The sequence below is a fragment of the Bidens hawaiensis genome, unplaced genomic scaffold (genome assembly GCF_021521415.1).
Source record: "Bidens hawaiensis isolate Kalapana, Puna unplaced genomic scaffold, B.hawaiensis_p1.1 tig00006617_1, whole genome shotgun sequence".
NCBI lineage: Eukaryota > Viridiplantae > Streptophyta > Magnoliopsida > Asterales > Asteraceae > Bidens > Bidens hawaiensis.
The window spans coordinates 1404028-1468718 of NW_027491447.1; the positions used below are offsets into that span (position 1 = coordinate 1404028).

General features: G+C 34.3%; 6 protein-coding genes across 6 annotated transcripts; 2 read left to right on the forward strand and 4 right to left on the reverse strand.

Annotated features, from left to right (window-relative positions):
- Nucleotides 1-17279: 17279 nt before the first annotated feature.
- Nucleotides 17280-17816, forward strand: LOC143633109 (large ribosomal subunit protein uL11). Its single transcript, XM_077101456.1, has one exon. The coding sequence runs from the start codon at nt 17316-17318 to the stop codon at nt 17814-17816; it is 501 nt and encodes a 166-aa protein (XP_076957571.1). The 5' UTR covers nt 17280-17315.
- A 2616-nt stretch (nt 17817-20432) lies between these two features.
- LOC143633135 (uncharacterized) lies at nt 20433-21971 on the reverse strand. Its single transcript, XM_077101479.1, has 3 exons — nt 21768-21971; nt 21606-21685; nt 20433-20696 (listed from the first exon to the last, which is right to left on the reverse strand). The coding sequence occupies exons 1-3, from the start codon at nt 21874-21876 to the stop codon at nt 20433-20435; spliced, it is 453 nt and encodes a 150-aa protein (XP_076957594.1). The 5' UTR covers nt 21877-21971.
- A 32-nt stretch (nt 21972-22003) lies between these two features.
- On the reverse strand, nt 22004-28046 carry LOC143633136 (uncharacterized). The gene is made up of 6 exons (XM_077101480.1): nt 27780-28046; nt 24552-25034; nt 23592-23754; nt 22750-23050; nt 22580-22664; nt 22004-22033 (listed from the first exon to the last, which is right to left on the reverse strand). The coding sequence occupies exons 1-6, from the start codon at nt 28044-28046 to the stop codon at nt 22004-22006; spliced, it is 1329 nt and encodes a 442-aa protein (XP_076957595.1).
- Nucleotides 28047-30339: 2293 nt separating this feature from the next.
- On the reverse strand, nt 30340-34122 carry LOC143633110 (serine/threonine-protein kinase GRIK1-like). The gene is made up of 11 exons (XM_077101457.1): nt 33602-34122; nt 32810-32884; nt 32658-32702; nt 32453-32527; nt 32241-32328; nt 32013-32137; nt 31419-31514; nt 31109-31175; nt 30910-31022; nt 30760-30838; nt 30340-30683 (listed from the first exon to the last, which is right to left on the reverse strand). The coding sequence occupies exons 1-11, from the start codon at nt 33944-33946 to the stop codon at nt 30529-30531; spliced, it is 1263 nt and encodes a 420-aa protein (XP_076957572.1). The 5' UTR covers nt 33947-34122; the 3' UTR covers nt 30340-30528.
- A 7559-nt stretch (nt 34123-41681) lies between these two features.
- On the forward strand, nt 41682-43097 carry LOC143633137 (uncharacterized). The gene is made up of 2 exons (XM_077101481.1): nt 41682-42009; nt 42370-43097. Exons 1-2 carry the CDS (start codon nt 41682-41684, stop codon nt 43095-43097), a joined length of 1056 nt encoding a protein of 351 aa, XP_076957596.1.
- Nucleotides 43098-44433: 1336 nt separating this feature from the next.
- On the reverse strand, nt 44434-49551 carry LOC143633174 (beta-galactosidase 8-like). The gene is made up of 17 exons (XM_077101524.1): nt 49387-49551; nt 49162-49257; nt 48687-48799; nt 48500-48566; nt 48319-48411; nt 48008-48151; nt 47722-47916; nt 47231-47318; nt 47047-47165; nt 46784-46945; nt 46355-46557; nt 45860-45969; nt 45657-45766; nt 45361-45570; nt 45069-45277; nt 44653-44998; nt 44434-44560 (listed from the first exon to the last, which is right to left on the reverse strand). The coding sequence occupies exons 1-17, from the start codon at nt 49537-49539 to the stop codon at nt 44453-44455; spliced, it is 2526 nt and encodes an 841-aa protein (XP_076957639.1). The 5' UTR covers nt 49540-49551; the 3' UTR covers nt 44434-44452.
- Between the last annotated feature and the right edge of the window lie 15140 nt (nt 49552-64691).

Sequence of the window (64691 nt, forward strand, 5' to 3'; positions counted from 1 at the left end):
CTTCGTCCATGATTACTTCACGAAGGTCATGGAGGGTCGGGATCCAAACCCGATCTTTGAAATAGAGAATTTCGTCCACGCGCTGTTCGAAATTCTTCTCGTTGTCGTAAAGTTCCTCCTTTTCCAATTGTTCCTCTTTCAACGTCTCACGTTGAGCGACTCGAATCAGGTCCGAAAGATTCGACTAGACTATCATCCCCAGTGCTCGCACTCGCAATGGCTTAACCCGATCTTCGTTGCCTCATATTCAGTTCCTTCTGATCAAATATGTGCTGCAAACTTTTATGATCGGTGAAGATGGTGCACTTCGTATCGTAGAGACAATGTCTCCACATTTTAAGTGCGTAGATTACCGCTCCCAGTTCTAAGTCGTGAGTAGTGTAATTTTACTCGTGTACTTTTAACTGTCGGGAAGCATAGGCTATAACCTTAATATACTGCGTCAACACGCATCCTAACCTTTTACGCGATGCGTCACAATACGCGAGAAAACCATCGTCTCCATCGGGGAGACTTAAAATCGGCGCTTGGAACAATATTAATGGTTTCTATCTTATTTGGATCTTTGTGAAATCTTTGTTACTTTACAACATGACCAAGGGATTATACCTTCTTTATTCAAAATCACATTTCGAAAACTTCACGTACAACTCCTCTTGCTTTAACACTTCCACAATTTTCCTTCACCGTCGTTCGTGCTCTTCTTTACGTTGCGAATATATCAAAATATCATCAATGAATGCCATGACACGTTTGTCAAAATAAAGTTTACAGACTCGGTTCATGAGGTCCATGAATACTGCCGGCGCATTTGTTAGCCCGAAAGGCATAACTAAGAATTCATAATGGCTGTAACGAGTCCGAAACGCTGTTGTTGCAACGTCCTCCTCTTGGATTTTTTTTTTTTTTTTAATTTGGTGATAACTATATTTAAGATCAATTTTCTAAAAATAAATCGCCCCTTGCAGTTGGTTAAATAGATCATTTACTTCGAAGAAGTGAATACCTATTCTTGATCGTCATTTTATTCAATTCTCCCTAATCAATACATATCCTAACACTTCAGTCCTTCATTTCCCAAATAACACTAGTGCACCCCATGGTGACTAACTAGGTCGTATGAAACCTTATCCAATAATTCTTGCATTTCAGTTGGTGCAAGTCGGTAAGATGCTTTAGCAACAGGGCCAGCTTGAGGTATTAAATCGATTCTAAATTCGACCTGTCGGGTTGGCGGTAATCCAGGAAGTTCTTCTGGGAAAACTTGTGGAAATGCGCGTACCATAGGGATATCTTCTATATGTTTTCTTTTAAATACTTTGGCAATCGCGTTTGTTAAATACACCACGTCTTCTTGTCGTAAAAATTATAACATCTCAAGATGAGATTAGAGTGGTAACATAATACCGTACACTTTTCTCTGTATCAAATCGCTTCATCGTCCGAAGGAGATCTTCTAATCATCTTCTTTTCATATTTGATTTCAGCTTCATGTTGAGTTAGCCAATCCATGCTAACTATTACGTCAAAACTTCTTTACTTTACTGGTCGTAGGTCAATAAGGAAAGGTTAATCGTTCAGAATAATAGGACAATTCCGAACAATTTAGTTAACCATTAGGGATTTACCGTTAGTGATTCTACAGTATAGGGTTCTATAGTTTCACTAATCGGTATCTTTCCAAAGGGTAGGAGATTAACAGGAATTAACTACTATCGACGACCGTAAAAATATCACTGGTGCCTATTGATTTGAAATTACAACATACTTAATACCACCTTTGGATCATGACGTGCTTCATTCGAATTACTCCCATAAGTACGGCTCCTTGCTTGATCAGAGGTTGATGCTTGTCATGAGGTTCGTCTTCCAACGACACCTTGGTTCAACCTTGGGCAATTTCTCTTGAAACATTCTGTATTGCCACATTCATAGCAAGTACCACTGTTTGGCATCCTTTGATTTCTTTGGATGGATTGTTATTGAAGCTGTTGGGTTCGGTGTGGTTGTACATGAATGGGTTGGGGTCGCCGGTTCACATGGCTTCAATTGGTTCTACAATTGGGGCATTACGTCCATCTTTACCACACCTGTGGCCTACCATCACTCGACATTCTTCTTTCTGCCGATAACCATATTTTCCACATTTAGGGAAGGACCTTTATCATTTCTCTTCTTCAACACTCGACGTCTCACCTAACGTCCTTCCAGTCCGCTTCCCATAGAGTCAAATATATCAATGCTGGCTTGTGACACAACCCTTCCGAAGGTTGTATGTTTTACAGGATTGACTATACTCGTTATCGATGGAGTTAGTCCCCGATATAGCGCTCACTTCGCTTAGTTTCAGGAGTAATTAGCCATGTTATCAGACATGACAATTCCTTCAAACGATTAGCGTGTTCTAAGTGATCAGCACACAACATTTCTATCTTCCATAGCTCAGTTTCCAACTCTGAACTCAATTACTCGAATAAAAGTGCTCTAGCACAAGAATTTTAAATTCTGACCATATCATCTGAGTAAGAATTTTCTAACTATAATTTTGTACCATCGTGTTCCATCACGATACAACATAATCTACCAGCATATCTGTAGCATATTTCACTACACAATGTTCTAGACTTTTACCAAAATCCTTAACCATTTCGATCTTTTCTATCCACTCGCTAATCTATTCCTCCCTTTACTATCAGTAAACTATTAATAATTTCCTTAACACAACCAACAAACATATCCTTCATACCGGATCTAATTCATTACGACTACTATTCATGTTTAGTTTATAACTAATACTTGCAGTCATAATAGCATCCGGTGGGACATTATCACTCTTAGTAATACCACTAAGAATTGAAATATTCCTATTCATGTGATTGCTCGATCTATAATTCTGCGATCACATTCGCATCAACACTAGCAGTGATCTGTGATACGACATTCGGTATCATCATCTGCTATCTTTGAGCAACCAACTGAATCATATCAATCTCCATCATTGGAGTTACTCTTTTTATGTCATTCTGCCGTACTCATCCCGTACGCAGTAATCAATAACTCACCGTATAGCTTGTCACCAGCTCAATCATAACAGCAGGTACACATACACACCAAATATTATCATACATATTACACATATCAGTATCTAATATATATGTCCCACAAATATAATAACATATGGACACAACCTGACGTCGGTTAACGTTCAAATATGTTTCATAACCCTTGTCACCAACTGACGTATGGATCTTTCTCAACAAAGATTAATGTTTAACAGGCTTGATTTCAATATCCTTCTGCATGTCATCATAACCGATACATGCTCACAGTGAGCACCAAACGATTACATACCACGGAGTTATAATATCCGTGTCCATTCGTACATTCGGCATACACGGTATACCACCTACGAACGAATAACCAACTATGCTCTAATGACTCCAACACTTCTTTGTGTATGGTTAATCATTCTATTCGGGTATACATGGGTATAGGCATCTAACGGATGTAAGGTTAACATAGGGAGTTGCAAGGTTCAAGGTAATCGCGCAACATGGGTTGCCTTCAAATATTATTAATTACTATTATGGGAATCTCTATCACTTGCTCAGTCAGTGTCCTCAGGCGTTCTAGGTTCGTTGAAATTGGTAATTCTCGATCTGGAGGTGGTATGACTCATATGTTTGAGAGTGAGAAATACATATATATTTCTATATATTATTTTTATTTGCTGATTTATTATCAAATTTATTATTACTATTATTTTATTTATTTATTTACCTTAATGGAATAAGAATGGGTTCAGGTACGGATCCGTCCGTACGTGAGGGTCGACGGTTCGGGTGAACATCTGGGGTTATTAGGATATACGGTACCGGTGTTGGTAGGGTAAGGGATTCATCAATTTTGGTTGGGAGTGACGGTTACTAGATATTTCTGGTTAATGTCAAACGGGAGATCTAACTTGGTACTATCATAATTATGACCCGATAAGTCAGACTCATCATCAACCGATGCTCTTAGAAATTTCGGAATCCTCGGTACTTTTATTATTTCATCCCCTGGTTCCTTATCCGGGTCCCATTTCTCAATACATGTACCCACAAGATATGCACGTATATATATGTATACACATTAGCACACATAATTAATATTATATACTTTACACATATGTTGCCATTTTTACCTATTAGTGTACCCCGTGACTTCCCCTGAATTCCCTCGTGCGGACAAGTCTGTTATTATGTTCCGGACCATAACAACTCACTTGTCCATCCAAGTTCATCCAGACCTCGTCACTATAAATTATTAGTTGATATTCAGATCCTATAATACTTGAGCTACTGGTTATATTTTAGGCATCTTTTAAAGACATCCTAATTCTTTTATAACCAATGTCTCTGATACCAAGTTCTGTAACACCCCGCAACCGCAGCGGAAACGTAAACGGGATGCGACAGACACCTCTGATATCAACCACATTGTTTATAAAGAAAACTGAATGCATTAATATACTACAAAATTACATTATCTAATCTTTCATTACCGTCTAGGTGATACACCCATCATACAATACGATTCATAATTCTATCTGTTATAATGTATCCTAACATCCCGCACACAAATCTTACACACATCAAGCACTTAGCACGTAAGCAATCACTTCATCTAAATTGTACCTGAAAAGCATGTGAGAAAACGGGTCAACTACGAATAGTTGGTGAGTTTCACAATTTTAGTAAACCATGATAAAACCATATCATAATATAATATTATCTGGGGACACTGTTAACCCAGTACTGTACTCACTCCGGGAACACTGTTAACCCAGAAACACATCCAATAACCTCTGGGGACAATGTTACCCCAGAAACACATTTAATAACCTCTGGGGACACTGTTAACCCAGAAACACATCTAACAACCTCTGGGGACACTGTTAACCCAGAAACACATTTAATACCCTCTGGGGACACTGTTAACCCAGAAACCCATTTAATAACCTCTGGGGACACTGTTAACCCAGAACACTGTTTCGGGCCTTACAATATTAACAACTCATACCATTACCATCTTAATACATTACCGTACGATTCCCGTACAATAAACATTATACAAATACATTCATTTCCATGCGATCAGCATGTACTTAAACATTTTGATAGAAACATGCTTTCCGCCCCGGGAAAATATTTAAAACAGTTCAGTAAAAAGGGGCTCGTGAAACTCACCTTAGCACATGCAAGCAGGTAACAACAATCATTATCAGTTAACACGTCCAATCTGTAATATGATCCCTACGATCGTTACTATACGCTTATTATTAATATAACTTTAACCAAGTTAACCGGTACATCTGGGGGCACTGTTAACCCAGCACTGTACTCGTTCTGGGGGCAAGGTTAACCCAGAAACACTTCTCCGGACTCAGATTGTGATGTCGTTTAGAGTTCCATGGTCACAACTACTATTAGTCGTTTTTTTTCTCGTTTTGCGTGTCTAGCACGGTTATCCGTTTTTATGTTTCAAAAATGAGTTTGGTCACACACGACCCGAAAATAGTGGTTGTCTGATAATTTAATTAAAGATGTGAAATTATAGCTCGGTTTAGACGTCCCGATTGGCCGCGGGACCCGTTTCCGTCTTTGGCGTACCGGAAACTGTTAAAATAGGTTAAAATTACTCAAATCATCCGAATTACTTTCGGATGATTTATTTTTACTTGATTAACTTAGTTTCATGAAAATAGTCTATTTTTAGGGTTTTTATACACCAGTCAGCTCGCTTAGGCGAACTTTGCCGGTTTACGCGTTTTAAGCTTTAAAAGTTTGTTTTTATGTTCTGTTTAGCACAAATAATTATCCGTTTAGTCTCGGATCTTGAAATTTTGCAAAAATCAGTTTTTGACAGTAAGGAATTTTATAAAAATATTTCCAGAATTTATTTTTATATTTAACATTTATTTATCTATTTTTAAACGTCATTTAAACACCAAATATGTCGAAAATACCAAACGACCTTAGAAAAATCCCAAATTTTTCTGGGATGACTCCTGCCATCCACATAGATCCCAGTAATTTTTACAGAACCAAAAACTCATTTTTCATGCCATTTTCACCAAAACCGAGTTAGAAAACCCTAGAACTCGTTTTACCGAAAAGCCTACTTAGACTTCTCCAATTGACCTGAAATTTTGTGTGTGACTTTTATATGTTATAAAAAGCTTATCTGAATTTTTCCAGAATTTTTCATGATGTTTAGATATTTTTCACCATTTTTAGCCAAAACCGAGCATTAAATTCACCAAATATTCATCCTTTATTCAAAAATTACCAAAATTTCACAGGTCTCATATTTTCATGTGTAGATCATCTCTGTGAAATTTCATGACCCAACTCTAAGTCTACCACAATCTGTCCAAATCACACAAATCATACGAAAAACCGAACTATCTTGTGTTTCTAGCTTTAGATCGCAAAGATCTTGCTTTCTAGCCTTTGCTAGCAACTAGATATAACACCTACAAGCACAATAACACCACACCAAGCAAGTTATACCCATAATCAAGCCATTTCTTTCATGGTTTCGGTTAAGACACCAAAACAAAGATTTTAACCGTAAAAATTCGTTTTTGACTCTTTTAACTCCTTTCTTGAACCAAGATCCCTTGTATAACTTGTATACATCACTTGATCATGCAAAAATCGGTTTCATCTCGGGTTTTCACCCATTTTTCCCTTGAAACCTCATTTTCTAAAGATTTTGGAATTAAAAACCAAGATTAAACCATAATAATATGTTTATACCTTATGATTCTTGCTTAAAAACTTGGGTTGGGTTTTTGGATGAATGTTGAAGAGTGTTGAGAGAAATGTGGAGTTGGAGTGTTAAAAAAAGAAAATGATATGTGTGTGTGCACCAAATGGACCGATCGGTCCATGTATGGTGTGGGGTGGGGCCCACATCTCAAACCTTGGCCACACATTTGGATTGTGTAATCCGGATAATGTTGTGGATAATCTGGTTCAGTTCGTTTTTCGGTTAAACACTTAATTCGGCTTAAAACGAGGCTAAAACGGTCGTTTTTCGGCTTAAAAATAAAATTTATATAAAACCGATTTAAAAACTTTAAAAACTTAAACCCTGACATTTATTGACTCAGCACATCATATTGTCGGTCATTGTGCATCTTTTTCGGCTTGATCGATCTTCTCTTGCTTGGTTTGATGTTAAAGGTTTCGTTTATCGTACCGACGTACCAATAAATCGAAATCCTTTTCCTGTGCTATAATTCACTTATCCCGTAACCTTAATACTTCGTAAACCTTACTAAACATCATATATTTCGTCTATAATGTAATCCCCGATTCATTCGGGTTTCAATAACTAGCGATCGTTTGATCGCATATTCAATGCAGTGAATTATATATTCACGTACAATCAATACAATGAACCATGTATTCTTGTATAATTACCATGGTAACTCATGTGCCCGACATTACATATGACGTAACTAACGTCTACCGGTTAGGGTATACCTGGTTTCGTCGGAATCGTTACATGATCCCAACCATTTCCGCCAAAATTGCCCACGTTTATCTTTTGCCAACCAAGCTCAAACCGTAACCATACCATACTACCAAACACAAGCTTACCAAGTTCAAACTTACCAACCCCAAATTCCCCAACTCAATGCACCACTCATCCAACCCATCCAAACAATCCAAGCACCACCTCCACATCCACAACAAGCACATCAAGTCAACCATGGTAATCAAGGGCGGGCGTTTATGATGAATGCAAATCAAGCTCAAGTGGAAAACGATGTTGTGAACGGTATGTTTTTGGTGAACTATCATTTGGCTTCTATTTTATTTGATACCGGTGCCGATAGAAGTTTTATTTCTTTGAAATTTGAGTCGAAACTTGCGATGCCTCGAACTAAGCTTTCCCGACCGTTCTCTGTTGAAGTCGCCAATGGCAATTCTATTACCATCAATTCCGTCGTCCGCGATTGCTCTCTTATTCTTTCTAAGCATAAATTCTCCATCGATCTCATCCCGATGCAAATGGGTAGCTTCGATGTCATAGTAGGCATGGATTGGTTATCTTTGCACCGTGCCGAAGTCGTTTGTTTTGATAAATTCATTCGCATTTCGCTTGTCAACAGCAAGGTTCTTAAGGTCTTTGGAAACACAACGTCTCGAAGGCTAAATCTCATGTCGTGTTCTCAATCGGAAAAGTACTTACGCCAAAAGTACGTTCCGTTTTTAGCTCTCTCGGTGACAAAAGACAAAAAGGAAAGGAAGATCCAAGATATTCCTATTGTTCGTGATTTCCTTGATGTCTTTCCCGATGATGTTACCGGTCTTCCTCCCGTTCGTCCGATTGAATTCCAAATCGATCTTGTGCCCGGCGCGATGCCCGTGGCCAAGGCTCCTTATCGTCTAGCCCCGTCGGAAATGCAAGAACTATCAAACCAACTCGAAGAACTTTCCGATAAAGGCTTCATTCGTCAAAGCTCTTCTACTTGGGGCGCTCCTGTTCTCTTCGTGAAAAAGAAGGATGGTTCGTTTCGTATGTGCATCGATTATCGAGAACTCAACAAACTTACTATTAAAAATCGTTATCCATTGCCACGTATCGACGACTTATTCGACCAACTTCAAGGCGCAACTTGTTTCTCCAAAATTGATCTTCGATCGGGTTATCATCAATTGCGTGTTCGCGAAGAAGACATTCCAAAAACCGCTTTCCGTACTCGATATGGACATTTCGAATTTTTGGTTATGCCCTTCGGGTTAACAAATGCACCCGCGGTGTTTATGGACCTCATGAACCGCGTTTGTAAACCATTCCTTGATAAATTCGTTATTGTCTTTATTGATGACATCCTTATCTTCTCTAAATCCAAAGCCGAACATGAACATCATTTGCGTTCCATTCTCGAGCTCCTTAGAAACGAACAACTCTATGCCAAATTCTCCAAATGTGAATTTTGGCTCGAGGAAGTTCAATTTTTGGGACATATCGTAAACGACAAAGGTATTCATGTTGATCCTGCTAAAATTGAGGCTGTTAAGGATTGGAAAACTCCAACGACTCCCACGGAAATTCGATCCTTCCTCGGTTTGGCCGGATATTATCGGCGTTTCATTCGGAATTTTTCCAAGATCTCTTTGCCTCTTACCTCTCTCACCCATAAGGGACAACCCTTCGATTGGGGTTCGAAGCAAGAGGAAGCCTTTTGTACTCTCAAGGACATGCTTTGCAATGCTCCTATTCTAACTCTTCCCGATGGAAACGACGATTTTGTTGTATTTTGTGATGCATCCCATCAAGGACTTGGTTGTGTTCTCATGCAACGAGGTCAAGTCATCGCATACGCATCAAGGCAACATAAGGTCAACGAGAAGAACTATACGACTCACGATCTCGAACTTGGTGCCGTCGTTTTCGCTCTAAAAATATGGAGACATTACATTTATGGAACAAAATGTGTGGTTTTTACCGATCATAAAAGCCTTCAACACATTTTTAACCAAAAAGATCTCAACATGAGACAACGACGATGGGCAGAATTACTTAGTGATTACGACTGCAAGATTCGCTACCACCCCGGTAAAGCGAATGTTGTCGCCGACGCCCTAAGTCGAAAGGTTAATGTTAAATCCGTTCTGCTTCTAAGCGTCATTGTTCAAACCGATCTTCAAATTCGTATCCTTCAAGCTCAACGCACCTCCGTTGAGGAAGGTAACATGTATGATGAAATGTCATGTGGAGCCGAACTTCAAATCGAAACCAAACCCGATGGTCTTTTGTATTTTCTCAATCGTTTGTGGGTTCCCGATCGCGATGACCTTTGTACTTGTATTCTCGACGAAGCTCATAATTCGCACTATTCCGTTCATACCGGTGCGGATAAGATGTACTTCGATCTTCGTGCTACCTTTTGGTGGCCGGGTATGAAAAAGGACGTAGCGTTGTTTGTATCTAAGTGTCTTACTTGCTCGAAAGTCAAAGCCGAACATCAAAGACCTTTTGGTCTACTCGAGCAACCACCGATTCCCGTTTGGAAATGGGAAGACATTGCTATGGACTTTATCACCAAATTACCCAAAACCCAAAAAGGCAACGATAACATTTGGGTGATCATCGATCGATTAACCAAATCTGCTCATTTCATTCCGATTCGCGAGAAGTATTCTGTCGAGCAGCTTGCTCAAATCTATGTTCGGGAAATCGTGTGCCGACACGGTTTGCCATTGTCTATCATCTCCGACCACGATGCCCGTTTTACCTCTCATTTTTGGCGTTCACTTCAAGAAGCTTTGGGAACACGTCTCGATCTTAGCACCGCTTATTATCCTCAAACGGACGGTCAATCCGAACGTACAATCCAAACACTCGAGGATATGCTACGAGCATGTGTTCTTGATTTCGGTGGGAATTAGGATTCTCATCTTCCATTCATCGAGTTCTCCTACAACAATAGCTACCACTCTAGCATTGATGTGGCTCATTTTCAAGCTCTTTACGGTCGTAAATGTCGTTCCCCGATTTGTTGGAACGAAATCGGTGAAGCTCAAATCACGGGACCCGAAATGGTCCAAGAAGCCACCGACGTCATTGATCAAATCCGTAAAAATCTCCTAACCGCTAGAAATCGTCAAAAGAGTTACGCCGACAAACGGCGAAAACCGATCGAATTTAATGTTGACGATCTTGTCCTTCTAAAAGTATCTCCTTGGAAGGGGGTAGTCCGTTTTGGAAAGAAGGGTAAACTAGCTCCTCGTTTCGTTGGTCCTTTTAAAATTCTTGAGCGTGTTGGGAAAGTAGCGTATCGACTTGAACTACCGCAAGAACTTGCCGGTGTTCATCCGACATTTCATGTTTCGAATCTCAAAAAGTGCCTAGCCGAGGGTAATCTTCATATACCCCTCGATGAAGTTCATGTTGATGAGTCTATGATTATGGTTGAACGACCCGTTGAGATTATGGATCGCAACGAGAAGAAAACCAAACGTAGTCGTATTCGGTTAGTAAAAGTTCGTTGGGAATCACGGCGTGGCGCGGAGTTTACTTGGGAGCGAGAAGACGCAATGAAAGAGAAGTATCCACATTTGTTTGCATCGTCGTCTTCATCTTAATTTCGGGACGAAATTTCCTAAAGTAGGGAATACTGTGACATTCGTCAATTTCGGGTCACTTTTGTTATGTAAACCCGACCCGTTTGTAACCCGAACATTTCAAATATATAAAATATTGGATCTTGTCATTTAAAATATATAAAATATTTTTATTTTTATATTATGCATTGTTTGACCATTTAAACATACCCATTTTTATGCAAACCATAAAAGAATCTTTATACCCAACCCTTCACTCCTTCCCTATATATACACACCCATCTTCTTCATTTTACTCTTGCTACATCTCCAAAAAACCCTCTCAAACTCCATAGATTCAAGGTTGTTATTTCTTATGTATTTTTTTGAAGTTTTGACTTCTCAAGTCAAACTAACTATAGTCTTTCATTCTAACTTGTTCATCTAACATTACTAACTCTTGAATATGGTGGTACAACATATATATAATACACACCCCTTGTTTCCTTTATTTGTTACTTCACCGACTTTGGTTGGTTAAGTTTCGAATGTCATAAGGCAAGGCTTCATGGAGGACTTCGTGTTCTTGATATATATTTACACACACATAACTTATTATACATATCACTTATGACTAACTTCTAACCTTTTAGTTTGTTCATCTTATTTACAAGTTCCATGGTGTGGGTTTGTATAAGACTAACCTCGGTTTAAGCGAAACTAGTCCAAACCGGAAACCGAACTTTTGTTTACTAGTTTTGTTAAAATAGTTGTTTAAACATGTTTATTGCTTGATTTGAGTTTCAAAAATCATTTTTACAAGTTCTTTGATATTAAGCATATGGAATCCATCTATGAACTCGTTGGGAGATGGAAACCGAACTAAACCGAAACTTTTGCTTAAAAGACTTGTAGTTAACTTTTTTTGTTGTAAAATTTAAGTTTTCTTCATTTATAAACCAATATACAAGTTTTATGATATTTGGGCATGTAGAAACCATCTATGAACTATTTGTGAGATGGAGACCGAACTATACCGACTTTTACTCGCTTAAGACACACAAGTGTGTTTTTAGTTATCAAGACTTGTATATTTCTTTAAAAAAAATAGTTTACAAACTGATTTTAATTATTTTTCTTAAGTACTTGGAATAGTTGGATCCAACTTGATCTCATAACATAGTTTGGACCGACAAAACCGAACACTCGCTTAACGTGCGTTGTTAGTTCTAAACAATAGATCTACGTACTTGGTTAAGTGTTAGTATGTTTTAATGAGTTATCTCATAACAATTAATATTTTGGAAAGTTGACTTTGGGTTCGACCATTTGTCAAGACCCGAACCGACAACCTGAACACTCGTTAAAAACCCGTTTTAGTATCTTTAGCCTAATGGAACTTGCATTTTAGCATTTTCCCCACCTTATTACTTAACATTGGTTAAGTAAATATTAAGGTTAGATACTTTAACCCGGTTTTGAGCAAACTTACATTTTTTAAAAGGGTTATTATTATAAATTCTTAAATAGTTACATTTTAAACCTTGAACTTTAATTGATTAGTTTTTGCAACAATTATTTTATTTAAAGATCTTCAAGACAACCTTTCTAAATCCAAGACTTTCTTTTATTTAGGCTTCATACGTTAAACTCGTCGTTCCGGCAAATCTCCAAATAATCAATCTTTCAAGTTTATTACTTGAACGTGAGTAACTTCATACCCCGTTTTCTATCTTTTATTTTGGGGGTGACATTTTAACTTATCTAAACTAAATGTTTTATACTTGGGGTCTTAAACCACAAACGTTGTTGTATACCTTACTTGAATAATTGCTCGATTTGGTGTTCTATGCTTATTTGACTATGTGTTTATCGCTTTTGGATGGTGGAACTATAAATCCTAGACCATTTGGCAACCCCTCATGGCAAGGTGTCGTTAACGTAATGCAATTAATGATGACTATAAAATCCTAAACTATTTGGCAACCCCTTATAGTTGGGTGTCGCTAACTTGTTAGCAATAACTATTTATCCAAGTTTATAGCTATTATTTATGGTTTTGTATACTAGTTTTGTGGCTTTTCATACTATATATCTATTGTTCAAACTTATGAATTGCTCACCAACCTTTGTGTTGATAAACTTTATTTTATGAAATGGTACAGGTTTGCATCTAGGTTGATTATGGAGTTCGGTGAAGAAAACATCACAAATACCGTTAGGATATTAGCAAAAATGAACAATATTTGATTTGCTATATTTTGTTATATTTTGTTGTATTTGAGTTATGAATATTTGGTTATGTGACATTTTCGATGTTGTGAAATGAAATGAGTTTGTTAAATATTGTCGCTTTAAATAGTGTCATGCGCTTATGAGCAATCGTTGCACCCCGGCATGTTCCGCCGCCTTTGGTCGGGGTGTGACAGATGGTGACTCAATGTCAAAGCGTACAAAAACTACTTCGTCTGGTGCATATGTCTCATCTAGTAGCTCGGATGCTCATGTAGGGACGGACTAAATGTGGTTGGGCAAGAAGATCAATTGCAAGTCCTACCTTGCCCCATGAGAAGAGACCGGGGAAAAAATCAACCACAAGTAACGTGGTCGATCCAGAATTTGTCGAATACGTCCACAAAATATCCACTAGTATCATGGTGGCATCCGGGGTCAAAGTTTCAAAAGATAGGTTTAGGAAGTTATACTTTCTTACCACGGACTTTAGCAACCTCGATTCCATGTGCCAAGAGGTGTTTGAACAAGAACATGCGCTTGCTATTGAGGAAATCAAGCAGCTCAAGAACGAAGACGAAGAGCAAGAGGCGGCGGAGATAGGGAATAATTTTGTATTTTTTTGAATTTGTAATTTTTTTTAATGTTTTTGTAATGCTTAATGGTTTTTTATTTATAAAATTTAGTTTTTTAGTTTACATTATTGAGTTGTATTAAAAAAAATAAAAACTTAGAAATTCGTTGAAGCCACTGTTCGCCTGAACCACAACGGACTCATGTGGCTTCAGCGAGTGTCCAGTAAGCATTGCATGACACAATATCATTGGATTAATTTAGAAGATGAATTGAACGACAACAGAGCCTAAAACCGACCAACGCCAAAATGCTTCAATTCTTCACGTCTTTTTCACAACCTTCAGCGACAAGTCACTGGAGAGTCTAATATACATGCATACATATTTATTTATAATTGGGGCCCTTAGCAAATGAGGGTCAAAATCAATGTTTTTAGTAGCTTACCTACTAGGTAGGTACTGATTAAAAACATTGATTTTAATACAACATATAAAATTAAAAAAAAAAAGTTATAAAATAAGAATATTTGATATGTTTAATTGTAGGTGATCAAAAGATCCAAAAATCCAACCTCGCAAAATTATTAGTTTTTAACGTCTTTGAGCGATCAATACATAATATAAAAATTTAAATTATATGTCTTTTTCGTTTTTCTTTTTGAAATGTCGTTGTAACTTGCAAGTGGAGGCTTCCTTTTAAATTACGTGGGTACTTGAAAGTGGATGAGCTAGGTTTCTTTCAAGGCCTAAAAATAAAATTGACCCTTCCTTCACGTTCAGCCTTACATGTTATTGTTGCCATTGAATATTTCACACTTATCAAACCTTTAAAGAAAACAACCATTTCAATTTTGGGTGTTGGTTTGATCCAAAATTATAATTCAAATAATCATGTTATGGAATGATTATTTGCAAACCAGTTGTAAATGTTTGTGAAGTATATTTAAGGGTGCTATTACACATGTTTGACGATTCACACATACTTCAGTGTTATTCATGCTTATATGTTGCCGACTAGGCTAGTTGTCTGGATGATCGTTGATGACCACATGATATTAGTGTATTTATTTGGACCCAATCTTATTAGTTGGGGACTTCTAGGACACAACATACACATGCTTGATTGAGTACCAAGGCGGAGCACCGTGAATTTGTTCGCACTACTGCTAAGCTTAAAAGATTACATGTGCTCCACTGACTTTGTCGGGTGAAATGAACGGAGCTGCCTTCTTAGAAGTCAGTCTTGTGCTTTATAAATGCACAAAACACACTGATATTGACTTGCACTATGTACGAGGCATGGCTATGGCTCAATGTCTCAACTTATGTTATGTGTTTGCTTAGTTCAGCATGTTGATTTGTTGACGTTTAGCTTAAGAGGGCACATTAATGATGATGCAAATCCTTTTTGTTGATTATGACTTAGCTTCTCTTGACTTTCTAATTACCAATGCAATTAGGAGTTCAAATGTTTAGGTTTCTATCTTATTTTCGCCTATAAATTAGTAACATAGACTTTTGATATGAAAAATAATACTAAATTCTTAGTCTCTCGCCTTTAACCTCATAAACTTAATATGACCAACAACAATATATCGTTAGTTTGTAGAACAATGTGTAATGGACGAGTTTTAAAAATACAAAACAAACCGTAATATTTGATGAGCTTTCACATATAAGTTTGTTTGTTAACTATACGTAATAATTTGTATTTACGAACACAAATTTTTTGACTTTTTATAAAGATATTACATTGTTTTAAAACCACACACGTGGATCTAAAAGGCGTCCATTATAGCTTTTTTGCATCTTGACATTTTGTAATAAAGTCACGAGACTAGCGATATGCCTTCCACTAGACCAAAAGTCCAAAAGCATAAAAATAGCTTTTTAATTTTTATTTACGTATTTAACCAAAATATATATCAAACTTAATGTGTGTGATACATTACACGATCGAGGTAACATCGATCAACTATTATTGCAGTAGAATATTTTAAATTCACTATCTATAATAACAAATTATTAATCATATCGAGCTTACGTTCTAATATATGTAGCCTACAAATAGTACTCTTGAAAGTTAAATAAAACAAATAAGATATAGAGAAATAATTGTACAGACATGACGCTATTAAAAAAAGACATATGACACTATTTTGCGGGAATAGCATCAGAAGTCGGGTTTGCAATAACAGTTTCACTAAACAAAATACCGCCAACACGAGCCTTGTTATAGCAAAATTATAGTTCGTGCAACTTGCGCCTAGAAACTAACATGCACCTCCTAGAAAGAGATACCAACAATTGAGTTGTCGTTGGAATGCCATGTAATTTTCGTTAGTTACTAATATGTAAGATAAATTTGAAGATGATAGACAGATAAAGTGAGAGCGGAAGCGAGTTTAGGTGAGACAGAGAGAGAGAGAGTGTGTGAGAGAGGGGGGGGGGGGGGTAGATTCAAATACCTATCTTAGAGCATTCACATTCTATTCATAATTTTTTACCTTATAATTTAACTAAAATTCATACTATTTAAAATTTAATACTCATTTTTAAAAATCTCCCACAACCCATCCACCATCTTTATCTTCATCTAACTCACAAACAATTATTTTATCATATTTCTTGTTTTCATATACTCACACAAATTAAAAGAGTGATGAATTGTAACTTTTTATATATAAAAAGTTGAATAACAACTTTTTATAATTTAGGATTGGGGTAAACATATGGTGGATGGGTTGAAGTTAGTTTTTAGTAAATTCTTTTAAAATTTAAAGACGGGGTACAATGTAATGAATGAGATGAGAATACTCTTATCTTTCTTATTTAACAATTTAAGTAGTGTATAGTAATCAAACTATGAGCATAATAATTAACATGGCTCTTCTAATTTTAAGTTACAGGCTTAAATGCGCATATAACGTTAAAAAGCATATAAAACACTTATATACGATACTTAAAGTGTAAAACATATCCCATCGTTCCGATACACTTTCTCTTCAACCAATGGCAAAGTTCACCTTATTTTTTTTGCACAGTATTGTAAATTTACCTCTTCGCAACTGCCCCTCGTTTATGAATATTTGAATACATTTTGAGCCCCCGGAACTTCGCCACTGTTTTCAACTAAACCAACCAAACATTATTATATACAAATATAAAAGAACCCGGTTCTGGGCTTTGTTATTTTTTTTTTTGTTTTGCATCTCTAAACTTTTCAGATTTCAAGTAATTAAGTGATGGGCCTTCTTACAAACAAGCAAACCATCATGGGCTAAAAGCCCAGGGGTAAAACCGACAATCACCTCTGTAAACCCTAGCATATCATCTCCAGTCTCACACGGTCCTAACAAACTAACCGCCTTCCGAAAACCCTAGCCTCCAATAATCAAACATGCCGCCGAAGTTCGATCCGTCACAGGTGGTGGAAGTGTACGTCCGAGTCACCGGAGGCGAAGTCGGTGCCGCCAGTTCACTCGCTCCTAAGATCGGTCCACTCGGTCTCTCTCCGAAGAAGATCGGAGAAGACATCGCCAAGGAAACCGCCAAGGACTGGAAAGGCTTACGTGTCACCGTCAAGCTCACCGTCCAGAACCGTCAGGCTAAAGTCTCCGTCGTCCCGTCCGCCGCCGCGCTGGTCATCAAAGCGCTAAAGGAGCCGGAGCGTGACCGGAAGAAGGTGAAGAATATTAAGCATAGCGGTAATATCTCGCTTGATGACGTCATTGAGATTGCGAAGGTGATGAGAGGTAGGTCTATGGCGAAGGAGTTGCAGGGCACTGTGAAGGAGATATTAGGCACGTGTGTTTCGGTTGGATGCACGGTGGATGGAAAGGATCCGAAGGATTTGCAGCAGGAGATTGCTGATGGAGATGTTGAGATTCCGATGGATTGATCGATATCGATTCGATCGGTTGAGTAAGTTTTTTATTATATAGGCTTTGAATTTCCGGTTTTGTCAGAATTGTTTGTTTTTGGAGATGTTTGGTTAAGTTATTCGGTTTAAGTGCTTTGAATGATGATCTGAATTTGAATATTGTTGATGCTTTGAATGCGATTTAGTCGATTGAATTGTTGTGATTTAAGTGTAGGAAGATAAGCGATTTAGAAATTAGAACATTTTCTTTAAGAGTTTTAAGTTTAGAGCACTTTCAGTGTAAGGTGTTCGAATGCATTCTCTTTCTTGCAAGGATGAAAGAGGTAAAGTGGAGGAAGGAGGACGAGTCGAATATGTGAGAACATGTTTCTACTGCAAGGTTTGTAATAGAGGAATGATTTTTCCACTTCCGTGAAAATTTGGGTTGTAGGTGTCGAGTAGGGTGGGCAAAATGCAATCGTGGACAGTGGGAAGGAATTGGAGAATCGCGAAACATGAAAAATTGACTAATCTAGTATTTTCGGTCGAACGGTTCTCCAGTTCTACTCTTTCTGTTATCAGTTGTTTTTTGCCTCTTTCTCGACATCTACAGCTCCAGCTTTCAAGGATGTGGGTAGATTCTTCTTCTTTTACGCAACTCGTAGTATGCCATTGTTACCACATATTTCATGTAAGCCAAAATCGATTCTATAAACGATTCTAGCTAAGTTAGACGCCTTTTCCTTACTTCTAGCCAGTTTAAATGCCTTTTTCACACAACTGATCAACGTCTATGTAATCATGCATTTCTGCTTTCTAAACAGTGAATGACGCTGCACATATTGTGATCACTCTAGCGGCAAATGGTTAAAAACCTAGATCACTAGAACTCTATCTTTCACAATTACACCTAGTGGTGAGTATGGGTCGGTTTGGTTATCGTTTAAAATCTATCTATAGTAATTGAAGATGCGAGCGCACTTAAGGCCTAAGAAAAGGTCTGGCTATGGACAAGAAAGGCATAGTGATAAGATAAAAAATTACTTCATCCCTCTAATTTGCTTTTCTGGGTTTGCATGTTTCATTCATCTCATCTGTTGATAGGTTCTAACTTTCCAAAACAAAAATATAACTCTTTGCAGTTTAGGTGTGTCAGAACTCATGCTTATCTAAACTGGAAACTTGTTGGAGTTTGATGAATTTCTCTGAATCTGTTTTGACTACCTAGATAATCATTAAGGTTTTTAGATTTTTATAAGTTATCGTTCTGGTTTTGCACAGTTTGATTTGTTCTGTTATTGGAAACGATCGTTCAATTAGATGGGAGTGATCCAAACGAATTCTAGGTGGTTTCCCCTGCGTGTGTAGCGAGAAACCTGTATAATACAGAAATATTGGCTTTAGCTCAACAAGAAGCTTGTGTGTTCTATGGAAAATGGTAAAACCGTTCCATTAAATGTATGTTAGTGTCAATGTTAAATAAAATGCGATATACGAACAGTTTAATTTCTCTAGTCTTGTGATGAAAACATTTGATCACGTATCTACTTTCGTCTGCGTAAATTCCCTTAAATGATGTCATACAAGAACCTTGTGCATTATAACATTTTGGATGATAAAAATGCAATTTTGAGGTATCAGCATCATTTTGTATTATAGGTTATATCTATCATCTTTACCCTTCTGGGTTGGGTTCAATCCCAAGCAAAGCGGAAATTAGGTGTAATTTAAGAGAAGGTAGAGAGAGGTAATATTTGCCGTTCAAAAGAAAAGACAACACTTGACCACTAGTCACCAACATCTATGCCCTCTGTGAACAGTTCGATTATTAAGGCAGGCATTAACAAGGTTTAGATGAACACGAATGCATGCAAACCTATAATGCAAATAATATTTAGAAACACATATTCTTTGTTAACTCAAGAAACTCATTTTATGGTGGCTTATTAGTGTGTTGTCACAATGTTGACTGTAATTTGATGACAAAGTTCGGGAACTGATCATTGAAAGGAGTTGGTTAAGCTAGATTCTTAGGAACTACACGCAAACACGACCATTTTTTGTGGCTGAAGTAGACGTGCTCTCAAATTCTAGTAAGTTGATAATGTTGCACAACTCCGCTCATATGAGTAGCATGTCCACATGTCGCAAACCAACCATGTATAACAGTTGATCTTATGATTTTAAACGCCTCCAATATGTTTGGATTGTTATCATGAATAAACCCACAAATGCGTAATCTCCCTCTTGAACGTGTTTAAAAGAATTACGAGTTAATGATGAAAACGGTCACTACACGAGTTCCTGTCACATATGTATTGAACCTTATCAGTTGAATGCATGTGATATACAAATGAAATGTGAGACTCAGGACTTGAGTGCTGCTTCACGCACGTCATGACTTTTTAGCTCGAACCAATTGGAATAAAGTCTAATACACGAGTTAAAGCAGATACATACTATAAATTCATGCATCTCAAGTCGATGCATTCGTTATTATTAATTTGATTCGAACGAGTATGGATAACAAACACAATACATTAATAAATTGAATTTTGACGAAACTTTTGGATATTTTTGAACAATATACAAATTTAAATGAATTTTTGCACTACATTCTTCTCTCAAATAAACATAAACCTGCAAGATTATCACTTACCTACCTCTCTCAGCTTCTGTATTCTCAGTTTCAATCCTTGGTGGAGGAACATCATAAGACGGTGAGGATGCAGTTTGGGCCTGTCTTGGTGGCCGCCGTAAAACAATCTGGGAATTCAGTTGCTGTTCTGACATGTCACTATCAGGCCACCATCGTCGTTTTAATCTTATGATTTCAACAATAATGGAGCTACCACACATTGCAACCCCACACCCTGCAAATGTTGCTAGAAGAATCGACAAAACGGGCTGCACATGAACCTGAAAACTCCATTTAAAAGACTGTTATACATTTAGGGTGGCAATTTTTGACACTGTCCGAAACTCAACCCAAAAACAAAACGGAAATAATCAGGTTTTGGGTTGGCCTGCTTAATTATATGGGTTGTGTTCGGGTTGACATTTTTAACTTGTCTAGTTAAATGGGTCGACCCATCGATCTGTTTAGTTAAGGGGTGGCAATTTTCGACACAACCCGGATACGCCATGAAAATAATAAGGTTTTGGTTTGCATGTTTAACCCATTTAAAAACATGTGTTCGGGTTGATCTGTTTAATTATAAGGGTTGTGTTTGGTTGATATGTGTGCTCAGGTTGACATGTTTAGCTAAACAAGTCATGTTCGGGTTGACCTATTTAATTAGATAGGGCGTTTTTGGGTTGACTTGTTTAATTAACGGGTCGTGTTCAGGTTGACTTGTTTAATACGGTCATGCTCGGGTTGACCTTTTTAATTAGACAGGGCGTTTTTGGGTTGACTTGTTTAATTAAAAGGGTCGTGTTCAGGTTGACTTGTTTAATTTAAGGGTCATGGTCGGGTTGACTTGTTTAATCCGTTTTGTTAAACAAGTCGACCCACTAACCCTTTTTATTATCCATTTAACCCATTTTTTACAACCCACCAACCTGGTTAACATGTTTCAAAGCTTGATTATTACCCGCCAACCCGTTTGACACGTTTAGAAAAATGTCATGTTCAGGTTACACAATTTTAAGTTTGTGTGGATTAGTGTTGATGTACTTTACACGAACAAAAATATGGGTCGTGTTTGGGTTAAATATTTCAACACATCAACCTGACACGATTAACACCACTAATTAAAGTATTACACAATGAGTGTGTTTTCTTGTGAGTGTGAAAGAAATGGATGAACTTTGTAGGTTGCTTACCACTGAGTAAAAAATATGCGCGAATATAACAACAAACGCGAACTGAATTGATGCATATAGCCACACAAATCTTCTTCCCACTGTAAAAATATCAGAATCTTATTATAAAGATGTACTAGAGTGGTGAAGCTAAAATATGAACAACAAATATTGACTCCTTACCCATGGTTGAAGAGGTCATGGATGAAAGAAGGCCCAAAACACACGAAAATGGAAGAGAGAGCGCGATTGCACTCGTACCCATGTTCCCAACCTTCATACAAAATGCCATTTTATTGAGATCCTTTGTAGATTGTGAAGGATCCGGCTTGGATCAGCTCGTTTATCTTAATGAGATGAAATGTTAAGTTTGATCTCGGCTCGTCAAAAGCTCTAGCCAGCTCAAAGCTCGTCAAAAGCTAAAGCCAGCTCGCTATCTTAGTGAGCTCCTTTATTAAATAAAAACCACTAAGATACTTAAAAACTCGTGAAAACCACTTGTTAACACAATAACATTTTTTAATTTTTAATTTTTTCTTTCTTTTTATAAGTTATCGATATTTGCCAAAATCAAAAGAAATAAAAAATATATATGTAGCTCACGAAAGTGCAAATATTTAGCAAATAATCTACATATGTTTATCTCGTATGAGATACACACACACATACATATGTATATTGTTTATTTTTTTTGAATTTGGCAAAGACCGATAACTTATAAAAAAACAAAAAAATTAAAAAATTTATTGGTTAAAAGAGGGTTTCACGAGTTTTCAAGTTAAAGGTGGTTTTCGTTGGAACCTATATAATCAAATAAAATCTCTTTATGTGGAAAATTCTCATTTGGCTGTTTAAAAGCAAGCCCAAATGTAAGCGAGCCACAAGCCAAGCCAACTCTTCCTCGGGCTTGGCTCGGCTCGCTTACACACCGAGCCGATTTCGAGCAAGCCTTTTGAACACAGGCAAATGGCAATCAGTTTTCTTAAGAGTCTTACCAGTAGCTGCTCAATGAAACAGAAGTAAGCCAACATGCTAACAATAACAAGAATCGGCACTTCTTGCCACACCTTATAAACATCACTGCCCATTTCAAAAACTAACTTAAAACCAAATTCAAAAAACAAAGCGGTGAAAAGTGGCAATCCGAATAATATAACTAACTCACCCGTATCCAGTTACTTCCATTGGACTAGATCTACTTGCACCAACACTTCGGTTTCTAACACAACTGTGTATCTTTAAAAGTGTAACGGGCAAGTTCTGCACGTCTTGATGACACACATCACATGTCTTGTTACCTTTGATACTAAACCATTTAACTGCACAGTCTTTATGGGCTAACGCGAGCTCCCCTTTGCAACTGCATTCCATTTTCAAGGTTTCGCCGCCTTCACATAATTCAACCATGCATATCCTGCAAACGGCTTCTTCTTCGGGTATGTCTTCACCGTCCCCTTCTTTGGTATCTAACGAATAATAGACATTTGTTCACATAAATTAAATACATTATGTTATATATGTAAATATGATTCAAAAGGTTCAAGATGTTGTAATTATTTGATGGGAAATCATCAAAAGAGGCATATTGACCCGTCTTTTTTAGAAACCGAAAGACTTTTAGCCCTTTAAAAATAGAAATATATTTAAAACCAACTAATTACGCAATGCCAAATAAGTACAACCAACTAACAAGGCTAGTTTTCTCCAGCACAATAAACCTTGAAAAGTACTACAGGCCCCACAAAAACAACAAATCATATCAATGCACGTGTAAAAGCTGGCTTAATTTTAGTCGGCAGCTAAACTTGGCTAAGTTTTAGACGGTCTTTACACATGCATTGATTTAATCGGTTGTTATCGTGCCTCTTTAGTTGTCGGTGCTTATTTGGTGTTGCCTGATTGATTGGTTTTGGATGTGCCTAACTTCCATAGGGCTAAAGTCAATGCCTATTTTTGCAAAAAGACAAGTCAAAATGTCTATATTTATGATTTTCCTTATTTAATTACCCGTGTCATGAGTTGGAGAAGGGGTTGGTGCGATGGTATCAGGATCCTTAACTCGTGGAGTTGAAGGAATCACGCGGAAAAAGGAATCCACTCGCTTGATGCTTGTGTCCTCATTGAGGACCGGGACTGAAAGTGACCGGGCTATATGTCCTTGGACTTTAGTCTACACATGAAAATTTAAAATATTTTACATTTCTAGAATTATGATGGGATGAGTTATCTTTTAGTATGTGTTAAGACTGGTTATTGGTCAGGTTAACCCGAAACACTTTTTATTGTTTAAGTGAACAGTTAATATGTTAGTTATGTTTACTCAAACAAAATTATTACATAAATAATCAAAGTGAACAGTTAATATTGTTTAAGTGAACAGTTAATATGTTAGTTATGTTTACTCAAACAATATTATTACATAAATAATCAAAGTCTTTGAATAAAAAGTGATTTCGGAGGTTGCATGCGTCAGAAACAATCTTCGGATGATTTCGACCAGTTGAAGACAATTTTTTTTATTTAACACATTTGAGATAAAGTAGAAACGAAAATGATCTATTCATAACATGCTGAAAGTAAAAACCGTGTGACTTAACATGCTGAAAGTAAAAAACCGAACTTTTCATTCGGTTTTGGTGTGACACGTACTCATCTTTACTTCTGAATATTAAATCTTTATAAAAAGTTAATAAATAGTAGTAAATTTTTTTTTGCCCCAAATGTGTAACAACCAATTAAATAATTAATTAACAAAAAAAAATTTAGACCCAATGTTTCAGGCCTCAAACGACTTTAACAAAATAGTTTAGGCCCAAAAGTTTGAAGCCCAAATGGAAAAACCGAACCAACCAACTGTAAAATCCAAAAAAACCTTCCAAAACCCAAAAACTGAATTTTTGATTTTTGGTTTGAATAGCGTCTATAACCGAAACTGACCCATGCAGCCTCCTTATTAGTTTAACATACCTCCAAACTAAGTGAACCACCCGAGTTTCCAAGTACAGATTCTTGATCCGATTGTGCAATGGGTGTAACCGGCAATGAAGATGTCCTCTGAGGGTCAAACATTTTAGTAAGTGACCATGATCTCGGGATCGAGGCTGCTGAGATCACATTACCATCATTCCTTTCAGTATCCGGAATCGTATTCCTGTTCATAAAGTTCAGTTTTGGCAGTAAACTTTTCTTTAAAGATTTGGTTCTTGATGAGCAACTAGCAGAAGCTGCTGCATTTGGTATTATCAGTGGTGGACTTTGGGTTAGATTAAAGTTTACTCTTCTAGGAGTAGGAGTCGGTGTTGAGGCGTTCTTGATTTGAACGGACTCTTGAGATGAAGACGGTTGTGATGCTGATGTTCTTGATGGTATTTCAAGAAACAGGTTTTGTTTCTTCCAGTTTTTTGCATTTGATGGTTCTGTTATATGGACAGTTGATATTTCTTGTTCAACCTGAAAATGAAGGATAAATGATGTGATGATTGATTCATGAAAATGTTGAAATGATGGGTGTGTGGCATTGTGTTATGAGCATGATCATGTGATTATTGTGTTTGGACATAAATGAAAGTGATTTAGATAAAAGGATTTTGATTATATAACTAACTGTTTAGGGGTTGTTTAAGTGTAAAACTTTGAATAATAAGAATGTATTTAAATACTCGAAAACCTTAAATATAGGGGTGTGCATGAAACCAAGATATCTGATCCGCAACCAACATAACCAACATAACTGAACCCAACAGAAAAACGACGGTTGAGTTTTATGTTTTTCAAAAACTAAATTTATGGTTTGGTTTCGGTTTTATATGTAAGAAAATTTAAAAAACCGAAATGAAATGTAAAAACTGAATTGGTGTTTATAATTGAACCGGACCCTTAAGAACCGAATAAACCAACATTTGTTATTGAATTTATGGGTTAAATTTAGTATTTTTATTTTAATGTTAAGTAATTTATAAAAAGAACAATAAATGGTGTAGAAGTATATTAGAGTCAAATGTGTAATATTCAGTTACTCATAAATAAAAAAATATAAAAAAATAAAATAAAATAAAAATAGGACTTTCGGGCCCAATTTTATTATTTGATTTATGTTTTTGATCCAAAGATTTCATGCCCACTGAACATACCGGAACTAAACCGAACCCATTGGGATAAACAAAACCATCGAACGGTTTTTTAAAAACCCAAGAACATAATATTTGGTTCTTAATTCGGTTTGAGGTCAAACAACCCATGCACGCCCCTAATCAATTTTTTAAACAACAAAACACTATTGTGTACAATCCATGAGTGTGATTATTCCATATCATGCCATCATTTTCAAAACGCAATATCAAACACCCCCTAAAGCTAACGACAAGGAATTCGTTACCTTTAAAACTAATAAGAAACCCCACATGTAAAAACTAGTTTAAATTACAAAAAGTATACAACTTTTGGTTCTTTTTGAAGATTTGTTTGATATATAAATGCAATCCAAATCATTCTGCACTAACATGAGTAAACATCAAATATACCACAAATTTCAAGTAACATAAAGTAATCACAAGGATCCATGAGTTGGATCAAAAGTAAGACTACTCTCTCAATGTAAAACAAGAATTAGCCTTTTGTAGTTGCCTTTTAACCAAAGATTGTTGATAAAAAGCCGATTCCTAATGCGCGCATAACACACCGTTCACATATCTAGCATAAATCATCCTTGTTCAGTTGTTCGACCGAAAAAGGGTAAGGATTGTAACATCTTTTTTGATCATTAAAAGTAATGATTTCACTTTCTTTAAAAGTGGAAATCATAAGTTGACATAAGATACGTTTGTTTGGTATATGTTGCAAGTGAAGTGCCAACATCATGTGTGTTGTTCTAAAGTAACTATCATGAGGATACAAGTCTTGAACTTGAAACTTAAGTTGCAAATTAATGATGGAAGTTAGTTATAAAGATTTCAAATTTTATAAAAAAAAAGTAAAGGGAAATGAAGAGAAAGAAAGTGTTTTTTGTCCAGAACAACTTTTAGTAAAAGCAACAATTTATTGTTCATGAGAAAATTCTTTTTAAAGAATCTGAAAACTGAAAAAGTGACATGACCTAAAAAAGGCAACAGGTTCAAAACACATGGCACTGAAATTAAAGTTTGGACCTAACTTCATTGATCTTCCTAAAAATTTAAACCATAATAAAAATAAGGTAAACATGGAGGATAGACAAATTTTATATTAGATTTTATGGTTAAGGCAAAATATATTTTTTACGGTTTAACGCAAAATTGTCGTCGATAAAGTAATTGAAGCGGATTTCCTATTGTGACCCGGTTAATAAGTTTTGGTTCTTTATGCAAACTTTAGCTTCAAATGCAATGAAATTGAAAATAGTGTACAATAGCATCATTTCAATAACTGATATTAGAAACAAACATACCCACATGCTAAAAACTAAAAAAGATTATAACTTTAGCAATAAATAAATATCTAGATTAAGGAAGATTCAAAAGTGGTTTCATATAATTAAGCATGATATATATAGTGATTTGAATAATAACAAGAAACCAAAATCAATAAGGAAGACAGTGATAACCAGCCTTGTGAATAGGTATGACAACTTGTTGAGTGTGTGATGAAGATGAACTTGAATCACCATGGGCTTCAGCTACAACCATGGCCTTGCAATTATCTTCAGATTTCATGATGATTTGTTTTGATTTTTATTGGACACCAAGAATCTGAAAGTAAATATCTTGAAGATAAATTGGTTAAAGAAGAGAGAGACAGAAAGAAAAGAAAAGAAGAAGAGTCTTTAATGGCATGAAATCACAGAGGCATGGGGCTACTTCAATACTCACATCCTTCTATTTATTTATTTATTTAAAAAAAAAAAGAAATTGTGTCCATCACCAAAATTTTGACAATGATGTCACAATAGCTTAGTTGAGAATTCTGTTGAACTTACTTTCTTTTACCTAACTAAAAGTTGAAATGGGACTTCTTTGCTCCTGATCACTAAGACGTGTAGAGTAAGCAACTTCACTTTATATAATGGTTGGTCATCCCATCATTATTTTTATTTCCTCTCAACTTAAGAAACTAGAACAAACACAATTATGTATGATAGACTTAAATAAACAAACTACAATTCACAGAAGAATTTAATAATAACTTAAAAACATTTGGGTTTAATTTGGATATTTAGTAGACTTTAATTATGCTCAAAATATCATCGTCATCTTCAGCCAAGTTCTCACCAACATCGAACCCGTCTACATCATTAACAAAATAAAGCTGTGTATTCTCGTAACAGAGTTTATTTAAGAAACGATCACCGGTTGTTCTTGTTAAAGTAGTAACATCCTCCTCCTCTTCAAGGTCCATTGACACACAATCTGACAACTCCTCGTCATCGGTACTCGCTTCATAAGTAGTGTCACTAAAATCGCTTTCGTCATCAGTGGTTAGTGATTCCATTTTGTAAAAACACGTATAAAACATGATTTTTTAATCGATTATACAACGATAATTTTGTAAAAGACACGTAATAAGATGATTTTGTAAAAAACACATTTAGTTAGGGTTTATAAATGATCGGTATAAACAGTATTTGTAAGAGCATTCAAAGAATCAAATGACTTAGAAGTGGATTGATATTAACATACCTGAATTACTGGCTTGTTTATGCTCAAAAACGGGTTGAGAATTCTAAACCACTCTTGCTTTTGCCGTTAGTATTCTGACGTTCATTAGGTTTTAGTTTTTTTTGGAATGGATTTTATTAGGTTATTTAATCTCACTAAATCCACCTCATTACTTTTTTCTTTTAGAATAAAAATACATGTGCCACCTAGGATAAGAAAATACACGTAGACAAAGAAAATCAGTTCCATTTTTGTGTTAAAATTTGGTATGTGAAGGGACTTTAACGTGAAAAAAATTGTTGAGGGACTTTTGTAAAGTAAAATAGAAAGTAGGTTGGTTTTTTATAGTATTTTCCCATTAAAATAATAAGACAAGAATATAAAATGAATAGTTAGGTGAGAAAGAAGAACATTCTCGTCTCATTGCTAATGATATGAAAATAAAAGTGTTTTTTTTAATCTAATTTGACATTCGTCATGAAGGTGATTTTAGCATAATCAAATTATTTGGGTAATTGAAATTACAATCAAATGAAAAATAAATTCATTCAACACTAAACTTATTTCATGCGTGCACCAACACACCTAAGAGTTCAAGGGGGCATGTGGATTCGGAGACAATACCTCATGCCCCTGTTACATTAAAGATGTTTCATTAGAAACACATTGGGTTCACATGAATGGCTAAAAGTTATATGGAAGAATGGTGGTGATTGGGAATAGCAACGGAAGCTGAGATCGGTGGAAACTAATGATCAATGCCACTGATCTCGTGTGGTTAGAGAGGGGTGAGTAGATGGCTTGAGACGATGTGAGGAGCTGCGTCTAGGAGGGTTGGTGGCACCTCAACTATGGTGCCCGACTCATAAATGTGAAGAGAAATAGGTGAAGGACCAAACGAGACATTAATACGATGGTGTATGATTGTGACACACAAGACGGTGTAAGGAGCGAACTTGTGTGGAGGGGAAGTATAAGAATACTAGTGGTCATCCATGTCGTTTTATTGAACATTACAGCGAAGGGTATGGTATTTGATGTGGAGGGAATAATGTTTGAGTGGTCATATGTACTAGCCACATTGTTGATAAGTTATGGCTTGCCATTATGATGATAATGTAATGCGGAAAGAGAACGAAATTGCATTTCATTAGTGGCAATGCCATGTATGACATCAAATTTCACATGTTGATCACATTGCAAAGAATTTCTCTCACACACAAATCAAGTATTGACATAGATATGGAAATGTGGGGATCTAGAGAGATTATCGAATTTTAAGTGTAGAGAAGCGAGAGAAGTTACGTGTGAAAAATCTAGTATAACGAAAGTTTGAACCTTTGATATGGGAAAAAGAAAAAAAGAAACTAAGTTTTGTGCAATCATATCTAACCTTTTTAATATACAAATTATGTTTAGGTTAATATAATTAATCTGCTTGAGTTGGCATGCTCAACTAAACATGTTGACACCAATTTGTTTAATCAATCAGGTCAAACCCCTAACCCATTTAAGAGATTTTTACAACATAAGAGATTGATGTTCACGTTTGTTTTTAATTGATTTTCACACGATTCTGTTTGTTTATGTTTGTTCATCTATGTTCAATTACGTTCATTTATATTTACAACATAAGATATTGATGTTCACGTTTGTTTTTAATTGATTTTCACACGATTCTGTTTGTTATGTTTGTTCATCTATGTTCGATTACATTCATTTATATTTACAACATAAGACATTGATGTACACGCTTGTTTTCAATTGATTTTCACACAATTCTGTTTGTTTATGTTTGTTCATCTATGTTTGATTACGTTCGTTTATATTGTTCACAATCAAATATAAACAAACACGAAAACGTTCATTTTCTTAGCAAACGAACACGAGCAAGAAAACCCCAACCATTTAATTGCTTATGTGAATATGTTCGATCGCTTGTTTGGTTAAAGTAAAACAAACAAACATAATCATGCCTCATTCGTGTTCGTTTACTGACCTGGGTAGTTGTAATAATGGCATTAAGGCTTAACAGTGACAGTAGAGATCTTAACAGTGATCCAAGTATGAAACAATTGGATCTGAGCGAAAACTTTTCGACTAGACTAAAAGGGTGACGATGACAGTGCGCACACCAACTAGGCGGCTAAAACGACCTCAAAACAGCTAGGTATAACTAACCCAACAAAAAGTTTTCAACTACACATTATCTCAACCTAAACGATTCCATAATTAACACGATACAAACTCTTGTAACCAAACTCCCAAACAAACTCTTACTATACAAAAAACTAAAAAAAGGGTTTTGGTCAATATTAGGAAGAGGACTCTGTCATCTTCCCATCAGGCATTTGCTCCCTCTGTAACTTACTACGTTTGCACCAACACAAAAAATAAGGTATCGGACCCTCCTCACCCACAACCCACGGGTGCACCGCAACCATCTCTAAAGTCAATCTCTTTGTCGGGTCTGTTAACAGTAATAACATATATACATCAGCAAACATTATAACTAAAAGTCAAAGATAGTTGATGAAATTGTTGACCTTTGCAAAGAAGACTCTCGAGTAGATTCTTGAGTAACGGGTTCATATCCACGGGAAGCCACATATCATCATTAACGATCTGGGAACAAGTCAAAATGCTTAGAAATTAAAAAGTTTTTGAGAACTGTATATAAATGCCAGGTGGCACACCTTATATGTATCTTGCAGTGTGTCTCCAAGAAAAGGGTATCTTCCTAGTATCATACAATATAAGGTAACTCCAACAGCCCATGTGTCAGCAGCTTTACCATGATAAGTTAGACCTATTAATTAAAACGATTAATAGGTGTTTGTGACAGTTTTGACCAGAAAAAGTCAAACAGAGGAAATCTTGACTAAAACGTCTTACCTAGACAGCATTCGGGAGCGGTGAATACAGGAGTCCCGGGTGAGCGACGAAGTATGTCATTTTCATCCTATAAATCGCATAATTCCCATTAAATTCATTGATTTGGCAATTAAAGTCAAAATTAAGAAGTTGTGAAGTCAAACCTTGATTGAATAACAAAATTCAAACGATATGGTATCATGAAAACAAAGACTAGTTAAATAGAACATATTTGAGACAACATGATAGTATTTTTAAATGAATTATGGAAAATCCTTTGGAAACATTATATAAAATAACTGAAAACAAAATGAATATGACAAACTATTACCTCAAAAACCTGGCTGACACTGAAATCACCTATCTTTACCAAGCCACTTGCGGTAACAAGAAGATTATCAGGCTTTATATCACCATGCACAACATTCTGAGACTCAAAAAAGAAAAAAAAAACGAAAAAAATTAAATAAAAGAGAGCAAGACAAGGTTCCATGCCATGTCAACATTTAGTAATTTTATAATACTAACATATGAGATGACTACTCTCTATTTCTACCAAACTACCCTACGTAGCTCTTTGTATGGAATTTTAATAAATAAAATAATGTCTGCTTGGACTATCAACACAATATTAAACACATGTTAAGTTGACTTTAATAGGAATAACACAAAGCACAAGACAAAATGTAGCTTTTGCTATGATGAATGAGTTAAATGGCACTGAAAACATTTTCTAGAAAGGATATATTTTCTTGTTTAGTTGACTATAACATGGCACAATAACTTAAATAAATTTAAAACTTCATTGGCATAATTCGAATTAATTTCCAACAAAGACAAAAAAAATAGTTTTTTTTTCTTTTTTTCATTTAGCTTAAAACCAGCAATAGAAAATAGAATATTAAAGTTGAAAGGGGAGTCATACATGAGAATGAAGATACATCAAACCAGAAACTATATCACGCAAATATCTCCTTGAAACATTTTGACCCAAACCACCTGGCGGTCCAGCACCTTCAAAGACCCATTTTCCCTCCACGTATTCTAGAACTGAAAAGAGATTTTTTTTTAATAGATCAGAAATCATAGTAACCAATGAAAACTAAAAAAACCTTAATGCAAGAAGAAAAATAAATGCAATAGCCTTCCATACCCATGTAGAAATGATCTGTGCTTGGGTCATCAATAACCTCAATTAGGTTTACTATATTGGGGTGATTTAACATCTTCATAATTAAGACCTGCAAGTCAATTGATGAACCACCATTAGCCAACAGAACTGTATAATTATTGAATTTCACTTTGAATAAATATAAATTAAAAATAAAACATGATATAAAAGAACATGAGAAAACAAAAAAATACCTCGCGAAGAACATCAGATATTGCAGTTTCGGACGGGGCAACTCGCAGCTTTAACAAATGAGACTTGTGAAACGCCTGTATTTAAATATTTTACACGGCCATCAAAATAAGAATAACAAAATTTATCGAAAGCCAATCTGGAAGAACATGATTAAAATCCAATCTGGAATAACAAAATTTAGAGAATTCCTTTTTAGTACAATACCTTAATTGCATAATGCTTTCTGTCCTCCCGGCTTCTGTACAGAACCTGTTAGACATACAAACTAAACGAGTGAGCCTTAATAAAATACATCCTTTTAACTTCCAATTGAAAAAAAAAGGAAGTTTGCAACGTATATAAATAACAAAACTCACCACTTTCCCGTAGCTACCAGAGCCAATTTTGTACTCGCGCACATACTCATTCACTATCTTGTTTCCGTTCTCATCCTAGAAAATGAAGAAAAACAAAAATATAAATAGAAAAAGAATAATATAATTTTGACATATTAAAACAGAGCAAGATAGTAAATAAAAATAAGAATGTATATGGAAGCCACCAAAGTATTCAACTTTTTTTCATCAAGACCACCCATACCACATTTAACTAGTGTATAGGCCACCTAAGTATGTATATGGTTTCAACTATACCAAGTCCAGTTAAAGCATATCAGATGACAAAAATAACATTACAGATTTGGAAGAGAAGATACCTTTGAATTTGATGAGGTGTCAGCATGTTATATGTTAAAGTTATTATCTAAACAAACTAAGGACATTTTCATTATTTGCCGTGTTTCTCAACAGAATTGCTATAAGTGGAACCATATGCTGATACGCATGCTTGAGAATGCTATAAAGTAGTTTCAGTTTATGGTGAACTTAGCGAAAAAAGTTGAATGGGCCCCACCATTATCTCCACATTCTCATAATAATATAACGTCAAGATTAATTAAGCGCCCTAACACTATTTGGTAGCCTCAAATTACAAAAGGGAGCAGGATTAATGTTAAGAGATGCTAGTGGGCGAGTCAAAACTTTTTTATCTTGCTAAAATTCAAGAAATAGACCAATATGAATGTCATATTGAAAAAAAAATTCACTTATTGATAACTTTGTGCAAAAGCAAGCAACGCATACATACAATAACTATATGTACCAAATTACCTCTGAACGGACAACTTTGTGAGTTTCCTTAACAGGAAATTCCCTGCAAATCAAACCATTTTGCATCCTGTACAGAAGAATATCTTCAGAACGTCTTGACGGGTTCCTAAACTCTTCATGATCCCCTTTTTCAGATTCAGACATATCATCTCCATATGAGCAGTTATCTTCTTCCTCATCTTCTTCCTCTTCAACTTCATCATTTAGCAAAAACTCCTGTGAAATGCGGTTCCCAATGTGGGAATTAGGTCTAACATTCTCTTGCTTTTTTGTAAATGAAAACCCAAAACAACCACAACATCCCATTTCTGCCACACTTGCAAGAGAGTATCCCCTAATAAACATTATTGGATACTTGATCTTAACTAATAGATTAACAACTTTTAACAAACCTGCTCAACAAACGAAATAAACTTCAAATCAAACAACATGCAATGATCCACAAGATTTCAAGTGTTTGCAGCCTACAAACAGTAAGAGTAAGTGCTTCTTGTGTTCAAAAAGATAACTAGACTTGTAAACAAACCAAATGAACACAAACAGAGCATGCTCGTTCACATTCTTCTAAATTCAACCGAAAAAACTATTGAAGATGAACAGTTAAACAAACAGAGATTTCTTGTTCATGTCCACTCGTTAAGAAAATGAACATGTTTGAGTCGTTTATGTTTGTTTGTTAACAATATAAAATTTGTTAAAACTTAAACTAAACTAAGGTGTAATGGTCCAAAAACTTTTAATGAATTTATTAATGAACAATTAGTAAAGATTCAAATTGATAAACAATGAGTTCAAAAGTCAATTTGAAGGTTCATTAGTTTCATTTTATTTACTTTTTTTTGTCATTCTTTATGGTTTACCTGATTTCATAAATTTGAAACAAAAAATAAAATTTTCAATGAATTTAAAATCTATTTTAGATTACTCCAAATTGACACAAGCAAACATTTATGAAGGAACAGAAACGAATAAATATAAACGACCGTTCACAAACATAACTGATAGAACGAAACGCGTGCCTATATTCATTCGTTTTACGTAAACAAGTATCATTTTGTTCATGTTTGTTAGCTTATTAAATAAACAAACGTCCCACCAAACGGATCACCAAGTGTTCACTGAGTAACGGTTCGGTTGCATGCCTAAAGAGAACTACTTTAAAAACTGAGAATCAAATGGATTAAAAAGACAACTGATAAATTGCAGCTCATTGCAATAAGACTATTAGGCCTTTTGATATAATAATCTTCAATAAATACAGCAAACTTTCAATGAGCAATTCATATATCATAATTAAGTGTTTCAACAACAGATTATTAGAAATTAGGAAGCTAATTGTGCATACCTGCTGCAGAGATTGAATGAGCAATTAAGGCCTAGGTAATCAATGGATGCCATTCAGAGAAATAAAATACACAGTTGATCAGACAAGTAGCATTACGATTCAAAGCCAATAACATCTCTCAACAGCAATTACGATACCTTCACAACAAAAAACGCCCAAATTGAAGAACAAATAATAAAAAGTAACCGAGATGACTATTAATAATAATAATAATAATAATACAAGTTGCATACAGCTCCAAATCATTACGAATTAGAATAATAATATGATGACATTGACGCGTGGACTAATAATAATAATAACACCTTGGATTGGAATGACGAAAACCAAATTAGGGCTGGAATTGATCGATTGACGAGGAAGTAGAGACAGACAGCAGTGAATTAATATGGCGGTGAGGGCGGCGCGTGGATTCACGACACCAACTGCTTTGGAAATTTGTTGATGATGACGGACGGGGGGGGTGTTTTGGTAATTTAGTAAGAAATCATTTGCTTTATTGGCTTTTAACTTTTTAGTTTTTACTATATTAATAGCATTTTAAGCCAGGTGTGAAAATTTGGTATGGAAAGATTTCACATACATCGAAATCAATCAAAACGGAACGTCAAATTTGGCAAACAAATACGCAGATCTGCCCGGTGATCTCATATGTCAAGGGGTTGCTATCGCCGGACCGGATCAAGGGTGAGTCAAAGTTACAGCGCATGACCCAATTAATCTTTTTATTTTTAGAACATGTTTGGGATTGAGTTTGAAAATAATTTATTAACTTATTGGTTTGACAAATACAAAAGTTATTTTTATTTTAGATTTTTGAAGGTGTTAAAAATATTCTAAACAAGACATAAATCTTGGTTTTTTCAAAATGGTTTTTTAAAAAAGTCAATAAGCTAATAAAGTGTTTTCAAACTCAATCCTATGTTATCAAATATAACTTACTTAGTCTTCTTAAAAGGTTTCTTCCTATGTTTTTTTTTTTAATTATTTTTTTTTCTTTTGTGTACTTATTAAAGTCCCTATAATACTTAAATCTGTTGAAAATTAATTATGAAGTTTCTTTTTTATTCTAGTCTAAACAATAAACTTGGTAATTAAGGACTATACTATTGGTTCAAAAGTAGTGAAGTAAAGAAATATATTATTGTTTGGAACAATTGTTTGTTTCTTTTTCAATGCCTTTTTAATTATTGTTATTTTATTAAAGAAAAGAGACGCAGTCAAGAAAAAGGATAGACCGTCGAAGCCTCGAAAGGGTATCTCAATTCTCAACAATAACAGCGGAGCCGGCCCATCCGAATGGCCCATTTTTTTTCTTTCTTTTTTTTTTCGCTCTCGTCTCTATTAAGTAGTTGTTCATGAGCCGAGCCGAACCGAGTAAGGACTTACTTGTTGCTTGGCTCGTTTCAAATTGAACCGAGCCGAGCGGCTCAAAATCGAACCGATCCAAAATCAAACCGAGTATTTTCCAAGCACTTTTCGAGCGGTATCGAACGAGTTCGGAGCATACATTTTTTTTTTCTTTTTTTCCCTTTAAATTATTTTATAAGAAACAAGTTTCAAGTTGAATATGGTGTGCATGAAAACAAATTAGTAGTTTTTATTGAAAACAAATTATTAGTTTTTATAAAAACTAATGGTAGCTTGTAGTTTTTGATAAAATAGAAGTTTGAAGTTTGATATAATGTAGTAAAACAATTAATAATTAAAAAATAATTATTTATGTAAATATATACGCACAAATACATAACTTATTTTTATAATTATCTTTAATATTGAAATATTGAAAACTAAATATGATTATTTTTTATATATTTTTTTTGCAGGGTTTTATTTTTTATATTTAAAGTACTAGAAAATATTCAATAATTAAAAGATATTATATTTAATATTCAGTTTTTTAATATTCAAGATAATTATTAAAACAAAATATATATTTATGAGTATATAAATATATATAAAATGAATTAAAAATATTCGACCCGAACCGAACCGAGCGGACCTTTGCTCATTGCTTGGCTCGTTTACAAACCGAACCGAGCGAAGCGGCTCGTTTACAATCGAGCGAAAAAACGAGCGAGCATTTTCCGAGCAAATTCCGACAAATGACGAAGAGTTCGAGCGACGAGCGGTTTGGACAACCCTACTCTCAAGTCTCAATGGCGAAGCGGCCCACTTATTTATGTATTTTCCCCCGTTTTGCTATCTTATCCTACAAGTGTCGACAAACTCTTTCTCGACAACTAAAAAAATAAAAATTTAATTTTATTTTATTACAAATAACATGTATTTATGTCCGGTGCGATAAGCGGGTTAAATGTATCACATGCTCAAAAGCTATCACGTGTCGCGATGGATACACGACGAGAATCGGTTGATATCCATTCGATTCGTATGTAAAATTTATGTTACAAAAGTTTTATTACCAAAGTTAATGGATAAAAATTTAATTACCAAAACACAAGCATAATTTAATTCAAGTGCCCGATTGATAATCCAACTTTTTTTACATCACTAAAAAAAATAATAAAAATAATTGTAGAATTTCCTAATTCATAGCATAGAGGGAGAACAATTTGTCAATGTTCATGTTAATGGGTAGAAATATGTTAGCTCCAACAAGCAACAAAGTCGATGAATATCCTACCTAGATAACATACGTTAGCTGTTCTGGTATATTACCTGAACAAATTTTCATTACAATTCTTTTTTTTTTCTATAGAATTAGAATAATTTACTCTTCATTGATAACGTTTGGAAAAAATCTTAAAACGTCCGTCTTTAGAGAGAGAATTCATTTTAGATCCTCGTGCATTCAAACGCCAAATTGTGAATAACTAGAGTTATACCGGCGTGTTGCGTCGGGACAGGTCGGTAAAACGCTGGCGATGGTAAAATCCAAACGTAGGGGTGGTAAGTCGACATGAATTTGATCGGTTTCGGTTTCGTGCATTATTGTATTGGAACAAGAACTATAATAAAACAAAAAAATTCTAAAAATTGAGGTTGACCAATAGTGTAGCGTCAGTCGGTAAAACTCAAGCGTTGGTAAAACCCCATTGTTGTCGATCCCAGACGTTGAGACGATCATTTTACGCAAATTCGGTCGGTTTGCGTTATGCTTTTTACGGGTTTGAAACTAAAACGAAAAAAAAAAATCCGGTCTACACAGATTCAGATTCGGTCGATTTTCGTTACGTTCGTTACAATACCAGAAACAAACAAAACAAAACAAAAAACTAAAAAAAACAAAGAAAAAAGAAACAAAAATCCCTTCCACCAATAAGGTGCCGCCAAGTAGCATAACAGGGTCCTTACAGCACCAAAGTTGTTAATTATATATTTTATAAAATTGCTTGAAGGTAAGATAATATTTAAAGATTTTATTTTAAATCAAAAGTTAAATAGATGATTCATTAGTAGAAGTATATCCAAGGCCTGTCGAGTTTGGGCTTGAGCTTGGCTTGTTAAAAGCTAAAGCCATCTCAATATTTCCTTTTTTATCTTTAATTCTTTACGGTCATTGATATATTATATATAAATGACAAACGTGTAATTTTTAACAAAAGTCTACTACAAAATATATTTTTATAAACAATGGCTATTAAGACGCTAATCTCGAAGTTAACAAGCTCTTAATTAGACTAGTAGTATAAAAGAACACATGGTAGAAAAAGCCCATTTTTAGACGTACGCAAATATGGCTAGGAGTTCAGTTACATGTCCTATATGGAATAGGATATACAAATTGAGAGTTTGTATCTATATGGAATAGGATATACAAATTGAGAGTTTGTATCTATATGGAATAGGATATACATGTCCTCTAGGATATACAAATTATATCCTATATGGAATATGATATACATGTCCTATACTCAGTAATCCTACAAATTGAGAGTTTCTTTTGAATAACACCTATGATTTATTGACCGGTATAATTTATGCGTCTATTATTCTTGTTTTCACTCCATGTCAACGGTTAACCGTCAGTTGTAAGAAGTAGATTGGTCCAACCAGTAACAGTTCAACCCATGTGAACTTAACCTTCGAGAGGTCCAACTTGCTTACCCTAGTCCAATTTTAACAAAGCCGATTTCTTCTTCGTGATTACGATCGATCCTAATTAATTTAGTTAAAGTAGGTTTAGTAATTAATTGGATACCATATATAAACTCATTTCCACCCACCTTAAAGCCTTTGCATGAAGCAACCGCGTGAGGTGTGAACACTAAACAAACCACTTGACACATCAATTTTGGCCTACGCAACAATGAACCGGTCCAGAAGTTTTGACCAGGTCGTTGCTAATTCAATAATTTTATTATTTTTGTCTTATGGGTTTGCAAGCAAACAAAAAACAAGTTGTCGTTAAGTCTTTGAGATCTGAAGCTATATATGCGCTGGTTAATAGGTTGCTTGTTGCCACACTCAAACCCACCTTGTGCTATAATATGTCACAACTCCATGACTGCAGGCTCAAGCAAACGTTTTCAAATCTAGACCACCATGTGAACCACCTGTTTTCTAATGTCAATGAGATGGACAATTAATTTAACTAGATAAACACAAAATTTAAACCTTAGGAAAGACTAATTAACTTACAAATGGCTATAACTTTTTATTTGTTTGGAGTTACGAGGCCCATCTTATGGAGTCGACGCCTTAACAAGCTGGATGTCTGACCTTCGAACCCATATTCCTTCATCTTGAGCCACCCTAATAGGATTTTTGATTATTTAATTACGTTTTCTTGCGTAAAACCTGCGAATCATTGAGTTCATCCATTTAAACATTTACTTAGTTGTGTAATGTCATTTTTTAATTGGTCAATTTTAGATTTCAAGATTTTGGTGTTACCTGCCAAATTATGAGATTGATATAATGTTTACGCATTCGAAAATAATATTGCCTTCCTCTAAAAACTTACGTCTTTTTTCTCATGTTTGTGTTTCCTTTCGAATGGAAATTAGGAAGCGCGTAAAAAATATTTTGTAAATGGAATAGAATGAATATGAAATGGGATAAAAACATGAGTTGTATGGGTATAAATGGAGGTTGGATCATGTATCTTACGTGTTTTGATCAACAAAATAAGCTTTCAAAGACGTGACTAGTTTTGTTGTCTTTGATACTTGATGTCATTCTATTATTTACATACTATATTTGCTATGTTACAACGTAGTGAACAGGAGCGTTGTGCTGTTCGGCATCCCCGTATATAACCAAACTTTATATACCAAGCTTAAATGGCCTTGCGAGCCTAAATATTTTAATACTTGCAGAACTTTTTAAATTATTGTTTTTTACAAATGTATTAACATTTATATATTACACACTAATATTATCATATAGGTAGTTATGATATAAACACTAAATATTTATTTATAATTATAATTACACGTAGAAGTAATTGTAGCATTCAAAACAAATTATATAGTAAATAATAGGTTACAAGTAAAGTTTGAGGTTAATTATTATTATTATTATTATTATTATTATTATTATTATTATTATTATTATTATTAATACTAGCCAGTTGCCTGCGCGATGCAGCGGTGTTTGCGCAAACGCAACCGGTGTTAGGACGTTTGTAACATCGCAACTGTATGTGCGTAACCCGAGGTGGTAGGCATTTAACGTAGCATCGGACGTGTAATCAGTCAGTAAGCGCGTCACATAACGCTTATGCGCAAGCAATCCGATATGTATAAACAATGTCATCCGAGTAAATGATGCCTGAACTCGCGAAACTGGTGGCGACAATCAAGAAGGAAAGATGAAATGTACAGTAATTTCAAATAAACTACTTTTTAACCCTATTCATTTTGACGGACATGTTCCGACTCGAAAATGTTTTAACTTGAAGCCCATTTTGACATGACCCCTTTCAATCTAAACACATCCGGACATGAACTAAATTAACCCTTTTTGTATAAATCTGTTCCAACCATAACTCGTTTTGATACCATTAGCCAAACCTGCCCGACCGTTGCCAGTAATAACTGGTTATCACGTAGCATGTTAATTTTTTTAAAATTAATATACTATAGCAATATCATACTCAAATTAAAGAGAATAAAATGCTCGTTTTTATAGTGTAATTTTTTAAAAAAAATATTAACGTGTGAAAAAGTTATGACTGTTAAAAAGTCGTGGGGTAGGTGGTTTCGAATGAGAGGAAAATGTGTAATTATTTATAAAATTAACAAAACTTGATTGAAGTTGAAGGACCATTATTGTAAATTATTTTTGGATGTGTAAAGACTATATTATCCCTACATTTATAAAATTACATGTATTGCTACGTGTATAATGTGCAATAAGGGTAGTACCTCTTAAATTTAAGAGGTCTTTCACTCCTATATTATATATAGTATAGACACTACCTCTTAAATTTAAGAGGTCCTTCACTCCTATATTATATATAGTATAGACACTGATATAGATATTTTAACATGAATAACCACCTACTGTCAATGATCCATTTTGTGAAACTAACTTATTTACTAAGCAACAATTAAAGAGCTTAACTAATTAATTATAAAAATCATGTGAAATAATATTACAAGAAATATAGTTTTCGTGCCTGCATGATCGCCGAACTCCATGCCCAATCTTCTTATAAATGGTTTCATCTTCTTGTCACAAAACCATCATTTCATCTTTTCATAATTCTTCACACTCAGTTCACACTTATAACTAACACACAGCCATTAACAAATAATATTCACCATGGGGAAGTCATTCCTTTTGGTGACTACTTTCCTTCTCATTTTCGTCTCCATTCACCCCACCCTTGTCCGGTCTGATGACGACAAGAAGAAGAATCCAGCACCTGTGCCCACGCCTAAGCCTGTAGTGGACGATACCACTAACTATGATGTATTGGACCCTGAACCGGAGACTGGACTACAACGGGCATTTTGTAAGTCAGAAGGAGTTTGTAAGTATAAGGTTCTCACGTGTCCGGTCGAGTGCCCGGAGAGGAAGCCTAAGAAGAACAGGAAGCAGAAAGGGTGCTTCATCCATTGTGGTAGCAAGTGTGAGGCTACGTGCAAATGTAAGACTAAATGCTTCTTTGTAAATATTAATATACTTTGTTTCACTAAATGCATGCATATCTTTCTTACTAACAAAGCTCGAACGAGCTGAAATGTTGAGCTCGAGCTAGATCGTTTTTATTAATTTTTTTTTATAATTTGTGGTTTTCACATATACTAAAGTATTTTTGAAAAAATGGAAATTAATATTTTTAGCATAAGGGTAATGCAAATTTATTAACTACATATCAAATTTATAATTTATCTTATTAATCATATAAGTGACAATTTATATATACTAAAATACATTTTAGGGTTTAATTTAAACGAGCCAAACAAGCTTTTTGAACAACCCTGCTAACAAGTTCTAAATTTCACAGGGAGAAGAGCAAAATGCAACGGGTATGGTGCACTATGCTACGATCCAAGGTTCATCGGTGGCGATGGAGTTATGTTCTACTTCCATGGCGGTAAAGGACGTAGTTTCGCACTAGTGTCCGACACCAACTTGCAAATCAATGCTCTCTTCATTGGGAACCGCCCTGAAGGCCGGAAGCGTGACTACACATGGGTCCAATCAGTGGCAGTCATGTTCGACACACACACCCTGACCGTCTCAGCTAAGAAAGTAGCATGGTGGGACGACCAGGTTGATGTGCTTCTCGTGAAATGGGACGGTCAGGAAGTGACAGTCCCATTATTAGGAGATGCTGAATGGAAAATCGACACTGGAATAAGAGAAGTGTTGGTTGAGAGGACCGAGGACACCAACTCGGTTAGAGTTACCGTCGCTGGGTTGGTAGAGATTGATATGAAGGCGGTCCCCGTGACTAAAGAGGACAATCTAGCTCATAACTACCAGTTACCTTCAAATGACGCATTTGCCCATTTTGAGACACAATTCAAGTTCTTGAATCTTTCGTACGAAGTTGAGGGTATTTTGGGGAAAACTTATCAGCCCGGGTATGTGAGTCCGGTGAAGCAAGGTGTGGCCATGCCGATAATGGGTGGGGAAGACAAGTATGAAGTTCCACGTTTAACCTCGGCTACTTGCAACGCGTGCATGTTTAAGAAGAAACCTGCGGCTGGTGGTTCGGCTGATGTTTGATGTTTTGGTTGTTGATTAATAATATGTTACGAGTACAATTGTTTGAATTGCATGTATATGCAACTGTTGTATAATTTGTTGGTGTCAATAAAAGTATTTATCAATAATACGAAAGAATAAAGGTTTTCTTATTATGTATATGGTTGTTTCTCCTACTAATGTTTTATTTGATTTTGATGGTTCTTAAGTACTTGGATGATTCAAGGGGTAAGAACATATCAAAGCTTCTTTTGAATTTTACAAAATACTAATGTGTATAATTTGTTTATGTAAATATGTATAATGTATAAAGGGGATATGAATGGCTTTAAAAGGTGAAAAAAAGGTTGTAGGGTAGAAAGTTACATTAACCATTCGTTCTCTTTAAGACCCTTTGGATAGAAAGAAGAAGAGTGGGCTCGCCGCTCGTGTGTTGTCAATGCGTGTCACACAATCGTCCCTGAGGTTTGGTGAATTATACGATTTTCGTCCAAAAAGTTTCTTTTTTGCAACTGGTCATCGAGGTTTCCAAATTGTTGACAATTTCGTCCAAATCAATAAATCAGTTAGTTTTTAACGTTAAATAAAGGGTAAAATGGTCTTTATAATCCTCTTATTATTTTAATCATCTTTTCATTATTAAACCTACAAAATAATATAAACAAGATTAGACCCACCATCTTTCATTCCATTGTCATCACCATAACCAACAAAAGTCAATATCACCAACAACCTGAAACTTGGTTGATACATGCAGAATCGATAGATAGAATCAGAGAGAAGAAGTTAAGAAGAAATGTTCATTCAATTGATAAAAGATTTTTATTAAAAACTCAACTGATTTAAGTACAGATGATCTTTACATTTGAACCCTATACTATTACTAATGACAACTCTAGTCCTTACACTGTTATGACCATAACAAGGTTAACTCCTAAACTATGTTAGAAGCTCAAAATTAACCTAATCGAATCGAAGCTAATAAAATTAAAGCAAAGAAGGTATGAGCAATTCTTCCTTTACCGACTAGAACCCTAATTTAGTCTAATAAAATTGAAGCAAAGAAGGTATGAACAATTCTTCCTTTAACGACTAGAACCCTAATTTAGTCTGATAAATTAGTCGAAAGGGAGGTGGCGAATTCTGATCGATGACCATTTACCCCTCATTTAACGTTAAAAAATTAACCAAGTTATCGATTTTAACGAAATTGGCAACAATTTGGAAACCTCGATGGCCCGGTTGCAAAAAAGAAACTTTTTCGATGAAAGCCGCATAATTCACCAAACCTCAAGGACGATTTTGGCACTTTACTCTAATGATAATAATATGATTTTATTCTATGATGTAACTTAAGACGCACATCAATATGTTTTTCATGCACACGATGCTTCTACCGCTAAACTTTTTACAACACCTATACAAGGATCACCAAATATGGCAGATGAAACTTCAATGTTGCATGTCCTTGATCCAATGCAAGCCTGCAATATTTATCATTTATAAGCTCAAAACAGTTTAAATTAACATATATGGACATGAAAAGGTCAAAGTAAAAAAAGTCAAAAGAGTTGACCTTTTGTATTATTGAAAGTGCATTAGGACTCCTGCAATAACCATGACTGAAACTTCCACATTTTCCTTGAGGTGTTCCAAAGCTAGCAAACTTGATTGAAGATATTACTTGATTAGGATGAGGGCACTCTAGCAAAATTCTTGGCTTTGACTTTGAGTTTGACTTTCTTGTTGCATTATCTTGACTCCATGCTTCCACTGGGAGCGGGTGAGATTCAGAGACTTGCGCACACAAACTTTCTAACTCTTGTGTCGTGAAGGATATTTGTGTCGGGTCTCCACCTATTTCCTCAAACAAGACCAAAACATTCCCGCTTGGTTTTAACCATGCTCGCGGTATATGGTACCTACAAGATTAAGCCAAATATTAAAAAGATTCAAATTCTATAAAATATGTTCAATAAAGACTTCACTTACAGCTTTTGTGAAGGTTTCCCACAATTCTTGAGGCATTTTGATGAGCTATACGGCCCTTTGTAACTACATACCGAGCAACCGCCACTTGGAGCAATATAACTTGGCCAATACCGCCCGATGCTTTGACCATTGACCCACACCTCGCCTTTCCCCATTCCCGTGAAGTCAATTGCAATTGGATTATCACCCGAAGGAGCATCAAAACTAGTCTGTTTCAAATTTCAACATATATTCTTGATTAACATACAAAATTCAAGTCAAAGTTGACTTTATTTTTTGACTTTGGTATTACCTTGTACCAAGTCAAAGGTTGACTTTTTGGCGACCCCAAGACCCAAAGTGATGAACCACCAGTGTTCAGGCCTAGTGATTCTCCTTTGAGCCCGATTTGATATGTCCACCGTTGAGATGAAAGGTCAACGGTTGACCCGTTAGTCAAGCCCTCTAACTCAACCGGGCCAGTAATACCCGCACCCATTTTATCAAAAAAGGCCCCATAGTTCTGCACATAAAGATAAGATGAATATTATATACAGATTCACCGTTTGCTACACATATCAAAATCTATGAAATTTACTGAAGTCGAACCTGAAGTCCAACGGTCAAACTTAAGAGATCAATCTTGTTCTTTCCCGATTTGAGGACAACCGAGATATCCTTTGTAAAACCGGGGCGGCCCGCATTGCCAATTGCACTACCTACAAGTTAAAAACATCAAACATTTATAAATATTCAAGAAAAATAACACAAGATTTTATTTATTTATTTATTTATCTGTTGCTTTCTCGTACCTTCAAGCTGACCATTTATGAACAAATGAAGAACATGACCGAGTGATTTCACATGAAGAGTTGTTTGATATCCATCATGAAGGAAGGGCTCGTTTCCTTTAATGTCCGTGCTACAAAATTAAATAACTTAACATCAGACGTGGCAAGATGGACGAGTTGAGTAACTAGCCAAGTTGTCGTGTTTAATAACGGGTTGTGCTCAGGTTGACATAGTTAACCCAACCCCCTTAGTTAAACAAGTCAAGCCGCCAACCAATACCCTCAACCTGGCATTAAACAGGCCAGGTTGGGTTGACCTAAAACCACTTTTTTTTGCCAACTTTTAACATTTTTATAAAGATAACATGTTATTGAGATAGCATACAACAATAATCCATATAACGATATAACCCGACCCTTTCCCCTTTATTTGATTCAACATTTTGACCTGTTTATTACCAAAACGGGTCGAAATTGTCACCTCTACTCGCCTTTTGTAACCAAAAATATATTTACCTTATTGAATACCACAAATAATCACTTTGATCAGCTGTGGTGTTAATTTGCTCCACTAATCCCGGTCTATTAAACGCATCATTACTTGAAATCCCCACCGGTTCACTAACATAACTCCATTCTGAAGAAATGGCCTTTGAATCACTTAAACCATCTTTAACACTTGTAGCTGCAAACCTTCTGATGGTAGTCACAGAGTTTATCTGTCAAATCTCAAATTGTCAGGTTTGACTTACAGGTCAAAAAGAACCAAAGTCAACTTCAATATTGCCAACGATAATTCGGACTTTGTATTAAAACTTGATAACCAGACTAAAGCTTATAACAAATACTAAAATTAAGTATATTCATTATATTTAATTAGTAAAGAAACCAATTTGAACAGTGAATTGTATAGTGACAAGGGTTGACTGTAATAGTCAAACTAACCTTCGCCGTGTTATAAATTACATTCTTGCAGTCGGGCAATATGCTAACAGACCACGCTGGTAATCGATAAGAATTTCCATTATAGTTAACGGTTGCATCCTTTTGTGTATCGAAATTTGCCAGAAAAGCAGCACATGCTGATGATGTCTTATAAACACTAGCCTAAATAAATATAACAAATAAAACTTTATGTTTGTAAAAAATTAAAAATTCATCCTTAGTTTAGAAAAAAAATCAAGACGATTAAAATGGTTATATTTTACCTCTAAATTTTGACCGAGAGAAGTAGTTGTCGGGTCGGTTGCCACTAACGCGTCTTCACAAAGCTTGATGGCCTTATGTAAATCTTTCAAATGACCCCACTTAGGTTGTCGAGGCGCTCCTAAAAACAACACATTAAAAGACATACAAAATAACGCACGAAATAATTTTAAGAAGAAATCATACCATATTCGTCAAGTGGAGCATCATAATCGTAACTTGTTGCAATAAACGGGCCTCCGGTTGTACGGCCAAAATTGGTCCCACCATGGTACTGTAACGGGCCATGCAATATACCGATAAATATTAAACACCTTTGATATTAGTAAGGGTGTCAAACTGCCAACGGTGTCGGATTGGCAGGTTGACGGTTGCAACCCATATTTTATTCGTGCAAAAAACATCAACCCTAGCCCGCTCACATTTAAAATCTGTAGATATACTTGCCAAACAGGTTGGTGGGTGATAATCAAACGTGGAAATCGTGGGTTGTATAAATGGGTTAAATGGGTCATAAACGAGTTAATGGGCCGACCTGTATAACTATACGGGCTAAACAGATCAATCTGAACATGACACGTTTAATTACACAGATCAATCCGAACTGATTATTTTCTTGTTGTGTTTCACATTTAATATTTTTTGACATTAAACACGCACTATATGCATATACTAACCATATAATAGTTTTGAAAGGTTCCGCCTCTTTGGTAGAAACGTGCAACCGCGAATGCAATATCTTCTACTGGTCTATAAGGCACGGCCCCACCAAACAAGAGAAACCACCCGGTCCAATTTTCAGTCCACATTGTGGGCTTGTTTTCAGCATTTGGTTTGTACCCGTCACAGTAGAACCCGTTGCAAGTGTCTATCTGCATTCATAATTAAAGAAAGCGCGCGTTAGTCTTTGTTAATGGGTCAAAAAACTAACATAAGTTTACTTGGGTGTTTGCTTAGTATTACAAGTGGGTCAGGTGCATCTCTTTGCTGACACATCACCCATGGCACTCCTGTATCTAAAGATGTAGCCATACTTGCTGCCCATTTGATGTAAGACTTTGCAGCCGGACCGTAGCTGCTATCGATGTTACCGTATTCGTTCTCGATCTGCCATTAAAGATGCACAAATAATAAAAATTTAGCTCGACCTGCCAAATTTAAATATACTTATTTTTAATGGAGAGCTTGATTATATGGTCTAAGCATTCAATATTATATCAGTACTTTTTTTTTCTCGCTTTGGCTCTGTGTCAACAAGAAACTGATAAACTAACCTGAGATAAGATTATAGGTCCTCCTTGAGACGCATAAAGATTCTCCGCCTTCATCATATTAACTATCTTGGCTGTAAAGCGTTTCATTTCGGCCTAAAGCACACACAAATTGGTCAGCAAAATTTTGACCAAATAAGGAAGCTTTTGAAACCAACTAAAAGATGATAAGTTGATAACTAACCTTAAACGGCTCGTTATCTGTTCTAAGCACAATTCCTGGTATGAAATGTAACCAGAGCGGAAACCCACTGTTTGAAAACAAAGCTTAATTAGCATAAACACAAAAAAGAAAAAAAATAAAAAAATAAAAAATAAAAAAATTGGAGCATTGTGAATGTTAAGATTGTTATTAAGTAATCAACACTAACCCATAATTCCATTCGGCACAAACGTAAGGACCGATTCGAAGATGAACAAACAGACCAGCATCAGCCACCAGTTTTATAAATTTAACCAAATCTTTTCTTCCTTCAAAGTCATACTGTTGAGTGTTGAGTTTCAAGAATTTGTCAGCATGCAATTTGGGAATTGGGTTATAATAAATTAATAATAACATTAATTTGGGTCAACATAATCTTAATTAAAAATACCCAAAAAGAGTATAACAGAATCTGAATAACTGGGCTAGCTAAATCAAGAAAATCTTGCAAAAACATTTATTTATTTTCAAGAACACTAAAAGTTTTAAAGATTGAAGATAACAACAAAAGAAAGATCAAAACTTTATTAATTTTCTTGAACACCAATCATCAAGAAACACTTCCCACCAAATAATATGCAAATGGGTACTCCAAGTCCAAGATTCTTGAAACTCATCAACAAATTAATAAATAAATAAATAACCTGGTTTCTAACAGGCTCATGCAAATTCCAGAACACATAAGTTTCAATCACATCCAATCCTCCATCTTTAGATTTCTGAATTAGCCCAGACCACATCTGTAATTAAATTTTAAATTAAATTAAATAAATACATTTTCTTAATTTAAAAAAAAAAAAAGAAAAAGAAAACAACGAATGAATGTTTGTGTGTGTGTCGGTGGTTAGAACATGAACATGTGCACTTACGTCTGGTGTACTTCTGGCATAATGAATCGAACCGGAAACCAACACCCGCCGCCTGCCGTCAATAACCACAGCCCGGTGATCATACGTCACGTTCACTCCAACCACCGCCGCCACCAGCACCGACACTATCAACAACCTCAACATCATTATCATTATTTTTCCCACACACAAAACATTTATGTTTTTTCACCTTAAATGGCTTCAAAAAACACTTTTCTTAAAGCATTTTGCTTTTGCCGGAAAATACAATATTAAGTAAAGAATCAAACCAAAATGTCAAGACTTATATATATATGTGTCACGTGACACCATCAACAATTTATTATCATCTTCACGAAATAACTAGTTAGCAAGAGGGACGAATATTATTTATAATGAATAAAAAGCTATGGTAAACATATTTAATAATATATATATATATATATATTATATAAAAATGACTGCAAATTCGTGGCATTTCAAAGATGGTGAAATTATTTGACGGAGAACAAGGACAAAGGGTGACTCACGGAAATATTAACAGAGTACACGACAGTGTTAAATTTTACGAAAATGACACTTTGGTGTGATTTTGATGGGTTGACAGATTGTATCCCTGAGGGGCCCACTATAGCTGTGGCGGGCACGGTAGTTAATGTTATCGTTATCCCGTAGTAGAGTAAACACTTGATTACGTGTAAGTTTATATGTTTATCTGTTAAAAGCAAAGATTTGAGTAGTAAATAAAAACAGATTTTAAGATTCGATTTGAATAAAACATAAAGAGACTTAAACACAAACATAAAAAGTCAAGTGATTTGTTTTTAATGAATTAAGTTGGTTAGGAGACAAGTTTGGATTATCGAAAGCTATGTCTGATTATAAAATTGTGTCGTATACTCGTAGTCTGGTGGATGTCATGCTCCCACTATCAATGCCCGTTGAGTTGTGGATTTCGATTCCCCAAATGCATGAGTATATCCATTTATGGTCTTACCTGATTACACATTTTATGTTGTCATGTTGATGTTCTCTTTAATCAAAATCTAATTTTAACTTCATATGCGTAAGTGTGTAACTATTTGAAATATTAAATATTTTCATAGATTAAGCATCTATTAAACCGTATATATTAAGCATATATTTGTATTTATTAATTATTATAATGTTATAATATCCTGATGTATTTATTTAATTTAATTTAATTAAACCGTATATTTGTATATATCGGTGGTAATTATCCTGATGTTGTTTCCCGGTTTACCTTGTGTGACATTCGTCATTTTTAAAAAACCCGAAAACCCGCACAATTTTAAAATTTTGATACTTTTCGGATTATTAATAAAATCTCCACATTTATTGAGTATTGATTGTGTTATTTAATTGTTTATAATTATTGGTATTCTTCAAAACAGGTCAACCGCATTCTTCTCATCCTCTCTAAAATCCCGCCATTTGACTTGTTTTTTTCCAAGTATTGGATGAACCTAGACTATTTTATTATTGATAATTAGCTTCCTAATTCACCAAATTGGATCAAAGCTCATTAATTTTGTGATTAATATTGCTTAAGACTAGCCTTATGACTAGCTTATGCATTTTATCACTTCAACCTTGTTATTAACGATTTGAAGCTTATATAAAGCCTCTCAAACTTCTACAAATCATTCACCAGAACACTTTATACTTTCAATTGTGTTATTCCTTTTCAAATGGTGCAAAAATCCAAATTTCAAGTTCTTCTTTGATATTCCATCCTCGGGTAATTATTGTCTTATTTATGTACAACATATCATGTGATCATCATCATGTTGTCACTCTAAATTAACAACCGTGGTTGTGTTTTCACTATCACTCGTCGGCGCGTTTATGTTCGGTTATAAATAAGTTTTAAGTTAAAAAGTAACTTTTGCAAAACTAATAAACAAGACTACAAATTTCCAACATTTCACGCCATCTTATCATTTCAAGCATGTAAAATATAAACCCGAATCAAACCGAGTTCATGTCCAACCAAAAACATGAACCACTCGTTAAACTTGTTTTATTAAATAATATTCGGCTCGGAAACGAACCGAAATCATTAAAATTAACTAATAATTATTATAACCTTTATTTTTTTTTTCTAAAACTAAAATAAAATTGATTAAAAATCAAACAACTAACCTATTTCATTTAACTTATAAAAATAGAACAAAAATATATTTTTAACAAACTTTTCGTTTAAGAATTATAAATCAAACATGTCGGCCATCTATTTCTTATCTTTCCTCGACCTTATTTTGATCATAGTTATCTATTTATCTAGGGTCACTTATTGAACCAAACCCTGTCGGTTCACTCGCTTAAAGACATCTTCGCTTATTTACTCATTCTTGCTTATTTAACATGTGAGTTCTTCATAACCCCATTTTTAATGCTTTATAATGTTTTGGGGTGTAGCACGTCACAAGTTTTTATTTCGTTAGTTATGCGCTTGTTTACAAACCGATTTACTTATATCGTACATGTTAATATTATTCGTGCATTTTTTTTATGATTATACGTGAACTTGTTTGCAACGTGTTTATTGTTTTATTGGTGGAAGTTACGCAAACGCAAACGCATACACATAGTGGGAGGGTCCGACGGGGCGTACCTGCGACGTCTAACGTTACGACTTCGGTTGTTTACGTAAGGTGGTTCTCATTTCCCCGACTTCTACGGCTTCGGCTAAATGAACGAGAGGACGACACTATTTGATTTCATTTATATTATGCTTGAATATTTATTGCATGACGATCGTTGAATCGCGCATTTTATATATATTTATATACGCAAAAACTTATGAAAACTCACCAATATGTGTTGTTGACAAAATATATTATTTTAAACGTGCTGCAGGTTGATACGATGAAGTGCCAGGACAAGAAAACTAGTTATACCTTAGGATTATTTCAATGAATAATATTTGTTTCATTTAGATGTAATGTTGATTGTCTCATTATCAAACTATTTGTGTACTTGCGATATTATGGAATGAAATAAATATAATGTCGCTATTAATAGTGTTACGAGCTTATGAGTGATCTGTACGTTGCACCCGGGCGTATTCCGCTTAAAGCCGGGGTGTTACAGATTTGTATCAGAGCCGTGACTATAAGATAGGTGGTTAGACGTAACGACCTAGTATAGTTATAGTTTATTTTTAGTGCCCCAATTGCATGTATACTCTATGTGCTATGTGCCCGCACTTATATTTAAAGTTCATTCGTACGCTTGAATTTATATTTATAATATTTTATAACGTCGCCTGTACACATATTCACACACAAACTCCAAGGCTTAGGCCTAAAACAAATATTTTCACAACATTTTTTTCAATCGATTTTATTTCGGTTTTCCGATATTCCCTCTTTTTAAAGATGGTTCTACGTGGCGGGTATGTAGTCAACTGTAAGGGGGACATGCTTGTTTTCCGAACTCTTGACACCAATGTTATTGAAACCTAAGGACAAGCAATGCGTACAAATTCAATCAGACGCAGACCCGGTTGCTTGCCTGGAGAGTTCGGAAAGGGCACGAAACCTATTAAGCCAAAGCATACCACACTAAACGTCATACGAATCACAACTTTATGCTTTCAAATGTGACCATGTTCTCTTTGTGAAAAGAATATGGTTACACTCCTAAGGATGCCACACAAGTCATGGTGGTTCATGCGACGTGTGACTCCGACCCTCAATGTTTAACAATGAGTTTTAGCTAAAAGTCTGACAAGTCGTGGTGATACACGAATAACCAGCTTTTGGTTCGATTTGATTTCACATTTTTTATTTTAACTAAAAGTCTGACAAGTCGTGGTGATACACGAATAACCAGCTTTTGGTTCGTTTTGATTACGCATTTTTTATTTCTATTGGAACATACAAGTTATGATAATTCATACAACGTTTGATTCCAAATACTCAATTGTTTATACTATGGATTTAATTGAAAATTCGAAAAGTCATGATGATATATGAATGGTCGAGTTTTCAATTCGTTTTCTTTTAAGTTATATATTCATTGATTGTTATGATTTTAATTGAAAATTCGAAAAGTCATGGTGTTGAATAGTTGAGCTTTCAATTCGTTTTCTTAGTTATATATTCACTTATTATTATGGTTTTGATTGAAAATTCGAAAAGTCATGGTGATACATGAATAGTCGAGTTTTCAATTCGTGTTCTTTTAAGTTATATATTCATTTATTATTATGATTTTAATTGAAAATTCGAAAAGTCATGGTGTTGCATGAATAGTCGAGCTTTCAATTCGTTTTCTTAGTTATATATTCACTTATTATTATGGTTTTAATTGAAAATTCGAAAAGTTATGGTGATACATGAATAGTCGAGTTTTCAATTCGTTTTCTTTTAAGTTATATATTATTATGATTTTAATTTTAATTGAAAATTCGAAAAGTCATGGTGTTACATGAATAGTCGAGCTTTCAAGTTTTCTTAGTTATATATTCATTTATTATTATGGTTTTAATTGAAAATTCGAAAAGTCATAGTGATACATGAATAGTCGAGGTTTCAATTCGTTTTCTTTTTAGTTATATATTCATTTATTATTATGATTTTAATTGAAAATACGAAAAGTCATTGTGATACATGAATAGTCGAGTTTTCAATTCGTTTTCTCTAGTTATATATTCATTTATTACTATGGATTTAATTAGAAATTTAAAAATTCATGGTGATACATGAATAGCTGAGTTTCAGTTCGTTTTCCTTATTCGGATATTTGATTATTATTTTGGTTTAATTGAAAATTCGAAAAGTTATGGTAATACATGAACACTTGATTTTAAATTCGATTTCACTGTTTATATTAAGTTTGTATTGGGATACGAAAATCCATGGCGGTTCATGGATATTCTGATTGCAAATTTGATATAGTTTTCATTTAATTAGTTACGAAATTATTATTGAAATCCGAAAACCCATGGTGGGTCATGGACATTTGAATCTCGAATTAAAATTTTGCTTAGTGCACTTTTATTTAATTATTTATACAGAGTAATTCTGATTTCAGAAATGTTTCATGTAGTGTTTCTATTGGTTGGTAATTCGAATTTTCATATTTACGTCCCATGTCACGCGAATCATTTCTGCTTCGCAACATGTCTTCTCGTTTTCTCGATGTCGCCCTCGAAACTCAACCCGCAAAGTGACAGCCCAGATTTTCAAACAATAGGTTGTCGTGATCCTGACCATGCTGACCCAAATGCATCAAAACTCATCAACACCAACCACAACAACAAGCGCAAACACCAAATCTATGCCCTAACCAACCTAAAACCCAACACAAACCCAAGACACCCAAAGCCAACCCAACGATAAAAAAAAATACCCTACACGGAAACACAACCTTTGTTTGGCTTGTTTATGCGTCACCACTCAATCGCCTCACAATATCGAAATGCTTCCCACGACCCATTACTCAGCCATTTACCACACCTTATGTTTTACCATATGCTGATGTTGCGAGCCTAGTACCACTGTAGTGACCCAAACACACCAACTATGCTCAGGAAGGCCTAACTTGTTTCTGCCATGCAATACCCTAAACCGCGTTCCCTGGCCACTTGAAGCTCACTCTTAGCCTTGCACCAATACTTAGGCCCTTCATACTCGTCAAACATACCTATTTTTTTAAACCATGCATGTTTCTCCGCTTCATTTTTTTTTATGAACACCCTACACTTATAATTTTAAATTCTCGATTATTTTAAATAGCTAATTAACTAATCAGTTAATTTTCTTCAAAAAGACTCTAAGTCAAATCAAATGGTTTATTATTATTATTATTATTATCATCATCATCATCATCTTCATACCATTACTATTATTAATGTTATTATTATTATCATCACTATTATTATTATTACCATTATTGTTATTATTATTATATATAATATTTTCCAAGGTTCAAAAAAATTTTTGTTTCAAACAAGTCCCAAGCCCATTAGGCTAATATATTATTTCTATCAAAATGAGTCATTTTATTTGATGATCCTTTCTATAGTTTTCATAGTACGCCGCCAAAAGGGAAACCTTTATTTTACATAAAAAAAAAATCATAAAGTTTCGAAAGCCTTAGCACTAATTCAGGACTTTTATTTATCATAAAGAAAAAAAAATTAACTTTGAATTATAAATCACCATGTTTTGCAACCGATTTTCACAAATTAAAATGAATCTTAAAAATCATTTTATCCCCCCACCCCCTTCATCACCACCAACGTGTTTCGGTTAAGAAATCATGGCACCGCCCCTCACCCTAGCCTCCATTCCTCAACCCACCACCTTCGAGAAGACAAGTATTGCAAGCTGCATTTTGTTTTTTTTCTTTAACTTCTTCTTCATGAATTTTTTTTATATTTGGATATCATCGAAATAATTATATGTATCTAATTTCTTCGAAAGTTGTTATTAAATTTATATCTGAGTTTGGTTATTTGTCGATTGTTGACCTATTTTCGTTCATGTTTACTCTCAAGCACGAAACACATAAATACATGCGTCATTTATAATATATAGTCGTATTGTTAAATTGGTTTACTTTTGTACCTCAATCTCACGGTCTATGACCGATTTCCCATGAACATAATCGTTTAGTGGAAGTTGGGACTATGAACATGGTTATGTACATAGTTATCTAATAGAAACCGTATTTCTACCTTTGGCTATCTATTCTGGTTACCTCTAAAAAGATTAGTTTGTTTATAACCAGGTATATGATTATAGCTATCTGGTATAACACACGTGTTCATTTTATATTTACTTTACATGAATTGTTTAGGTTATTTGTTTGGCTCTTTTCTCGCTCAATGTTTCACCGAACCATCTTGTTAGTCTTGATCTTAATGTTTCATCAATTTGAGTCCAATGTTTTACCGTGTTACTCTCAATCTTGAGGTTTCAACTATTTACTTTGTTATTCTTAATCTCAATGCTACCTTATTCATGTTGATACTTTATTTTATATGAAATTTCACTTATTTAACATGTCATTATCGACCACAAAAACTTAATCTATTTTGATATTTTGACAAAAAAAGTGCCGTTTATGTATTTTATTCTTGAACTCAAGGCTATATCGACTTACTTGGCTATATTTTGCTAGTTAAAATCACCCAGCTATTTTCAACCCACCAATATTTCATTTATTTATTTATTGCGACGTTCATGACCTTAATATTTTCAATCATTATTTTTATTAATTTATGTTACTCTAGAGTTTTGCTTATTTCATTTTAACTTCAATAGTTTCATTTATTTAGTTTTAAACCTCAATAACATCATTTATATCGTTTCAACGTTAATAACATAGTTTATTTCGTTTTAAACCCGAATAACATCGTTTATTTTGTTTAAACTTCAATAGTTTAATTTATTTATTTTGACATAATACTTTCGCGTTATCCATAACCTTAAGGGCTCGCTTATATATTTTTGTTAGTTTTGATTCTTATAGTTCATTGTTCTTGATTTCTAAACTTTTATATAAAATTTTATTTTATTTATTAAAACCCACACAATGGGACAGATTATATGGACCATCCGACGACAAAGATAATTATGGGTTGATACGTAATTATCAAAGTTCTCGCATGGAAAACATAATAAGTACGGTTGTATGGAATAACTCGGAACTTGGAATGATTTTGGGAAACGGGACAAATGCAGTATGATAAGGACATGGTGGATACGCCGCTGGTACATCTTATATATAAGTGCCCTTGCCATACATCCCATTTGTGGCGTTTTTCAGGTCATTCAAAGATCAGTGTTATTAATTTATTTAGTTATCAATTTTATTTTTCATATGTATATAAAATTTGTTAAAACTTTTAACAACTCCATGTAGTAGTTGTTTTTTTAATTATTTTTAAATTAATTTCATGACGAAATTTCTAAAAGTTGTGAATCCTGTGATATTCGTCATTTTTAAAAAACCCGAAAACCCGCACCATTTTAAAATTTTGATACTTTTCGGATTATTAATAAAATCTCCGCATTTATTGAGTATTGATTGTGTTATTTAATTGTTTATAATTATTGGTATTCTTCAAAACAGGTCAACCGCATTCTTCTCATCTTCTCTAAATTCCCGCCATTTGACTTGTTTTTTTTTTCCAAGTATTGGATGAACCTAGACTATTTTATTATTGATAATTAGCTTCCTAATTCACCAAATTGGGTCAAAGCTCATTAATTTGGTGATTAATATTGCTTAAGACTAGCCTTATGACTAGCTTATGCATTTAATCACTTCAACCTTGTTATTAATGATTTGAAGCCTATATAAAGCCTCTCAAACTTCTACAAATCATTCACGAGAACACTTTACACTTTCAATTGTGTTATTACTTTTCAAATGGTGCAAAAATCCAAGTTTCAAGTTCTTCTTTGATATTCCATCCTCGGGTAATTATTGTCTTGTTTATGTACAACATATCATGTGATCATCATCATGTTGTCACTCTAAATTAACAACCGTGGTTGTGTTTTCACTATCACTCGTCGACACGTTAATGTTCGGTTAAAAATAAGTTTTAAGTTAAAAAGTAACTTTTGCAAAACTAATAAACAAGACTACGAATTTTCAACATGTCACGCCATCTTATCATTTCAAGCATGTAAAATATAAACCCGAATCAAACCGAGTTCATGTCCAACCAAAAACATGAACCACTCGTTAAACTTGTTTTATTAAATAATATTCGGCTCGGAACGAACCGAAATCATTAAAATTAACTAATAATTATTATAACCTTTATTTTTATTTTTTTTTTCTAAAACTAAAATAAAATTGATTATAAGTCAAATAACTAACCTATTTCATTTAACTTATAAAAATAGAACAAAAATATATTTTTAACAAACTTTTCGTTTAAGAATTATAAATCGAACATGTCGGCCATCTATTTCTTATCTTTCCTCAACCTTATTTTGATCATAGTTATTTATTTATCTAGGGTCACTTATTGAACCGAACCCTGTCGGTTCACTCGCTTAAAGACATCTTCGCTTATTTACTCATTCTTGCTTATTTAACATGTGAGTTCTTCATAACCCCATTTTTAATGCTTTATAATGTTTTGGGGTGTAGCACGTCACAAGTTTTTATTTCGTTAGTTATGCGCTTGTTTACAAACCGATTTACTTATATCGTACATGTTTATATTATTCGTGCATATTGTTTATGATTATACGTGAACTTGTTTGCAACGTGTTTATTGTTTTATTGGTGGAAGTTACGCAAATGCAAACGCATACACATAGTGGGAGGGTCCGACGGGACGTACCTGCGACGTCTAACGTTACGACTTCGGTTGTTTACGTAAGGTGGTTCTCATTTCCCCGACTTCTACGGCTTCGGCTAAATGAACGGGAGGACGACACTTTTTGATTTCATTTATATTATGCTTAAATATTTATTGCATGACGATCGTTGAATCGCGCATTTTATATATATTTATATACGCAAAAACTTATAAAAACTCATCAACATGTGTTGTTGACAAAATATATTATTTTAAACGTGCTGCAGGTTGATACGATGAAGTGCCAGGACAAGAAAACTAGTTATACCTTAGGATTATTTCAATGAATAATATTTGTTTCATTTAGATGTAATGTTGATTGTCTCATTATCAAACTATTTGTGTACTTGTGATATTATTGAATGAAATAAATATACTATCGCTATTAATAGTGTTACGAGCTTATGAGTGATCTGTACGTTGCACCCGAATGTATTCCGCTTTAAAGCCGGGTGTTACACCTTGTAGGTTTGTTAGGTTTAATGTGCATATCATCTGCCCTCATCATGAATGAAAGATTGATCTATTATCAAATTATAATAATAAAAAACATACAAAACTTAAGTTAAATAATAAATATATACGTACGGTCTAATACTAACGACTTTATTTTACTATTTGCTATATCCTTATTATCGTATAATATATTATTAATGTATCTCAATACCATCCTAAACTCATAAAAGAAACATATTTAATCTTATGTAGAATTTAATATCTGTGTCATACTCCGTCATAAATATTTTAGTCTTAATTCTGATTTTTCATGAAATTTAAAAAATGTACGTATGCTAATAATATTAATCCTGTGGTGCCTCAGAAGCTTTGGATAGGCGCGACCAAAACGACAAACAGGTAACAAAGACCAATAGAGATTCTATGAACTACCTGCCAACAATTTTTGTTTAATCTTATTAATTTATTCCTAATCAATCAATCAATCAATCATACCCAGTAAAATCCCACCGACAGCAGAGCTATAGGTAGGGTCTGGGGAGGGTGGGATGTAGGCACACCGTACCTCTATCCAAAGGAATAAAGAGGTGGCTTCCAGAGAGACCCTCGGCTCTAAGAACATGTGTATGAAAAAAAAAAAAAAAAAAAAAAAAAGTATATTTTAGTGTAATCCTCAAATTGATATTTAAACAATCTATTCATATTTAGAAAACTAATAAGCGATGTCTAGTAAACACTTTTAGCTAGAAAGAGATTTTACTTTTATTTTAAAACAGTCATAAGCTTTATACTTAAAGACCGTATATAATATTAACAAAACTTAAGATAATGTGTATTACATTTTGTGAAATATGTCAATACCGACCATTTACTATTATACATTTTCATTATATTTTTTTGTTATTGATAGTTTACTTATACTTTTTAACATTCTAATTTTCTAATATACTTGTTAGGTTTAGATAAGCATTTGGAGTTTAAGTATTCATGAAATTAGTTTTTCTATCCCAATAAGATAAAAGATACGATTTGTGTATATCTCACAATGTTCCGATCTTACCAACAATTTTGCTATGAATGGCATATACTTAACAACATAATACTTAATAAATTCATCACATTTATGCCACACAATGACATAGATCAAACGGTTTCTTAATTACATGAATATTGCTTATAATATGAATTATTGTCATTTTATATAAAAAAAAATATTTGTCATGTTATTTTATTTTATTATTTTTTTTATGAAAGGACTAATGTGGTGATGTTTGGGTGGTTGCACCTTTAAAGCAAAATTGATTGAGGTTGGTGGGTGGGTGCACGATTTGGCATCGATCAACAACTCTAGGTTTTGATGTTGTGTATGACCTTTCTCACTATTAACAAGATAACCAATTGAACATGGGTTCACGAGTGGGATTTTGACTTTTGTTTTATTAGCTAATTGGGATTCTAACTTTAGTGATTTTAGTTTCATTATATTAATTTTAATATAATTGAATTTACAAATAAACAAATAAGAATAAATGTTGATATGAGTATGAATATAAGGGTGTAGAAAATTTAAGGGTGCATTACCCCCACTGGAAGCTGCTTTAGATTTGTGCGTCTTATTAAAAATTGTATGGAATGCTTATTAGCGGGAATTAATTGTTAGTAGTAAGTTGTTGCATGTGGTTATTGGCCGGTAACTGAGATTAGCAGCAACTTGACCATAAACGACAGGTAGGACCAATAGTATTTGAGCATTAGTGGCACTGAACATAAATGGTTACTAGGTGATCACACTAAGGTAACTATGTTATTGTTGATAAGTTTCTAGTAATGGTTTTCCCATTCATGTAAGGGCCAATAGTTACAATTGTTATCCGGCAACTACCAACTAGAATGTTGTGATAGTCAGGCTCTAGTCTCCAATAAAAGGAAGATCTTTAGAGGGTGTTTGGGTTTGAGTTTGAAAAATGCTTATTGGTTTATTGGCCTTTTCAAGAAGCCAATAAGCAAAAAAGGTGTTTGGCAAATGTAAAAGCCCTTTCTGTGTTGGCTTTTTGATTGGCTTGAAAAAACACTTTTTCAAAAGCCCCAATTTGGGGTTTTTCAAAAATACTTTTGGTTTTTTGATTGAATTTTTACTAATCTACTCACCCTTTACCCTTTTTGGTCATTTTACGTAAATAAGCTAAGCCAAACATTTTTAAAAAGTGCTTATGGCTTTTCCAACCACATAAGTTAATCCAAACACTTTTTTAAAAATTCCTTTTCAAAAAGCCAGAAGCCAATAAACATTTTTAGAGTTAATTAAGCAATCCCAAACACCCTCTTAGTCTAATATGGTATATGTTGTTTTCATAACAGATTTGTATGCGCATTCAATTTTAAATTTCTTATATTAACACCTAAACTTATTATAATCATCTTATAACTAGTTCCTTACAATATTCACACATTATTGCTTAAATTCACCTCATGTTTATCCTTTAAGATCGATCGTCTCATGTTAAGACGCTTTCTTAATGCAAATGCTTCTATTATTATTTCTATATTCTATTGTATATGAACAAACAAGGTCTTAAACCAAGCTTGTATGTAACTAGACGGATATATCTTGGATCTTTAAATATCATGTAATTATTCATCTTTTTAACCCTATCTAAACTTTTAACATGCCATATTAAAAACCATATCTACATTCCAAGTTCTTCTTCCTCGAGAGGCTAGCAAGGACCAGAGATAGCATATTACGTAAGGCAACATAAAATAGCATTTTGTAATAACAAACAAAAGATAGATCTTCGATATGTGGTCAGCATCCAACTATTTTGAATTTTTGACAATAAATACATTCTTATCTCGAATAACCTTATTTATATGTGTATGGCTAAGACGGGTGTGTTGGTTATGACGTGACTTCAACATTTCACTTTCTGTTTAATGTTATAACGTTGAAATGAGTATAACAGAGTTTCACACGTTTGAAAAGCACCTTTATTTGCCGCAACACATGTATCCATACTTGATCTAGTTCGGCAGGAAATTTAAAAAATAAATTAAATATGCACTACTGTAATATAATTTCCATGTTAATGAAATCTTGTAGTTTTCTTTTTGTGTTTCATCTATCTTTTATCAGTTTATGTTGTGTATGTCGTTTGGTTATAAGTAAGGATCTTAAGAGAACCTTTGACAAAGTAAGAACTTTGAAAACCATTTTGGAGCACTAAAAAAAACCTTTAAAAAAATATAAAACAAAAAAAACAAAAATTATAAAAAAGTAAAAAAAATCAAAATTTTATATTTAATTCCGGTTTCATAAAAAAACACCAAAAAAAATAAAATTTTAATTCGTGTTATACCTATTATATGCGTATAATTTCATTTAATCTCTAGTTACATAATATACATTATCATTTATCTTTAATTATACATATGTGTATAAAAAATTATGTGTACATATATATGTATAATTTTAGGTAAACCGAGATTTTTTTTAGAAACCGGGATGATAAATAAGAACTTTTGTTTTTTTACTTTTTATATTTTTATGTTTTTTTTTGTTTTATGATTTTTCTTATTTTTGAGTTTTTTGTGGTTTAAAATGGTTTTCATAGTTCTCAATTCTCAAAAATTTCTAACATGATTCTGATCCTATATATTATTACTTATTAATACTACTTAGGAAAATATAATACTTATGCAATAACTATCTAATTATATAAAAACTAAAATGATATAGAAGTCAAGAGTCAATAAAACTTATCAAGCGGATCATACGCTTGCTCTTATTTTTTAATATTTTAGATAACGTTTAACCTTATTGGTTTGCTCTTATTTTGTCATTGTAGTCTGTAGATCATGATTTACCGAAGTTTGTTAAGATGTATGTTATGATCTTAACATATGCATACTCATTACCAACTTTCTAAAGCTTTAAATCATAACGAATCCTTTAAAATCTGTTTGGTACAAATTCCACTCGTTGGTACAAATCAATAGGTTAGTAATATATTTTGTTAATTAAAAACGAGCATTTAGAAATTAGAAAAATAGTTACGTGGCTAACCGAATAAGTTAATAACTAAACTAAAAATAAATATGCACTGTAATCACAAAATTTTTACCGAGTGATAAATCTATCGGCTATCCCTAAGGTAGTAAGGTTTGTTCAGTCAGTTATAGTAGCGATGCTTTGGATAAATTTTTAGGTTTAAGATTATGTTCAATAAAATATTCGACAAACCGGTTAGCCAACTTTTGCAAATTATGTATCCGCTATTCGCTAACATTGTTGGGAGAAATCATTAAGAACGAGTTGTATCACTAAATGGAAAATTGTATTTTTCACTAACTTTGGGCATAAATATTTTTATTGTAACTGCGGTTAATACAAGTATTAATTATTTGGTTGGTGTTCCACAATGTTAGATTTTTGCAACAAACAAAACCCTGTCCAAAAGTAAACTAGGATGAATGAGATATCGATGTTCGAACTTGATGTTTATAACTATGAACATTAACATGGAAAAAGGTGGAAAGAGTGGAAATTGTCCCACGTAGGAGATGAAGGGAACTTTGAAGTGGTATATAAGTAGCCGCTTGAGAGCCATCTTTCTAATTTTGAAACTTGATGACCATATCGAAAGAATGCTAAATACATTAGATAAAACTTATGTGGAAGAAATATTATCATATATCAAAAGTCTCAATCAAAGTAACAATAAAACTAAATACATAAATGACGAAGACCATAACCGAAATAATAATTTTAGCCAATATTCTAGACTTTAATTAAAAAAAAAAACTCAAAATAAAATCAGCTTTATAAAAGAGAGATTCTGTATTTGTTTTTTTATTTGTTTAAGTTATTGACCCATTTTCACTCTTCTTTCACATTCTCATCGTTCCAAATATGAGTCGGTAATTTGACCATTCAGCCCAGACTAGTCGACGCAAAGTCACTACACACATGGGTCTTCTGTCGAGCATTGGCTATCGCTTGGGTCACTGCCGACCTCCCACTTTACTATTGATGGGTTGAAGTGAATTACCACTCAAAATCGATGCAGATAAAGAGAGAAAGTATGCAAAACCTTGGGGAGAACAAAGAGACCGAAACAAAGCAGCGGTGGGCGTGAGGCATAACCATCGTAAAATATAAAACAGTAAAACATGGTGGTCTGTACAAGAGAGAGAGGGAGGGGAGAATGGCGATCCAATTATATTGTTGTACAACAATAGCCATAGACTTTGCAACTTTAATGCACAAGTCTCCCAAAATTATAAAATATAAATTTATAAGCGTGTCATTTGTCATATTATTTATTTGCTATGATCATTACAATAGTTTAGCAACTAGTCCTAGAGAAGAAATATATAAAGTAAAATCCGCCGTATAATGAAGAGGATTTAACATCACAATATTTTATAGTAACACCCAGCTTTATCCCGTTTTAGAATAAGGGTAATGTACACTTCTAGTGGAATAATGGAATATTGACATATTTGGATG

Coding starts and splice junctions, on each gene's coding strand:
- LOC143633109 (XM_077101456.1), top strand. CDS start 17,316: ATGCCGCCGAAGTTCGATCCGTCACAGGTGGTGGAAGTGTACGTCCGA.
- LOC143633135 (XM_077101479.1), bottom strand. CDS start 21,876: ATGGCATTTTGTATGAAGGTTGGGAACATGGGTACGAGTGCAATCGCG. Junction 21,686..21,767: donor CATGACCTCTTCAACCATGG/GTAAGGAGTCAA, acceptor ATATTTTTACAG/TGGGAAGAAGATTTGTGTGG. Junction 20,697..21,605: donor CGCATATTTTTTACTCAGTG/GTAAGCAACCTA, acceptor TGGAGTTTTCAG/GTTCATGTGCAGCCCGTTTT.
- LOC143633136 (XM_077101480.1), bottom strand. CDS start 28,046: ATGGAATCACTAACCACTGATGACGAAAGCGATTTTAGTGACACTACT. Junction 23,755..24,551: donor GTGGTTCACTTAGTTTGGAG/GTATGTTAAACT, acceptor TTTCATGTGTAG/ACTAAAGTCCAAGGACATAT. Junction 23,051..23,591: donor TTCTCCAACTCATGACACGG/GTAATTAAATAA, acceptor ATTATTCGTTAG/ATACCAAAGAAGGGGACGGT.
- LOC143633110 (XM_077101457.1), bottom strand. CDS start 33,946: ATGTTTATTAGGGGATACTCTCTTGCAAGTGTGGCAGAAATGGGATGT. Junction 31,023..31,108: donor CGCTCCCGAATGCTGTCTAG/GTAAGACGTTTT, acceptor TTTAATTAATAG/GTCTAACTTATCATGGTAAA. Junction 30,684..30,759: donor CGAGAGTCTTCTTTGCAAAG/GTCAACAATTTC, acceptor TACTGTTAACAG/ACCCGACAAAGAGATTGACT.
- LOC143633137 (XM_077101481.1), top strand. CDS start 41,682: ATGGGGAAGTCATTCCTTTTGGTGACTACTTTCCTTCTCATTTTCGTC. Junction 42,010..42,369: donor GTGTGAGGCTACGTGCAAAT/GTAAGACTAAAT, acceptor TAAATTTCACAG/GGAGAAGAGCAAAATGCAAC.
- LOC143633174 (XM_077101524.1), bottom strand. CDS start 49,539: ATGATAATGATGTTGAGGTTGTTGATAGTGTCGGTGCTGGTGGCGGCG. Junction 48,800..49,161: donor ATGAGCCTGTTAGAAACCAG/GTTATTTATTTA, acceptor AACACTCAACAG/TATGACTTTGAAGGAAGAAA. Junction 44,561..44,652: donor CACTTTCAATAATACAAAAG/GTCAACTCTTTT, acceptor TAAATATTGCAG/GCTTGCATTGGATCAAGGAC.